Source organism: Cupressus sempervirens, chromosome 3 (assembly GCF_028749045.1).
Source record: "Cupressus sempervirens isolate cs-2001-9-10 chromosome 3, ASM2874904v1, whole genome shotgun sequence".
Classification (NCBI taxonomy): domain Eukaryota; kingdom Viridiplantae; phylum Streptophyta; class Pinopsida; order Cupressales; family Cupressaceae; genus Cupressus; species Cupressus sempervirens.
The window spans coordinates 721815082-721887170 of record NC_143120.1 but is presented as its reverse complement, the minus strand read 5'-3'; the positions used below and the strand labels follow the sequence as shown (position 1 = coordinate 721887170).

Here is a 72089-nt window from a genome sequence, read left to right as displayed (position 1 = left end):
ATTGTAAGAAAACCCAATTTTCCTTTGCTTCTCGCTTACAAATCGGTAAGGTCAATAGTCAAACAAAGCCCTGCAACCAAGATGAGCCATGTGGACCAATAGATTTATTACCTTTTGACTACCTTTATAAAGTCTTCATAATTTGACTACCCCATCGGCCAACTAATTATGCCACCTTCTTAACTTGATTGCAAAGGCTTATGAAACTACCAACTTAACCATCGTTACAAATTACTTCTCTCCACTTGGGCTTGCAAGAAAATGTATCCTCATGTTGCTTCACTACATCGTCTAAAATCTTCACAACTCTACAAAGTAGGGAAGTGCCAACTGTAGATCTTCCCTCATCTATTGATAAAAAATAGAACTAGTCCACTAGCTACACAATCAACATCTCGACCAATGAAATGTACCCAACCTACCAATGCATGCCAACGTGCTTTAACAAATGACTAGTTATTCTAACAATTATACCTTTGTGGCTCTAATAGGAAAAGGTCCAAAGAATTCACGTGGTGGCAAGACGCTTTCCCGTATTCACAAAAAAAGTTGCATCTTGATAAAATAGGAAAGCACCCATTGTCGAGCCAACTAAGAGCCTTTCGTATGCTAACCTGATTGACAAATTTAATTTTCTTGTGGCCCACAAGGAAATAGGACCCACATGCCACATGGAAGTGAGGTGCTTTCCCACTTTATTTAAATTTTGTTCATTTTGAGAAAGTGGGAAAGCGCCCATTGTGGATCTATGCAAGATCTGACGGTCTAGAAATTTGTGGGAGCCCAAAAGTAAACTTAGGAGAAGATGGAAATATATAAAGTTTTAATTCCATTTATTTCATATTTCGATTAGCATTAAAATATTTTTAAAATGGGAAGTGACTGTTTAACTTTTGAATTTTAAAAATGGCAATTTGGTGAGAAGGCAAATTTGGCCAACAATTTTGGCAACTCAAGGTGGTGCAAGCCAGCTACGTATAGATCAATAGCATGTGCATCCATTGGGCAATAGAGTCATAGAAATCATGAGAACCCATCCAACAAAAAACCCCACAATTTTAGAAAACATTCCTAGAAACCTCAAAAACTACCTCTCTGGGACTACAACTAGGAACCAAAATCCTTTGCAACCTTTGCAAAAAAATGTGCACATGCACTTCTTGGAAAATAGGAAACCATAGGAAGGAAACTAACCTAACTATATACATGAAATACTCATCTTTTATCAGAAGAAGGACTTAAGATATATCTCATTAATTGGAATACGCAAAATTTCACCATTAGGCCTTCTTAATTGAAAAGCATTGACCTGTTTGCAACTGAGAATCCTGTAGGGACCACTCCATAGTTCATCAAATTTTGAGTGCCTCCCTTGTTTTTCCCTATTTGCATCTAATTTTAATACCAAATCACCTTCTTTGAAGATTCTAACCTTGGCCTTCCTACCAAAGCTCCCTTTCATTTGTTGCTACTATATTTCTAAGGTTTGCATGGCCTATTTTCTTTTCTCTTCCAGCTCTATCAGCTCTACCATTCTTACTATCATGGCATCATTTTCCATTAGCTCCAACTAACGAGCTAGTTCTAGAGATGGGAATTCTAATGAAATTGGAAGTCTTGCTTCCCTTCCATATGTCAACACAAAGGGTGAATTCCCTATTGGCCTCTTAGGCATTATTCTATCAGCCCATGGTGTTGTCTTGAATTTTTTATGCCAACACCTTTGATTACCCTCTACAATCCTTTTCATAATCTTGATTAGTTTTTTGTTGGATGACTCAGTAAATCCATTGCCTTGAGGATAGTAGTTTGAAGATCTGCTCAAGTAGATATTATGATCAACCACCCATGCACAAATCTGAGCTCCAACAAAAGATTTTGCATTACCTAGAAATAATGGTTGAAGGGACACCAAACCTAGTAATAATTCCATCAATAAATTCAACAACTAAAGATTATGTGGCATCTTTCAATACTATTGCCTCTATCCATTTGGTAAAGTAATCTATAGTAGCTAGAATCCATTTGTGACTAGAGCTAGAAGGAGGATTGATGGGGCCTATGAAATCCAATCCCCATTGAGCAAACGACTGATCCACCTGAATGGGATAAAGAGGACGAGTTGCAAGTCTTTGCTTACAAAAGAAGAAGGCACATTCTTCACACCTCCTCACATACTTATTACAATCATGGAGCAAGGATGACTAGTAGTAACCAACTCTCATGATCTTCATTGCAGTTGTCCTTACTAAAAAGTGGCCACCATCATGGCCATCATGAAGCTCTTTGAGCATTCTTTCAACTTGGTCTGCATCAATGCATCTCAATAGGGATCCATTGAAATCCCTCTTGAAAAGGATACCATCAACTATGGCATAAGGAATTGACTACAACTTATACTATCTCCTTTTAGTTCTATCCAATCCTTGAGGATACTTATTTCCTGACAAGAAGGTCATGATATCATCCATCCAATTCCTTGGATTATCATTTCTTTCTTCTTGTTGTTTTGTCAATACCAAGACAACTTCCTCATCAGACTCTTGAGACAAGATCATTTGTTTCTACAATCTCTTCCCTCTTACCAACTTGGTAATCTAGATGTTAACATCATACTCCATTACCTTAGTGATCCATCCAAATTTCTTCTCACTAATATCTTTGGTCAAAAGAAAATCCTTCACACTTGCATGGGGTACTAAAAATGGATCTTGTTATGAGACAAAAGGTGTCTAAATTTCTTCAAAGCTCTTATGGTTGTGAGGGTTTTCTTCTCTACATAACTATATATATCTTCATGTTCCTTAAGCCCTTCATTAAAGAAGACAATAGGTTTTTCTCCATTCTTATCATTTTCTTGAGTCAAGAAAACATAAATGCTTGACTCACCACCTAAGGTATAAAGAGTTAAATCCTTCTCAAGATTTATATTGATGAGAGTATGGGCTAAGGCTATTGTTGCTTTGATCTCTTTAATCCCTTACTTGGTCCACAAGAAGACCATATTCTTCTTAAGTATTGTCATAAGAGATTTCACCATGGTAGCTAAATTAGGGACAAGTCTCCTCACAAAGTTTATTCTACCAGAAAAACTTTGCAAACCTTTCTTATGACAAGGAAGGGAGAGAGAAAGTATTGCCTTTATTCTCTCTGGATTAATGGTCAAACCATCCTTTCATACGATGTGTCCTAATAATTTTCCTTGATTGTTGGAAAAGACACATTTGCTTGGATTAAGGGATACCCCAAATTCTCTACACCTTATGAACACTTGTCTGAGATAACCAAAATGATCTTTTATATTTTTTGAATATATTGTTATATCATCAAGGTACACCAATATAAACCTTTCAATTATGTTTTGACGGCCATCTCCATTGGGTTTTGAAATGTGGCACCTACATTTGTTAGCCCAAAAGGAATCTTACTATAAGCATAGGTACCCCATTTGGTGGGGAATGCAATTTTGTATCTATTAGACTCCTTGACTAGCACTTTATTGTAACTAGAGAATCCATCAAGAAATGAGAAACTCTCTGAACCACTAAGCTTGGATAGTATTTTCTCCATGGAAGGAAGGGGATGATGATTTTTTAAGGGAAGCTTGGTTAAGATCCCTAAAATCCACACATAATCTGATTTCTCCATTCTTCTTCCTAATAGGGACAAGGTTTGATGCCCATGATGAATGTTTGATAGGGAAAATTATATTAGTCTTAATTAACTTGGATAGCTCTTTTCTCATTAATGGTTCAATCTTAGGATTCACTAGCCTCTATTTTTGTCTTACTAGTTTGAAACTATCAATTAGGTCTATGGTATGCTACAAGAAACTTGGGTCAAAACCCTTTAAATCATCATATGTACAAGAAAATATATCATTAAGTTCTTGACATAGATGAATGAAATTTTCTTGCTCAATTTCAGAACATACCTTTCCCATGTTTAAGGACTTTTCATCAGTAATGACAATTGGTGTATAATCATCTTTGTCAGCAATTAAGTTCATGCCTCTATCTCTTGCTTGGTCATCAGGGTTGAAGACACTCTCTAAGGTAATGAGAGCCTTAGGAAACTTGTTGGAACTGAGATTGATGATTTGATCTCCATATTGGTCATGCAACTTAGATTGGTTTCTATCTAAGAATTCTACTTTATTCTATTAGAAACTTATAGCATTAGACCCAAAAACTTTCCAATTGGTGTTGTTTTGAGGAATAGCAAGCCTAACTACCACTATGTTTGTTGCTTCTTCTCTTCCTCAAGATTCCTTGGCATGCCATAAGAGGCCTAACTACCACTATGTCTATTTTCTTTTCTAGGATTGCTCTAAATGTTAAATTCATTGAAACTTTCAAGAAAATCCCATACTCTATGTTTATAAGACTTTAGAAGCCATTCCTAATGATATTTTGGTTTCTTACCTGATTGACCACCAACTTCTTGTCTCCATATATTCTTAATGCTTGGATTTCTCTTTTTTGAGCAAGTAGAAGACCTTGGATCAAGGATTCATACTTGGCCACATTATCGGTACAACTTAATTGAAGCCTAAAGGAGAAGTAGTACCTTACTTGTGTAGGAGAAATCAACATCACACCCACCCCTGAACCATTTTAATTCCTTGATCCATCAAAATACATACTCCATATCCCACTCATATCTTCTTTGGTTTTCATAAGGTTAGGGACAAGAGCATCCTTTTCTAACACATAGTATGTACTAAGACCTATCTCAAGGGTTTCTGATATGGAATCAAATTGATATGCATTAGCCCATTCACCTAAAAGAAAATCAAGTATCTCTGTTAGAGAAGTGGGAGGCTCATTTACTATGTCATTCTCATCCATTTCTAGGATAGTGCAATTCATATTGATGAGATTAAGGGTGTAGGGCTCAATATGATGGAGGATTAGAGGTTCTACTCTGATTAAAGCCTTGGTCACATATCTTGTTCTAAAAGACATATATGACCAATCAAAATATATGTAACCACCTATTTGGGTAGTGAAGTTTATTGGTAGACAAATAGAAAAGTAGTTTGACCTCAACAACTAATATATCTTGAGTTACAGTACAACTTGGGCATGAATGTAGGGCCATTTCAACATTCTTAAGGATCCTAGAGTCTTAACAATACTACCATCCAACTGTAATACATCCCTAACAATGGGCTTATATTTCATTTCTAAAGCATCAACAACACACCTAGGCATCACTGAACTACTAGCCCCTTAATCAATCATGCAATTGTGGGCTAGTTTATCCCCTATAGTTAGAGAAACATAAAATGGAGGAGGTCTAACATTTTTACTTGTTTCTACCTCCCTTGATGGTTGTACTAGGCTTGTGGCATTTTTCATGTTAGGTGGTTGATCCTTCGGTTCAATACTTTCCAATTCTTGTTGCAACAAACTCTTTTCCATAGGTATAGTAGCAACAAAATCCCACATGGAATTATTCACATTTTTCTTCTTCATCTCCTATACCACACCAAATGAGGCATTAGGTGCTTTGGTAGAAGAATAAGGAACTACATGTGTAGGGGGTTGAGTTGGAATAACCTGGGGGAAATTCATATCTTCTTTAGAATTACTCTATTTTTGTTGTTGGAGGGCATTTGCTTGATCATTTTCTTCTTGTATACGAGGCACTACTTTTGATGTTGAAGCTTGATTAGGAGGAGGAGGGATAGCATCTTCAATCTCTCTTCTTTTTCTCCTAGTGTTGTGAGCAATGGAATCCTTGTCTACATTACAATGTTCCTCCTGATGATTCATGAAAGAGAAATCACCTAGTCTTTGCATATGTGAGGCATCTTTGGGTTGGTTCTCATTATATGATTATCCTATTACAGGCTCTTGGGTGGTCAAAGCTACATGGGATTCAACCTTTTGACACATGTAATAAGCATAGGAGTAGTTGTAGGAGGGACAAAAGTCTTGATCTTGAGCCATATTGTTTTGAGGGATGATGGCCCTACATTGATTTTCATTCGAGGTAGAAGCATAGGTATTCTACCTACTTTGATCGAAATAAGTATTCCCATGATTGTTATTTGGAGGCCTACCATTGTCTAGAGTTTGATATTGCAATTGGTGAGCCTTATTACCTTGTTGCCTTTCCAAAGTCACCTCTTCGTTGCTCACTTTCTGCAAGGGAAGCTATCTTCCAAATTCTTCTCTCAGCCTCGCAATATTTTCTCTATGTTCAACATCATAGGCAACATCATCTCCTTGATTTCATCCATTCCATTTGAAGCTGTGGAAGCTTGAGGGACTAGAGCAAGGGATTGTCATGTGGAAGTTGTGTGAATAGGGACCATTGTTGATTGGTGATTTGGGATATTAGGGTAAAAAGGCATAGGAGGCCTTGTAGCTAACTTTCCTCCTCATTTCATTATGTTTTCTTCCCTTATTTTTATTTCATAAGAATTAGATAAGGTATCCCCTTCCATGGTTTGGATTGTAGTGGCAATATCACTATTAAAAGCTCTGAGGTAATGCAAGAAGGCATTACTAGGGGTAGGCCTCATTGAAGTAGGTATTTTGTCCATGTCTTTTGAAATCTATAGTTGAAATCAATCATACATTCATGGGGGGTTCTTTTTATAGTAGTTAGTTGTTCTAAAAGTGACAAATAGTCACTTTTGTCCTCAAAGTGTTTACATAGTCCTGCTCCTAATCCAGCACAATCCATTATAGAACCATGTGATAGGACCCTATACCATTGTAGAGCTTTCCCTTTCAAAGATGAAGCTAGGATTATAATGATTACATCATCTTTTGTAATACCATGGATATTGCAGATATTTCAACCTCTTGAATGTGTTCTAAGGGAGAGGTAGAAGTTTCACCAGTAAATTTAGGTACACTTTTAAGTGTAGCTATTGGTATGTCATGTTTTGGGCCAATAAAAGAGGACTTCCACCATTAAAGGTGGAAAAAGAATGAGCTTTGGCCATATAAGCAAGTGATCTATTGATATGAGTTGATGGCAACCTAGGTTGAGATCTCACAACAGGAGGAGTGGGAATTGACCTTGTAGGGTTATGTATTTCTTTGTAGTCCTAACTAGTGCTAAAGATACTCTAGTCTTTCTTCATCTAGGATTGGAAAAAGAAAGCTCTTGGTATTGAAACTTACCTCTAGAAGATGCCCTTGTTTAAGGATTGGGCATGAATCACTGCAACGAGCTCTGAAACTAGATGTATTTGAAGTTTGGAGTCACCAAGTACTTGAAGAATGAGCCTCTTAAAGGCTTTAATACTAAAGCTAGTACTATCTCTTTAGTGTAATCATGAAAATTTCTTCTTCTCAACAGCAACAGACTTGAAAGCTTCTTGTTATAGAGTCCCACCAAGCATGCCAAAAATTGTTGTCACAAAAGTATGCACCCTTGTCCAAAGTTTTTACCTAAGAACAACATTGTGAAACATGGAAACAACCTCCAAGCTATGGGAGTTGAACTATGAGGTTGAGTCTCTAGAGAAGGTTGGATTCCTTTACTATCATGGTGCACCTAACTACACTTGGAGAGGAAAAGGGAGAATGAATACATGAACGCAAATCTACCTACTCTAATCTAAGGGGTGATGCACCAAAATAGAGAGTTTAACCTTATCTCTGCCCATAAATACATAGTTAACTAGTTATAACCTAAAAGAATACAAATTCACACTTTTCTTAATTCAATAAACCACATATGGATCAGACAACAAAAGAATGATATAGGAAGAGACTTCACTTAATATCAATCAAATGTTAATAGTTGATACAATCATGCAAACTGAAAAATATAGAAAAAAGATATTAACCTGAGGCAAATGAATATTTCACAATATGTTAATCGCTAAAAGAGACTCGAAAGAGGGTTACAATGACTCAAAGGCATGAGAAATTATAGTAGTATGTATAGATTCAATACTAGAGAATCAAAGAAAGATCAACCCTTACAAAGATCACAAAATCTACCTTTATATCTCAAGCATAATTAAGATATTTCTAACTAAAGTTACTCCACAAACTCTACCATTAAGATGATCCAAACAATACATTTGATTTGGTACACTTGCAAAAGCATGAAATTCATTGAAACCCTAACTGGAGTAGAACCTGAAATGATGGAAATGACATTAATCAATGATAAAACTCCTCAAAATGGATGAACATACCATGGAAAGAGTTTCCTTTGCACTGTTAAAACCTAGCATTAACTTGGAGTGGTTCAGATCGATCAAAAAGATCAAATTGTGCAAGAAAACTCAATTTTCCTTCATTTTTGACTTACAAATCAACAAGTTCAGCAGTCAAACAAAGCCCTGCAACCAAGACAAGCCATACGAACCAATAACATTATTTTCTTTTTTCACCTTGCAAGGTCTTCATAAGTTGACTATCCCATCGACCAACTAACCGCACCACCTTCTTAACTTAATTGTGAAGGCTTATAAAACTACCAACTTAATTGCCATTGCAAACTACTACTCTCCAGTCAGGCCCACAAGGACACATGTCCTCGTGTTGCTTTCCCACATCGCCTAAAATCCTCACAACTTCACAAAGCAAGGAAGTGCCAACTGCAAATATTCTTTCATTCATCAACAAAAATAGAACCAGCCCACTGACTGCACATTCAACATTTTAACTAATTACATGTATCCAAATTGTCAACAAGCGCTAATGTGCCCTAACAACTGCTCAATTATTCTAACAAGTTTACTTTTGTGGCTCTAATAGGAAAAGGTCCACATAATCTACATGGCAGCAAGGCACTTGCCTGCATTTTCAAAAAATCTTGCATCTTGATAAAATAGGAAAGCGCCCACCATCAATCATCTTCGATATGATGGTGGATGGAAATAAGTGATCCACTAACAACCTGTGTTAGTAACTCAGCCAACCAACAACCTTTCCTATGCCAACTTGACTAACATCTTTACTATGCCTATGACCCACAAGGAAAAATGGCAACAAGGTGCTTGCCCACTTTATTTAAAGGCCATTCACTTTGAGAAAGCAGGAAAGTACTTGTCGTGGATCAATGCAAGATTTGATTGTCTAAAAAGTTGAGGGAGCCTAAAAGTAAGCTTAGGAGAATATGGAAATATATAAGGTTTTAATTCCATTTATTTTATATTCCCATTAACATTAAAATATTTTAAAATTGGGAAGTGACTGTTTAACATTTGAATTTAAAAAATGGCAATTTGTTGAGAAGGCAAATTTAGCCAACATCAGCTTAATCATAGAATGTAGTAGGGAAAAGAAAAGAACACTACACATCTATCCATATGCATTGAAAGAAAAATTGTAACATATCTACCCACATGTACATTTCTTTTAACTAATGCATATCTACACATATGCAAAAATGAAAGCAAGCATAGTCACACACATATCCTACATTTTAGTAGTAAACATACTTAAATGCATTGAATAAATGACTTGGCCAAGCTCTAGATTCATCAACGATACTGAAAAGAGAGACAAAAACACAATGAAACCTACTTTTTAGAACTTGATGGGTTGAGATAAACAAAAACATAATGCTTCCATCTCACCCTCCCTTATGCCACACTACACCCTTCTATGAGGTAGTGAACATCATACACATGAAAACAAGACAAGAATATCCAAATTCACAAATCTAACTCAATAATAAATGGGTTTCAGAATGATCAACCAACTTGGTAAAAAGTAACCATATTTCATGAGTGTAACTCTAAATCTACATTTCATATTCAGCATAATTAACACTTCATTCATGAACATGACCGAGACAATGTCACATTCAATAGTAAATAGAACTTTGAATTTGAGAACTTAACTAAAACAAAATCACATTCAACATTAAATAACAATTAGAATTCTTGAACCCAGATGAAACAAGACACACTCAATAATCATTCAAGTAAAGTTTAACATTTGTTCCCATCCATAATATGTTTTGAAGAAGTGTCAATATACATTGTGAGAAGTTTAAGAAGCAACATATCAATACCATGTCTAATTTCATAAAAATTCTAAGAGGTAACTTTTATCATGTACAAGTAAATATTTATGTAATGTCCAATAATTAATTAAGAATAGCTTGTGCACTTGTTGGTTATGGTTATATAAAGTAAGAGGTTACATTCTTAAGCCATTCTACAAAAACCACACTCATTTAAGGACCAGACATTGTCCTGCCGGTATAAAGATATGGATTAAGTACTTAGGGTTCAAAACTTCCAGATTTGATCATAGTGGCCTTTCATAGACATTACCATAAGTTTTTACTATTAAAATATTCAATTTCAATAAATTTCAGAGGTATAGCCCATAGATTTTGTAACAGATCTCAATGCATATACTCTTGAATGCCTTATAACATGAAAATATTTCTAATAGATATTCCCAGACTATGCAATAAGGTGAATCATAGAATGAACTAAAGATCCACTTGTGGTAAGGATGTATTGTGACTAAATTTCAACCACATTCTTACTACGCATTCAAGTTACAACAAAATTTTCTTTCACTCCTAACTCCAATGTATATCATACAAGAATGATCTAGTGACAGTTAATATTTTTATTTGGAGTCAACATGTCTATAGTTCCGTCACACGAATCTCAGTTCCTGATACTAGTAAGTAGAGGAGAGAATAACTATGTTCAACCTATTGTTCTATGTTATTCAACATTCCAAAATGTAACTGCTATGTTTCAAGAATGAGAGGTGGTGAGTTAGGTAACTGCTCCACTCTATTGTCATCGATAGTAAGGAAAACCATTAATACATTCTCAATAGCATGGGCACTACAAGAAAAACCTCACTTATAAAAATAGCCCATTCAAAAGGAAGGATAATTAAACATAAAGTTGGTCTCCTAACTAAAATTTGATTTGCCAATCACCTATAGTATCATTGTTGTTATAAGGAAAATAAGTAAAAACTCATATCGTTATTTTGAAGTGGGTGAATGTAATGTAGCTAAAGATGGGATTTATGTATGTATAGATTATTCTATCACCGATATGTGAGAACACCATCCCACTAATCAATTAGTCGCAGAAAACAACAACATACCCATAATTAGCAACAGAGAAATTATCAAGAGTATGATCATACTAGCAAGTCATAACTTGTATATAAAATAAATGCTCATGCCATAAGTAGAAATTTTTTAATTTGAAAATTAAAATTGAAGGTAAACGATATATCGTGATAGTACAGAAAGAAGGGGGAAACTGGGAGGACCATAAGATTCTTAAATAGGCTACAAATTTGCCCACATCTGGTAACAGTCTACAAGACAAGGCAACTTGATGATATAATTAAAGGTTCTAAACTTATTGCAATTACTATCTCATCAGCAAGTACTGGAATAATGTAGGGCTTTAGTTGGACACCAAACTGGTAATGGTTTAGAGTGAGCCTTTCATTACTTCTTGGTAAGGGTCTAGGTAGTGCAATCTTATTCAAGGCTCATATATGAATTCAATCAAATATAATGTTTGATATTACACCATACTGATTATTCATTCATTAAATTAAATCTACCTGTGCTTAACTGATTATTTTCACATCTATGTGCATGGCTATGAATAGAAAATCAGGATTCAGTGAGAAAGAAACTCAATATGAGACATGGAACCTGGAATTGAGTCAAATTGTGCCAACTGCAAATCTAGACTACTTTCTATGTGTCTTCCTTCCCTCTCTATTGCCTTTTACTATTCCTTCTTTGTCTCCTCTTTTCCTAACCGTTGCCTCCTTGAAGAACCCCATTCTTTACAAGCACTAACAAGCCTGTCCATCTCATGCTTTCTGGTCGAATGGTTTCATGAGAAAATGTTGGTCAGGTCAACGTGAGGGACATGAAGACCAAGAGGGGCACTTAGTGTTGTATATCCAGTGCTCTCTTGTAGAGGTTGAATGTATCTTTTTGGTACAACCGCACGCTTCCATTTTGTGAGCTGTTGCATCATCCACTTTGAAGAATGTGCCGAGTTGGGGTTTTGAATTGGCTACGATTAAAACTTCTAATACAGGTTTTTCCCTAATTCCTATATTCAGTATGCCTAATACAAATTCTCTAACCCCCATTCACAAATGTTATCTTCATATTTTCTTTTCTTTTTCCAAGATACTTCAGTTATCATAACTCACCTGATTTCCTATTTTCCTGATTAAGATGAACCCATTAGTTATCTCATTAATTAGAAAATGTGACTATTGATTTAATGGATAAATCCACATGACCTAGAATTTGCCACTTTGTTTGGGATATGGGAAAATGAGTTGTGATATCCCCTCCCACTTATAAAATGCATTGTCTCGATGCATTGATATATAAGAATTGCAATCATATCCAAGGATAGTTAAGAAAATCAATTCCATTACTCATAATAAGATATATGCTAAATTGAAATCCAATGGAATTCATTCTAGCACAATATACGTCAATTGTACCTACTCTATCAAATAATGTAATTTATCGATCATCATATATCAAAATTCATAAAATAAGTGATTTACTCTTTGCCATTTTATTTTTCCATCACAAGAGCTTTAAGTAGAAACAAAACTCAAATTTTACTTGAGATAAGGGAGAAACAAAAGTCAGTAAGCCAATAAAAGATATAATGATGTGGTGCGTGTGGGCTACCAAATGATTTGACCATTCCCTTTCGAGGGGGCTATCCTTCTCTACCTCAACCACACTCTCTCCTTCTCCCTACAACCAATTAGACACTAAAAACCACATCAGTAAGTTAGTACTCATATAAACATGATTAGATGCATCAGTCCATCATATATAATTAATCAAATCAATTTATAAAGAAATATCGAATCAAACACTTCCTTATCTCAAGGATTCTCAAATTTAAGTAACATATTACCTTAAATTATATGATATCACATTCATACATGTGCTCACTTATCATACCTTGGTACTCACATGTAGTGGATCCCACTAGTAGGTACTTCATATCCACTTCCTACCATACTTATACATATACACTCACAATACTTTTAGTTCATTCCGAGTGTCAATAGATCAAGAAGATAAGTATTCAATTATAATCATTAATAGTCAACATTTTCCTTCATTTTCCTTTAAACTCATCTTTAATCACACCTTAATCAAGAGTAACAAAATAATCAACCATATCTACCATCTAACATGTGTTGTTCACTGAGTAAGCAACCAAAACATTAGGCTAGTATTTATGAAACATAATTGAGTAAAGAAATCATGTTACATCCAATTCATCACCATTAAATATCATGACATCCACATACAACATCATCAATGTACTCATTAACATTTAATCATCATTATGTGTATGAATTCTAGTAAAAGTCAACATCTTACATCAAAATGCATCATTTAGTTTAAAATTAACAACATATAATTACCAGTTTGATAAGAAGATGAAAGATAAAAAGCCACACAGTCAAATGTATCAAGAAACATTGACCCAAAGCTTCTATATCTAAGTAGATAATATAACCATATCCCAATCACACCTATTGACCTAAGGTCTAAGTCGAATACATAATGCCCAGGCCTATGTTAAATAACATCTCAACTAGGAGTCCAAAAGAAACAACTCAAATTGACTAATTCGTCGGTCCACATTTAATGACTAAGTGGACTAAGTCAAACATGTCAATGAATTCCTATAAATTAGGAGTCACAATATCCACTTTCCTTTAGATTAAGCTCTGATTAAAAAAAGAATTTCTATATTCATGTCATATTAGTCAAGTCAAAAGTTGGCTATTTATAATCAAATCAACTAGTAGTTAAATATCTCCTAATTAATTATGTAATACTAGTTTTTGACCTATATGTCAAAATGATATATACAACAATGATTTTATTTCATATGTTGATTATCGACCAAACTATCGAGCACAACATGTCATAACATGACCATGTCATAAAAGAATATAGTCATGAAGTTGACCTACAAGTCAAACTTTATTTCATCATAAGTTTACATCAAACATAAGCTCAGATGTCGTACCTCAATGAGCATTATATAAAATGTCAACCTACATGTTAGACAGTACAATAGGTACAAATACCATACCATTTGCTAGGTGATATGTACAATTAAGTAAATCAACTAGGGATTTTCACTTATCATTGTTGGATAATGTTGTCCTTGATGTCACACAAATGTCATATCAGTCATTAGTCTCAAGTTCACCGAGCTCAGATAGTCTGCAATGCAATCTACAGTTCCAAATGAGCTCACTCGATCATTAAAGGAATCATGGAGAAGACAGTGTTCACCGAGCTCACTCGGTCATCAAAGAAATCATGAAGAAGTCAGTATTAACTGAGCTTCACTCAGTCTCCAAAGCGTAGTTTCCACCGAGCTCACTCAGTCATCAATGAAATCATGAAGAATTCAGTATTAACCGAGCTTCACTCAGTCTCCAAAGGATAGTTTACACCGAGCTCACTCGATTATCTCAGGAAACTCAGTACTTACCGAGTTCTCCCGGCGATTGAAGGATTGTCATGAAGTTCGTTGTATTAACCAAGCTCAGTCGGTTAACACAGGAATTATTTTCTAAACAAAGTTTACCGTGCAGGGTCGGCCAGTATAGGGATTTGCAAATTAATTACTTCCAGCCAACTGTTGTAATTGTTTGTTTAGTTAGTGATTTGAGCCGACTTAGATAATCTGAAAGGTATATATGATCATTCCAGTTGTGAATTAAAAGTGTGAGATTGTGAAAAAGAAGTTATGAATGCGAATTATAGTATGAAATGATAAGGCGAATGTTGAGAAAAGTCTAATGAAGGATCAGATGTCTTGAAGGAGCTGTAAAGTTGCATTTGATTAGTGAGGATCCAGCCAAGCATAACAGAGATCTGTAATCAGCAAAGATAAGTTGTACTTTATATCAGGTCACTTCATTGTTGCTTTCTAACCATTGTAACAGTGAATTCAAAATCTCTTAACGGAGTTGGTTTAACAACCATTCAATAAATCCTCTAACAAGGTGACAGTTCAGTTGAATTGTTCTAAAGACCTCTAGCAAGGCCACTCCTAACAAGGTGATTAAATCCTTTAACAGGTTCACACCTAACAGTGTGTTTTTGTAACCTTTAACAGAGTTGGCTCCTAACAAGGCTCACTTCAGAAGAGTGAAAAATAGTATCTAGTTACATTGGTGGTTTTTCCCATATTGGGTTTCCACGTTAAAACCGGTGTCTCTTGTGTTCTTAATTGCTGAATTACTTTGTGCATGATAACATATCAGTTCTTAATATTTATCATTTACCGCTTTATCAAGTTTCAGCATTTTATATTAATCAAATCAAGGGTATATTCAGACATCTTAGGGATTGTGGAAAGTTGTGTAGTAACTTATTCACCCCCCTCCCCCTCTCAGTTACTCTATTCTCATTTCCAACAATCATGTGCAAAGATTAGTAGACCCACTTTTCTCTTTCTTGTGACTTAGACTCTCAAGCCAAACTCGTCACCACAATTTGCAAGATTTTTTTTTTAAAGTCAACTATTGTTACATCATAAGTTAATATGCATTAACAATTTCATTTATATAAGTGTGCTTAACCAACATATAAGCATAAGCTGTGATGTATAGCCTTCTCACCATTCAATCATCACATTAGATATGGTTGAGGTGCTTTCCTATCCAACCATGAAGCCTTATACTTCCTTGGGATCCTACCTAACATGTAAAATTCCCAACCTAGCAATGGCCACATAGTACAAAAGGTACTTTCTTTGGGATCCTACCTAATGCATAGAATTCCCATAGTCACAAGGCCCAATAATACATAAATTAGGAGGTATCTGGTGGATAATGCTAGTATGATTGCACCCACACCAAAAGGTAAGATTTCCAAACCAAGCATATAAAAATGATAAAAATTCAATGCAAGAGGAATTATGACATGTTCTTCACAATGTACTCTCTTACAAATCCTATCAATGTTTCAGATAGAAGATGATAGATGACATCACTTCAAAACACAAGACTAGCATCATAAAACATACACCCTAGCCACCTCAAGAATCAAAGAAATCCTAAAATCAAGAATTACAATTCCAATTCAAAGTCCCAAAAGAAGGAACAAAACCAAAAATAAAAATAAATGTGAATAAGAGTCACAAAAGATAGAGCACCAAGAAAAACAAGTGGCTAGGCAATCACAAGGAAGATATAAAATTTTCAAGCCATCCTTTCATCACTTTAAAGTTCATTAAAAACTAAAAGATCTTTTAAAACAAATTCACATAAAATACATTGACTTTCCCTAATCACCAAGAGGGAGTAGATTTGTCATGACACCTTGCATCCAATGAGCGCTAAGAACATAACCAAACTTCACCATGCATCATATATAATGCATCTGGACAATCACATATTTTCCTTCTATAATCTTACACATTCTAAAAGTAAAATGCAACATACATTACATTTGTAGAAAAAATTGATGTTCTTCCCATATATCATGCTAAATTGTTCCAAGAATATCATAAATCTAATATCATAAATTGCACCACCTATGAAACATGTGTCCATTCATAATATAGGAAATATTTACTTGTTATCATAGGCCAAGTTTAAAATCTTGTAGACATTCATACCATCAATCCTCTACCTCAATGGGTAATAGAAATTTTCATCCTCCTTGCCTCACTTATGCAAAAACTAAGTACTTCATTTTTAACTCTAGTAGAAACAATATGCCTTTTGTGCATAGGCATATAATTTATACAATCACATTCATAGGAGGTACTCAACTTACCAATCATTTTAGGAAAGTTCCATTTTGACCATAATTAAAAGAGTACAAGGTCAACCCAAGATCACAAAATACTTAAAGAGCATAATATCCTTTCTTGTTGTTGTCTGACTTTTAGTCACCCATTTTTTTGGCATTTTTGGAGTCATATGGTCATGTCAAGTCAGCCTGGTCAGTCTGGTGTCTAGGTCTAAGTCTTCCCTAGGATAGGGAGTCTTTGTCAGGTTCCCCTCTCCTTGCCTTCATGATTAGTCGGGTGGGTTGCTATCAGAGTTTCATTATTTTAGGTAGGTTGTAGATCCTAACCCGGTAGAGACTTGTGTTTCAATGGATGTTTCTTTTCAGGCAATGGTATTCAGATGTTACAAGGAATCAGAAAAGAGTTCTTATTTGGTAATGCAATGATAAAAGGTGATATAGATCGCCAATCATCAATAATCAATCAGTGTCTTCATCCATGGTGACTGTTCGAGTTCTCAGATTTGAAAAGTCTTTTTCTTTGTATTGTGTCTCTTTGTATTCAAAGAAGAGGGAAGGTCATTGGCTCCTACAAGCTTGGTATTGTAAAGATCTATAAATTCTGTAAAGAATTCAGTATAGAGGGTCAGAAAACTAGATAATATAGTAGAAGTAATTCCATTTACAGAGGTTGGGTTCTCTTGTTTGTTGTTCCATTTAGTTCATATTTTCATTTTGGATAGAAAGAATAGTTGTGCATGAAATTGTAATTGCATATTGAATTCCATTTCACGTCTATGGTTGCAGTAAAGTAATTCTATTTACCCATCATGTATAACTCTTCTCCTATTCATTCTGTAAGTTAGATTCATTCAGATAGAAAGTACAATTGTATATGAAATTGTGATTTCTGCTTGGATTCCATTTCATGATTAGAGTTTTTAGCATAAGAAATTCCATTTTTTGTTCATGTATAATTCTGCTCCTATTCTCATTAGTAGATTATGCATTCTTAGAATAGATAGGTTTAGTTAGAAGATAGTCTTTCTGATGATCTATAATCAGCATTCTATTGAGCGTTGTAGATTATTTTCACTTTATCCTTGCCTAAATTATTTGTGTCTACAAGAAATTTGGTTAAAACCATAAAAGATAATTTGATGATCAGTAAGAAAAACATATTCATTGAAAATTAAACACAATCAGGGAGTTGTACCTGTCAATTCAAGGGTAATGATAGAAGAATACACTGACCCAATTATTGGTGACATCCTTTTGTTCTTCACCTTGGGTACTAAAAGATTCAGAGATTGCAAATCTAACTAGAGGACAAACTGTTAACCAAAACTTGTCAAAAGTAATCACATCTCAAAAAGACAATAGACAACCCACGAGTCTATACCTATACCCATAGACTAAGCTTAGTTGATTTATAATTGTGAAACCTAGGGTCACAACTTAGCAAGGTGAACTAAATGTCCTAGTGTTGAACCAAGAGCTATAGTGTTCATAGTGATAGATCAAACACCTACACCCATACACATTTGCACACATTATCATAGTAGCCCAAGGCCCTAGGGTTTAAACTCTGCTCTAATACCATATGTAAGAACCATGTCCTAACAAAAAAAATTCACTATCACATGAGAATGAAAAATGCAGAAAAGAAACCAATCACAACCAACGTTGAAAAGTCAAATCTCATTCACTGTCCATTAACTAAATAATGATATGATTAGTTAATCAACAAATTTGGCATAACACTAGGTGGTTGATTATATATTAGCAAGAACATTACATCACATGAGCTATGGTGTTGAAGTACAATGTGTATACATCACATGTCCATCATATACATGAATATTAATACACCCAACTTTTAGGTTTACATTATCTGATAATCAAGATTACATCAATTGAGTGTTATTGAACATCATCATTTAAGATGAAGATACAAGACCATATGATAGGTTCTGAAACTTGACAAGTGTCCTGAGAATGTATTTAGACTCTAAAGCCATCATACGTCATCCATCTTCTATCTAAGATGGGAGTGTGGCCTAGGAGGTTTTACCTCACCAACCATGGAGTGTTTACTCCCATGGGATTCTTCTTGACATGAAGAATGCCATGACCTTGCTAGGAGAAGCCTAACTTCATGGAACAAGATAAATCATATGGATCTGGTGCAACCATGAAACATACTACATGCATCCATGTACCTAGCAGTCTAATTACAGAATATGGTAGGGAAAAAATAAGAACACTATATATATACCCATATTCAGTGAAAGAAAAAATGTAACATATCTAGCCACATGTACATTTTTTTTTAACTAATGCATATCTACACATATGCAAAAATGAAAGTAAGCATAGTCACACAAATATGCTACATGTTAGTAAACAACATACTTAAATGCATTGAATAAATGGCTTGGCCAAGATAAAGATTCATCAATGATACTAAAAAAGAGAGATAAAAGCATAATGAATCCTACATTTTAGAACTTGATAAATTTAGAGAAACAAAAACATAATGCATCCATCTCACCCTCCCTTATGCCATATTATACCCTTCCATGAGGTAGTGGACATCGTACACACAAAAACAAGACAAGAATATCCAAATTCACAAATCTAACTCAATAATAATCGAGTTTTAGCATGAACAACCAACTTGGTAAAAAGTAAACCATATTTCATGAGTGTAACTCTAAATCTACAGTTCATATTCAATATAATTAACACTTCATTCATGAACATGACTGAAACAAGGTTACAATCAACAATAATAACACTTCAAATTTGTGAACTTAACTAAAAAAAGGTCACATTCAACATTAAATAAAAATTCAAATTCTTGAATTGAGCTAGAACAAGTCACATTCAACAATCATTCAAGTAAATTTTAACATATGTTCCCATCCATTATATGTTTTGAAGAGGTGTCAATAATATTGTGAGAAGTTTAAGAAGCAATAGATCAATACCATATCTAATTTCATGAAAGCTCTAAGAGGTAACTTTTATCATGTACAAGTAAATATTTACATAATGTCCAACAATTAATTAAGAATAACTTATGCAGTTGTTGGTTACATAAAGTAAGAGGTTACATTCTTAAGCCATTCTATAGGCACCACACCCATTTAAGGACCAAACAATGTCTTGCCAATATAGAAATATGAATTAAGAACTAAGGGTTCATCACTTCCAGAATTGATCATAGTGCCCTATTGTAGAGATTACCATCTCTCTCTCTCTCTCTCTCTCTCTCTCTCTCTCTCTCTCTCTCTCTATATATATATATATATATATATATATATATATATATATATATATATATATATATATATATATATATATATATATATATATATATATATATATATATATATATATATATATATATATAGTTGGAAGTCTTAATTGAAAATAGAGATACTAAGAGGGGGTGGGGTGGGGGTGGGGGTGAATCAGGATTTGTAACACTTAAACCATTTCAATAATTCATAGTGCATTCACCACCTTACCATCTCATATCTAATGTCCTATGCATGTAGAACTTATAAAATCAAACTATAATAACATATAGATCTAGTCTATCAATCACATGTATGAAAAATAATTACATGACACAAAGATTTGGTTACCTGGAAATCCTCCAAGGTGAAGGTAAAACTAAGGTGGGGATGGCACCCATAAATCTTCACTACTGTAGTAGTAAATTTAACTTGTTAGGGTTACAATATTTTACCATAGCCAATGATCTACCCTATGAGGGGTATGCCCTATTAAAAAGCATTTGAGAGTGTTAGGTCTCACCCTATTAGAGGATTTTACACTTAAAACAAAGTAAGGACTCAATTAAGAGATTTACAAAGATCTATTAAGACCACTATGCTAAGAGAATATCCTTGACTCAATCTATTAAAATTGATTCAGTATTTGTTCCTCATTTTTCTCTAATAATTTATTCTTGGATCTCCTCTCTTCTATATGATCTGATTTATCTTTATTGTCCTTCACTACTTGACTAAGTCACTTCTCTAAACTCTTTTCCTCTTTTGCAATCTTACACTATCACACTTAATCTGCTTTGTGATCACACAAATAACTTGTTCACTCCTTCACATCTCCATACACTTCTCTGTGTCCTATATATCAAACTAGATTAAGATCTACTCTATTTAAATATTTGATAAAGAGTTTTCTAGATGTTCCTTGATTTTATCTCTTCATCTAATTAGTTCATCATAGAAAATAGGGATTTGTGATCCATGTCATAACATGCATAAAACTCTCTGTAACAACCTCTAAAAGTATTAAATATCTTGTCCATATCATCTTGAAATGATTTACCTCAAAGTTTGTATCATTCCTGACTTAAATATTCGTTCTGTGTTACTCGAAACTTACTATCTATGGTACTCAACATTCACTATGTATACTGATAACACACGATATTTACTATGCTCAATCTTTACTATGCCCAGCTTGAACTTCTTAGTAATCATTAAACTCAGCTTACATTAAGAATAATTGACAACCAAATACTTGCTTGAGTCCTATAGAGCTTGGTATATACATATTTATATACAAGTATCTCTCATGACTCAGCCTATATAGAGTATCTTGGTTGTAGTGATGACTGTCTGACTCTACCTAGTATATGACTAAGTGTGTGACACTAATAGACAACAATAGTTAGAGCTACCAAAAATATCTATATAATTTTACCATATTTATATTATATAAAGAAACAAAATAAATTAGGAAAAAATGATATCTAACAAGTATCATGTAGTGACAAGTATTTTTGGAATAATTATATTACTTCTAAAATACTCATGTATAAGAACTTCAATTTTGCAGTGAATCAACATGAAGAAAATTAATTTCATAATTTAGTGACTTAAAAAATGTGCATGTATACTTTGCAAAGAAAATAACAAAATTATGAATGAAAACATACTTTTTCATAGTTGATTGACATAAATTATTTTAATAATGAGTTTTGAAAAACTAATTGCAATAGTATTTAGCCTATCGACAATTACTACCAATAAGAATAATACCAACACTTTTAAAGGAAATAGTATTTTGAATACTAAAAATAAACTTTTTAAAGAAAAATAACCAACCAATTTGTTATGAAATAACTTTATTTCTTTAAAAAATAACTAAAGTCTTAATTTAATAATAAGTAAAAGTTAAGCCATAGTTGTCCCTATTGTAGTCAAGATTCTCTACCTATGGTGAGGTCAAATATGCTCTCCCCTAGTAAAAAAAATCCACTAGTGAACCATAATAACACAAATGACAATGTTGGGCTTGTCCCTTTGGTGAAATGGTGGGGCTTCTAGCCTTTGGGGCCTACAACCATGGTTCAAGTCCCCATAGGGCAATTCTCTATTGTGGATCTTAATTGAGAATGCTTTTCCATTAACCCTTGGTGAAATAGTGGGGCTTCTTTCCTATCGTGCTTACAACCAAGGGTTAATAAATTTTAAAAGGAAAAATTCCTAGGCTTGTATAATGTATAACATATATGTTCCTAGGAGAGGGGCCATTTTGAAAAAATTCCCCACTTGGTTTACTATGCCTAGCTTTGGCTTTGGATTTGGCTTCTATGCCTAGCTTCAGCTTTGGCTCCTAAGTCCAACACTATCTCCCATGTCTGGATTCATATTTTTCTATCCATCTTTTGATGGTCATTTTGGCTTCTACTCCTGTGTCTAGCTTTATGGCGACATCTTCAACTTCTTCTTTCCAGGCTAGGGCTTCACTTGATCTTGGTGGGCATGCTCGTTTACCTAGTGCTAAGGGTGGTTTGGCCATTTCCTATGCTGATGTGGCTACCTATGAGGTAGGGATTGAGGGTTAGACTTTATGTTCAGGGTTTTGAGTGCATTTGGGGCATCGAGAAACTGTGCTGGTTGCAGTATGTAATTTGTTTAGGTTTAATTTGAAATCTTCTCTAGTTGATAAAATTTCTAGGAATATGGTTAATTTCTTGGCCACTACTGCTATCTTTCATTTCAAGGATTTTTGGCCTTCTCTATTAGATCTACATGTATGGATATCCTATTCTTGGGAGTCCCTCATTTCTTGGACTACCCAAATTTACCCTTTTGCAAGGGGTTTTTTCATTGTGAAATTTGAATCTTTTGAAGATAAAAAAATCCATTTTTGACTATGGTTTCAATTGGGTTGAGAAGTATCGTTTGATGTTTAAACCTTGGCATAAGGATTTCAACCCGTTGACAGAATCTTTTAGTAGGTTCCCTTTATGGGTTAGGCTTCTGAATTTACTCCTTCATCTTTGGAATGATTCGGTCCTAGAGGAGGTGGGTAAGGCCCTTGGTGTATTCATGATGACTAATACAACTTCTTTGAAATTGGTTTAGATGGTGTATGCTCACATTTTATTTGAGTTTGACATTACTAAGGGACTCCCAAAAATGATTTCATTGGATTCTCCTCTTGGTTCATGGAATATACTCCTTGACTATGAGGGTATCCCTTCCATTGTAGGAAATGTCACTTCACTGACCACTTGGCCCCTAGTTTCTCTTTCGGTAAATCTAGATAGAAAATGTCCCCTTCTTGGTGGAAGGGGGTCTTAGATGACCACTACATGTACCTGCTTTCTGTAGGGAGTGGTGACTCTTCACAAGATATTTTGGTGGTGGATTCTACTTCTATCTCTGATAGACTATCTTCTCCTGGCATCTTAATGAAAGATCCTCCTTTGGCTCCTTCTATGGTTGCAGCTGGTCCATCTCTAGATTCTACCATCCTAGTTTGTGGTGCAAATTCTGTAGCTATTATTGTTAGTCTATCCCCTCCTTTGGCTCCTTTTGTAGTGGCAACTAGTTCATCTCTAGATTCTTTTGTCTTGGTTTCTAGTGTGGATTCTGTAGCTACTACTATTATTCTATCCCCTCCTTTGGCTCCTTTTGTGTGGTAGCTAGTTTGTCTCTGGATTTTGCTATCTTGGTTTTTGGTGTGGATTTTGTAGCTATTATTGTTAGTCTATCCCTGTTGTTGGCTCCTTTTGTGGTGGTTGTTGGTCCATCTTCTAGTGTTTCCAAGGCAGTTCCTCCTGTGGTTCCTTTTCTAGCTGCCACTATTCAGTCTCAAGCTTCTACTGTCACTTCCTCTTCTATGACCTTTTCCCTGGCTTTGGGGGTTTTAGATGGTTTTGATTTTTAGTGGCAGAAGGCTGCTAGTTTGGTGAAGGATGGATGGACCACAGTAAAAGTAAAAAAGATAAAGCCATCCATTCCCTCTTTTGATATGGCACTATGGTCTAATAAGAAGGGTTCAAAAGGGAAAGTCTAGTATGGCTGGCCTTTCTCCTAGCTTTTGGCCAATTTTCCCCTAGCTCTTTTGGCCTACTATTCTTTTTAGTGTTTTTCACCATGGGGTTTCATAAGCCTAGTTAAAACTTATTTTTGTATTTGTTGTGTTCTATTTTTTATGTGTTTCCACCTTGGTCACCTTTTGTTTGGTGGCATGTTTCACCTTGAGTTGTTGATTTGTATAGGGTTTTAGGTACCCTACAAAATGTGTTTCAGGTTACAGATGCTCGTTTAAAACTTTTTTGTGTGGTTGATGAGTACTATGTTATCTTTGATGTCACTCTGGTCATTGTGTCTTTTTGGGTGACCTGTTTCACCTTAGGTCTATTGTTCTATTTGGTTTGGGCTTCATTGAAAATTTCTTGATTTGTAAAGAGTTTTAGATTCCCTTCAAAACCTATTTTTCTCATCAAAAACACAAATGACAATATTTCATCTCCCACCTAATAAAGATACTATGATGACAGGTAGTTGGGGGATGGTTAGAGAGATAAAAGATCCTCCAAGATCTATTACTACACAAAATATGAGGTTGCATTACTTTTGTAATCATTCTTCATCTCCCACTAGATCTAGTGCCAAGAACAAGGGGAAAACTTTGTAAAGTCCTTCTGAAAGACACAAATCTCACTCCACTTAAAAAATACTTAATTCTTTTATTCAAACTAGGAGACAAAGATCAAGGTCTCCCAATCCTAATATCAAGGAAAATGAGAATGTTGAGAAGTCAATTGTGCATGAAAATCATTTTGATGTCTTGCCACATGAGGATAACTCTTCTACCTCAGTCTAACTATGAATTATAAAACTCTATCTTGGAATATAATAGGGTTGTCCCTCTCTCATAGAGAATTTGGGATTAAAAAGACCATTGCAAAGTGAAAGCTTGATGTTGTATTTTTACAAGAAGTTAAGATAAATGATCCTTATCTTGTTATCTCATTATTCAACATCTTGAGAGAGGGATATTTCCTCCATATGATGGTGGGTCTTAGCATTGGCTTCTTGGATAAAAAGGTTTGTCATTGATAAAGGGGAGCATCTCTCTATGGGGTAGGAAATGTAAATTAAGGATACAAAACCTACGTTCATCACATAACCTACTTTCATATACTAGTATATGATATAGGAGGAGATAAGATAAGGAAAAGAATCCTTTCAATTACAATTCTAGAGAACTAGGTTTAGGGAGATTAGTGCTAACTGAATGAACAAGGAGCTCACTAATGCAAACTAGATCTAGGAAGAATAGAGGAAAGAAATCCAATTCCATTAAAAACCTTTGTGTATGTGTGTGTAATAGAAACTAGATATATGTAGATCTATTTAAAAGACAAAGGATGAAAATGAACACTCCTTTAAAATCTATTTTGTGCTTGATGTTCAAATCAAAATGAGTGGAGATCGTCAAATATAGGTTTGAAACTACACAACAAACAAAACCCAAAAATCTTTCGCCTAACTATTACTGGTGAATTGGATCTTCAGGGGTGAAGTATAATCTTCAAGGGCACATTAAATTCCTCAATAGACATGGTCTGGTGACAAAAATTCATATGAACTTTAGCACAAGCTTGATAGTTTTTTTGATGTTCATGAGCATGTTGATACACTTAGTTTTATTAGAAATTTGTTGAGAAGATGAATGATGATCAACAACCATAGGATCCTTACCTTTTGATGACACAAGAGAAGGAACAATAGAAGAATGATATGTAGAAGGAGGAACCACATTAAGAGGAGCCATACTAGGAAAAGGGTCCATATTAGCAGAAGGAACCACACTAGGAGGATCTACCATTAGAAATCGAATAATTAGAAGAAATAGTCATAGAAGTTGTAGGGAAAATTTCATGTCCCCTTCTCAAATAATTAAAAATAATAATCTTTTCTAAGGCAGGCAGGCCCAAAAAGGTGAAGTTTCAGAAAAAGGGGATAATCTTTGGAAGCTAATGGACTAATAAATGAAAATTATTATTAAAATATGTTTTATTAACCCCTCTTGGATGTGAGTTAGGGTTATTCCCTCTTTAAAGGGGTTTGGAGGTATTTTGGGCTGATTCCAGAACTTGATTTTTGCTCATTTCTTTGTTGTTCTTCAGAGGCTACCAAACCTGTGGAGAAGGAGACCTAATAAAGGAAGTTTTCAGGTTTCTAGTAAGGCTAAGGATGGTAGTTTGAAGCCTTTCCATGTGCATTCTCATGTAGAGTTTGCCTTTGTGCTGAACAGTGCAGATTTGTGGGTTTTCGGGTGTGTTTTTTTGTAAGAGTTTGTTGTTTCCGGTTGAGTATTTCATATTAGTTTGGGTTGCTGCTGTATTTCAGACTTTTAGATATTAAAATAGAGCTTAATATATTTATTTGGTCATGATTATACTTTTTTGATAGATTATTAGTGTTTTTGAGGTATTTTTGGGCTATTCTGTGTTGTTTTTGGGAGCCCGATGAGCATTGTTTTTATCCTCCGTTTGGGAGCTGTTGTGTAAATGTTATATAGATCTAGAAATTTCATTTTGTATGCTTTTATGTTGCTGAAATTTCTATAAAAAATTTCCACTTTTAGATTTATTAATAATATGTGAAGCTGTGAAGTTTTTGGCACTATTTTCGGCATACACGATTTGGGGTTTATTGAGAAATTGGTGGATCTTTGAAATATTGGTTCTTTGATCTTAAAGATCTGATTAGAGGTTTGAAATATCATATAAAATCAGTAAAGGGACATCTTAGAAAATACCACAAGGAATAATTAAATCAGAAATATTTCAGCATTTATATTCTTGATATGACAAAACATATTTAGTCTAGACAAGTAGGAGTAGTAGGAAGAGAAGGCCAAAATAAATAAAGACTAGTGCAATGTAAAGGTCTAGAAGGATGATAAAGACTATGATTTTAAATATTAATCTCACCTTCATAAGAAATTTTAATGCATGGTAGTCAACAAAGGTAAACCAAGCTTCACTTGGAACTCATTAGAAGTAGGAATAACAACAAAGGTACTATTCTTGACACTTTACCAACAATTTACCATAGAACTCAAATGGAAAAGAGATGGAACCTTGCAAAGGATACAAGAAAACATTACAAGTCTGAATACAAGTATAGTTGAGTCATAGTAGTCATGATGTTTCCTCTTCTTATAAAGATGTTCCTTTGTGATGATATTTACCATAGAAGTAGGATCAATAAGACACCCATAAGAAGGATATTTAGTGATCCAAATAGCAATATAAATAAGACCATATGGAGTCCTCAACCTATCAACATTAGTGAATGAGATAGTAAGGGATATAGTACGCTTATGATTTGGTTTAGGTTTTGGTTGAGCATTAGATGTAGAGATAATGTCTTCTTTAGGTGGAGGTGGATGTTGAACTGCATGTTCCACAAAATCAACAATATTATCATTCTCTTGTTATAAGGTATTATAAGAAACATTCACTTCAAGAGGAGCAAAAGAAGAAGGATGTTGAACAATAGTATAAGTAGTATGCTGAGGCAAACAATTAGTGTAGATTTAAAGGTTTTGATTCAGAGGTGTAGCATATTTCTTCCCATTATCTTGATCCTCAATAGATAAGGCATTAGCATCAATCAAATCCCAAATCTTATGTTTCAAAGATCAATAAGCCTTAATGTCATGTCCAAGATGGCAATGAAATTGGCAAAAATATTAAGATTAAAATGCAGACTTGATGTAGTAAAATGAAAAAGTAGTTTAATAGGATGGAGGGGTAATAATATTAGCACTAACCAACCTAGTCATATTATAATGTAAAGACTCAGAATGAGTAGTAAACTTAAAATTCATCCAAAAAATAGAGGAAGAAGTAGTGACACTCTAAGATGCAACAACTACTTGATCATCTATTCTATTTGTGGCTTTTTTGATCTTGACATAATTTTTAGGTTTGTGGAATTTGTTAGGATTATGTGCGATATCACTCTTATCAATAGGTACAAGAGTCATTAGAGTGATTCTCTCAGATTGAATTACTTGTAATTGATAACGATGAAGCACTGCACAAAGTTATGAAAATGAGTTAAACAAAGTAAGAAAACTCTTATCTCTAATGTCTTTTTGTAAATTTTCCATAAACATATGTTGAATATCAATATTATGTGCATGATAACAAATTCAAGCATGCAAATACTTATATCTGCCAACAAAAGTAGTGTTATGCATAATTTTATAATCACTATTTTCATAAGGAGGCATATCCTCTAGTGTTTAACTTAGAAATGTTTTTTGAATTAATGTTTTTATGTTCATAAATGAAAGTTAACCATAAATATGGAGCAAGATACCAAAGACAATTGGATGAGATAAATGATCATTTTTTGTAGCTTCAATAAGTGGAGATGAAATGATCAAGATTTACAACAAGTTCTAAGTTTTTGAGTTTAAAAAATATGTATGAACTTAAGTCTAGATGTTGTTAGGATTATGGGTCTGGCTAATACTTGGATATGCTAATTATGTGTTGTATTGGTGACCTTTTTTTGTCATTGATGACAATATATATGTTTGAGTTGATGACATATAGACATTATGTACATCACAATAGATTATTTGGTCAGTGAAGTTCGCACCTAATAGGTTAAGCTTTGTGAGCTTAGGATTATGTTTAGGATAACATAGATTTTTACATTGTTGTGGTCTCATAATCCACACCCTATTTCTCCTAGAAATGGGGACCCCTTACTAGTTTTGTTCTTGCTAGGCTCCTATTCTAGAGTCTGGGTTACTTATTGACTCCCCCAAGAATCTAGGTCAAACCCTAGTATCCAATTGGGGAGGTCTACAATGTCAAAAAAGAAGGAAAAAGAGAAATTCTAAGGAACAAAGTTCTTTAAGTGTGCACTAGTACACTTGCACACATGCACACCTATGAATGTGTGCTTAGTGCACAAGTGTGCACTGAACCTCCTTCTAGAGATGTGCACCTACACAAATCCAAAGGGTTTACACCTATAAAGATGTGCACCCATGAAGGTGTGCACTGAGCCTGAGGTCTATATAAGACCCCAAACCCCCTCCCTTCTCCTCACTACACTCCTACATCCTCTTTAGTGCCTATCTCTGCACTTGTCCTTGTTGTGCTAATCTAAATCCTACCACTTCCTTGCACTTACAACTAGCATAAGGTTAGCACTCAGTAAAGGTGCAAACATGTGCACCTCCATGAGGTGCGCACATTTAAGAAAGACCTAAAAAAATTAAACCTAACACTTAAACCAAAATGAAGGTGCACACATGTGCACCTCCACAAGACACCTTCCAACAAAAAAGACAAAACATTAAGAACAAATGTCAAACTTTCTAGGCCAAATAAAGGTGTGTGTGTGCGCAACTCCACTACTTATGAAGAAACAATCTTAAGACTTCATTGCCCCTAATTTCACTACGCATGTACATACCTCACATAGGTGTGCACATGTACAAGTGTGCAATTGTGCCTTAAGGCTATTCAAAGGCCCAAATAGGAGATTTTGTGCCCATGTAAGGGTGTGCTAGGTGTTTTGAAACCAATGCAAGGATATTTTGGGGGGATTAACTATTTTTTATAATGTTTTGATTGATCCTGGCCTATTTTGGAGTCAGTTAAAGTCTTGTTTAGGTCAATTTTTAACCTTTCGACTAATGATTGATTTTCTTGTGCTAATAAGATGACATAATCATCCTCTTCAATGGCAAAAAAGATGGCTTTGAAACTAGTAGCATTAAAGTACCAAGGGGCAACAAGGAAATCAAGGTTTCAAGATAGACATTCAGAGATAAAAGACACCAAGGGGCACAAAACACTAGTTGGTTGTAGAGTCGGTAAAGTTGATATAACAAGGGGGTACATGAAGGATGACATCAAATATGAAATTATTCTTTTGAGAAGAGGTATGTGACTTCCTACAATAGGATACCTTCAAACCTGGATGGTCTATTTTATTGAAACCATCATAACAGAAAAGATGTCAATCGATTGGGCTAGCATCCTAAGTGACAACTTGGATGAACAATTAGTAGCCATCAAAGTTGATCCACATTTCCACATATCATACATGGTGTATTTTTTAGTGGTTAGAACTATAGATTACCTAGGCCTTTACAAAAAAGGAAGCATGTAGGATACAAATGCTTGGCCCTATGTGGTATATCCACAATTGATAAAGAAGAAGATCCCATTGCAAAGTGTGGAATACCTGGTGGTGAATGACAATTTCATCTTCATAATCATTAGGTTCATTGAAGGTGATTACGCCAAAAGAATGTTAGTAGAGGTAGTCACCAAGATTAGATAAATTGGCACCTATTACAACTCAAAACCTTCACCTATCTTAGGGTAGTTGGTACTCTACTATTCCCAAATAATATCCCAAGATACCCATTTGATAAGCTCATCCTACTCAAAATTTCATGACAACTCACTTTTTCATATAACAAAGTGAGAAGACAACATAAGAAAACATGGGTCTGGCCCATCACAATTGGTGCTTTCGAGATGAAGCAAAAGAAAGATATTTCTACCTTTGACTTAGAGTGGGGTCAATATCCCTTGGGGTCAAGATGCATTGGAGAATCACTAGATGAATTTTGTAGATAACTAGGATGTCTGTATAAGGGTCTATTATACGATGACTCTATACTTAGTAGAAAAGGTGTTGAAGATAAATATCCCTCTTAAGGCTATGGAAAAGGACATCGAATATGTCATGGATGAATTATACAACATGGATAAAATTTATGACCAACCTATAATGAATGCTAAAATAGGGAGGGATGAGAATGCTGATATAAATCATCAAGCTAGGAACATAATCAATTTGACAAAGGGATGGATCAAAAATCTATTCATTCTAGATATAGTTCCATGGGCCATACCCCTATAAGCAACAACATGACCAATTAAAGGTAAAGGTGTGAAAGTCATAGTACCAACCTTCCTTGCTCAATCCCTATTAAGGTCAGAAATAGTACGCCAACATGAGAAGGAGATTGAGTACTTTGAAGATGGAAAGGGAACAAAAAGGAAGATAATACCATCTAAGGAAAGGGAGCAAACAATTCAAGCTCAAGAGCAGCAATAATAGGTACAACCTCAACAAGCAGAGCCTCAAGCTAAGCCTACACAAGAGCTAGCCCAAGAACCACAAGAATCTCCACAACTAGAATAAATGGAGGAAGAATAGGTAGAAGAGAAAAAGGTGCCACCAATAGCAACTTGAAATAAATAAGCCTCTCCCTTTCGTACATAGAATGAAAGAATTGAATCAACTATGGTGGCAAAATGGAGAAGGAGACTAAAGAAGAAAAACACTCCATTTCCACAAGTTCCTAAGATCATCCTAGAAGTAGAGGATGAAGAACAAGGGGAGGCAAATTAATTTGTCCCCTTAACCGAAAGGACCCACTTGGATAGGGCCACATAGGAAGAGAGGAGAAGAAGCTCCATAGTGACACCTCCATCTTCTCCAAGGGAGCCTATCTAGGTATCAACATTAGAAGAAGAGCAACAAAAATGTATAGATGATATGGAAGGTCAAGAAATTGATGTCTTTGACCTCTCTAACTTTGACTTCATGCCAGTGGGCACTAAGATGGTGGGAGAGAAAATAAGAAAAACTCCAATGAGTGAAACCTCAAGAGAGGATAGGAATCAATTATCGCCTCTACCTCAAAGACATCTGGGTATTCCACCACCAACATATCATGATTTGGGATTTTAGGATAAAGGTTCAATGATTCCACTTCCCCAGCTTACACAAGAAGAAGAAAAAGTGACCAAGGAAGGAGAGCCCCAACAACTCCATGTTGATGAAGTATCTAAAGAAGGGAAAATAGTTGAAGAGCTGCTACAAACTCCTCTAGGTACAAAGGCTAGGACCTTATCCTAAACAAATACAGAGACTCAAACTAAAGATTTTTATCAATAGGGGAAGACCTCAGAGAGGAATAATAAGGGAAAGGAACCTGAAGTAGGACTTTAGCCAAGAACATGTCTCCCATGTGGACCACACCAACATGGCTGAAGAGAGAGGTTATGCTTCACCAAAAGAGGCAATTGGACCTAACAACTAATGAGGGAATGAAGGAATTAGTAAAGGCAATCAAGGAGCCTAAGCCACCTATGGGTGATGCATGAACAATGGCCTACATAATGAAGAACCAAGATCATGACTTTCTTGCACATATAGCCATTCCTCTTCTGAAAATTGACACTAAACAAATGAATCCTATAGACTATGAAATCAAGGAGGTCATGTTGGGAAGAGTGATGATAGACATAGCCAAAGTGATGATCACTACAGTTATGAAAGAGGTGTTCAAGAATATGGACCGAGATGAGTTCGAGTTGATAGCATTGTGGAAGCAAGAAGAGCTATTAAGAGGCTATCTACATGAAGTTGTGGGTCCAATTGACCCATAAAATCTAGAGATCACTCTTCCAGTGACATTAGAGAAAAGATGAACAAGGACAATACAAATAGATCCATTTGGAAGCATTTTAGAAATGATATGAAAATTTTGAGGGGAAAGGTGCACAAATAGTACATGGTAATTTGAACATATTGCACCACATCCAGTTTGATGCTGACAAGTTGGTTGCCATAGTGAAACAATATTTTTGGGCTAATGGATGAAGTTCATACCTAGGAAAATGATGTACAAGCCTTGAAATCAATCAAAGGTTAAAGGTATCAAATGTTGATGGAAGTATATATTGCTAAGGAGATAGACAAGCTTGACAAATGGATTGATAAGATATTAGCTGACAATAAAGTAATGTAAGGATTACACGTAGAGATCTAGAGCTTTAAGGATTGGACTTAATAGAAATTTTTGGAAGTAGAAACCTACTACAATGTCGTTTGCCTTGAGATTTTTGAACATGAGGCTAAGATCAAGCTTTTTGTGACATAATTAGTGGTCCAAAAATTTTGAGGAACATTCAAGGATGCTTCGTTAGATGAAGACATAAGAAAATCATTCAAGACTTAAGAGGTATTCTTGGAGTTGCATACAAAGATTGAAGATTTTGTGACAACTCAGATTGAAGTTAGTAATTATTGATAATCAGTAAAGGATAAATATAGAACTTTGGATTTTGTAGAGGCTACCCAAGTGGAAGAAATAATAGAGAATTTTAATAGAAAACATCCAAACATTATTTTGGTATAAAGGGGAAGAAAACCCAGATGCTGGAAATTAGTTGATTAATCAATTAACTATCAATTTATCAATTAATTATTTAATCAATCAATTTTTTTATTGATTAATTAATTAACTTATTAATTAATCAACTAATCAATTGATTAATTAATTAACTAATCATTAAATCAATTGATTAATTGATTAATTAATTATCTAATTAATCAATTATCTAATCAATTAATCAATTGATTAATTGATTAATTAATTATTTAACTATTTATTCAACTTAATAAATATTTAAATATTTAAATATTTATCTATTTTAATAATTTACGTTATGCCCCCTTTTCATTCATCTATTTATTTAGTAATCAATCCACTATTTTTTCATTCATTGTTGTTATTAAAATTTATAATTTTTATTTCTATTTTAATTGGGGTCTTTGGGTTGCTAACTATGGCCTTCTCTTTGTGCCTTCTTATCTCCATTCTTGGTCTTTTATGTTTTGAACTTTTTGTTTTAGGGGTCTCCTTTGTTGGTTTTTGTCCTCATTTCGTGTGTAGTCTTCCTCCTCTCCTCCCCCCCTTCCCCCCTCCTTTTATTGGGAGTCTAGTCTGCTATCTATCTCCTTTCTCCTTCTCTTCTCTTGCATGCATCCTGATGATGGATCATGAAGTGTGATCCGAAACGTTGATGTAAAAAATTGTTCACACAATCAAATCCAAAAATCAAATCACAACAATGTGTTCTTATTTTAAGAATTCTCACTCCTAACACAAAGGGAGGAGCTGATTTATTATAAATACATGGATTTAATATGAACTCCATGACATGATTTTCATGCAATAATATATTATATTTGTGCTCTCATTCTGAGTGTATTTATTCTTGCCAGAGTGTGTTATTTGTGTGAATGTATGTTCATGAATAATAATGGAGCCAATGGTTTTATTGCGTTGTTATGATTGTGTGACCTTTTATTTATGGTGTTTTCCTTGTGTTAATGAATTCTACTAACAATAAAAATTAGAGAAAAGGTCACCTATTTTTCTTACATAACGTCTTATCTTGCATGAGAGCACTTTCTATGGCCTTGCAATTTGATGAAACGTGAAACATCTTTCAGTTATTATTGAGTTCTAGAAGATGATTGCATCAATGAAGTTGAGGAAGCACTACTCCTAATTTTATTAGTTTCCCACCTAATATTTTTTGACAATTTAATCTGTAGACATGTTGTTATCGTGGTTTACGTCTATTAAGAATTTCTCTTTCAAGTTATTTTCTTTAATCTCTCATTACCTTATCTTTGTTATTTTCTTTTCTAACACTTGGTTACAACAAGAATTCATATAGTTGCATTAATAAATTGCATTCATCATAAAATATAAAATACTAAAAATATATCTAATTTGTGGTTATGTTTTCAAATAAAAATAGATCAAATAGATTATCTGAAATTGTTTAGAACCACTAAAGGCCTCTTCATGAACATACACGTTTATCTTCAATTGAGTGGATTTTAGTAGGTTACAAGATCACCTAGATCCTTGGAGTTGATCCAAAATTAGCTTTTCAAGAGAGGAGTTCAAAAGGATTCATTTCATTCAACATCATGCAAAACAACAACTCAATAGAAGTGGTGCTAAAAGGAGGGCCTACAAGCCATTCAGATAAGTAAAACAACTTGTTGTTTTGAAATTTTGTAGTTTTTGTAAGTTCAAAAAAAAATTCATCTGACACTATCAAAAGGTGTGTAGGGTGTTTTTTTGAAAGAGTCCACTTTTGTAGAGGTTCTCTTTTCTAAGATTGACACAAATTGGAAGATCCTAATCCCCCATCCCCATTTTAGTGAGCTTTGAGATCTTCACCCAAGGTACACAAGTTCCTAGAACTCAACCATTTTTGCAAGCCTTGTAGTGATAAAGGATTACCAATAATTCTACCACTTCCATTTCAAATTTAATCATCTTCTTCAGTTCCACCTCTAAATCAACCTCCACCTATCATTTTGCAAAATCCTCCATTGATGGCCTTCTTTGCTAACATAGTAAATTCACCAATTAACTTGCAAGGTGTACTTAATGACCTTCCCAACAATCTTGAGAAATTTTGCCCAAGGTTCATCTATAGAGAAACATGAACAATTGAAAACCATATCAAGGTATTCAAAGAAATATGCAATTGCAAATTGGTTCAAGAAGAGAATGTGGTCCTTTGTTTATTCTCATACTCATTAAAAGAAGTTTCCTTTAACTAGTACATGAATTTTCCACTAGGAAGTATCCAAAATTGGGTTGCCTTTGAAACTTGTTCCTTGAGCAATTTAAAACATTCATCAACTCAGTTGTAATACATCATTAGTTTATATCAATGAAGAGGGATCCAACAAAAACCATTTCACATTTCAACCATCAATTTCACATGGCTTACGGCAAGTTGGAGACACCCTACACCATACTAGTTGAAGCTACAATCAAAATTTATTTAAATGCTATGAACCATCTTATGACTATTTCCTAAGAAGACTGCCTACTGCAGACATTGACACGTTGGACAAAGTTTTCTTGGAAGTAGTTACCTTTACTAAACAATCTAATCCTAATAAAGGAGGATTGATGGTCCCAACTTAATCTATTACAATAGTATCAACATATCCTACTAGAGCACAAGTGATGCCTAGTCAATTCACTCCAATGAATCCAATTCCACTACAACAAGGACTAGTCCTACCAATTCCAACCATAACTTATCTAGGATATGATCCTCCAAAAGTTGCTTTCTTTGAGTAGAAGGTAACCACATTCACTAAACCAAAAAATAATGTTGCATCTGAGATTGGCCAAATGAAGAAGATCGTGTCTCAAATTACCAAAAGTTAACCCATTTGAGGTTATCACAAGGGAAGAACAATAACTTTCAAAGAATGAATGTAGGCCCTTACAACAACAAATATGGTTGAAATTACAATAATAATTTCAGCAGAAATAACAATGTAGGAAATAATAATGTAGGGAATAGTTTCAATCCTCCAAAACAAAACAATGGTTTCCAAAGACAGAATCGACAATGGAACACTTGCCCAAACAATGGAAGCATCCCTACAGATAACAATAATAATGCTTAGTTTTTAGGCATAAATCAATATGATAGTAATAAAAATGTATCCAATGATGATGGCTCATATTTCAATGGAAATCAAGAAGTGAACCAAAATTCACAAGGCAATAATAATGAGCCTCCTATGTAGTTCAACACTATGATGTTAGAATATTATGATTCTCCATAGAATTTAGGGATGGAAGAATAAGTCAATGAGTAATTTACTTTTCCATTCAATCAAGAATTAGATCCTCAACCAGAAGAGATGCTTTCTTTTCAAAATGACAATCAAAATACTTACAATTTGTAGAACCAAAGGGAACCCATGACTGATGGGATTCCTCCTACTTTACAACTAATGCTTCTAGATCCAAGGGATAATAAAAATTTAGTACCTACTAGAGCACCCTATGTTGGACAAAAAAATCAAAACTAAGGAAATGTGCCTACAATCCACAAGAATCCTGCTTGGTCAACTAAAAAGTATAGTGCAGTGGAAAATTTAAGAAGAACGAAGGCCAATATATCGTTGTTTGACATGCTACGAAATTGTCATAGTTAAAGGGAAACACTGATAAACACTCTCCATTATACAAAGGTAATGCCTAGTGTAGGCCTCAAAACATAATATTACAACAAGTCAACACTTCTAAGGCTATGCCAACCATGTATAAAGACAAGGTTGAAGTGCTTACTTTCTTACTCCACATCAGAATATTTGGAAGAAATATTTGCAATTGTCTCATTGATTTAGAAGCTTCATTTAACATCATGCCACTTTTGATAGCTCAAAGGTTGGGAGTTACTCCTCAACCTATGAGTCTAATAGTGATTCAACTTGACAAGATGAAAGTAAAAGTTATTGGGGTATTTAAAGATGTTCAAATACAGTTGACTAGAAACCCTAGAATCCAATACATCATAGATATACATGTGGTGGAGATTCTAGAAACATATAGATTGTTGCTCAGTACAGAATGGAAAAAATGCTTAAGAGGATGGTTCTTAACTAACTTTACTCAACTATGGATACCTTGTAAAGAACTGAATAATTAGATCAAGATTAACACTAAGCCAAAACTGAAGTTGATGATCACATAGTACAACACACCAATTAAGGTAGCATTTTTTCAAGCTAATTTAGGTTCATACAAAGTGATGGCTCTTGACATAACTTCAACCAAGAGACTGAAAAGAATATATGATCCCTACCCCAAAAGAAGAGGTCATGACTCGATTCATAGACAACATGGTTATGAACTTACAATGCTTAGCTAAAGAAGTAGACCCAAATTTTTTGCTTCTTCTAGGATTTTGTAGTCTGCACAAAGTAAGTCATTTAGAATTTGAGTGCTCACATTTCTAAGAAGCAATCACTCAAATACTAACTCAAATAATGCAATTAACAAATGGCCAAACTCTGAGGGAGATACAAGAGGAAAAATCAAGTTCCATGTACATATTTGAAGTCATTAACAAATTTGAAGAGGAAACATAAGATTCTAATGCGTCATATAGTGACACCTCTTCATATTGTGGGGGTTTATCTTGTCCTCCACTAGAGATGATCAAAGTACTAAGGAGAAGACATTTTATAAAAGGCCAAGGCTGGACCTTGGTATTTATTCGTCCTAAACTATAAATTGATAAAATCACATAATTAATTATGGATATTCAAAATCAACAAGAAAAATAGGCAAACCCAATATCAAAGGTAGACAATAGTAGCTTGCCAAGTCCACCACATGAAATATTACAATGGATCCCAAAGGAATAATCCTTTGAAGTTCAAGTGAAAGAAAAATTTTGAATGAATAAACACAAGTCCAAAAAGCCCAAAGAACAATCAATTTGGACACTCGAGTTTGAAGACTCTAAATGCAAATTAGGATTTGGTGCAAGCATTGATTTAATTAATCCTAAAAATAGGTCTTCTTATGTAGCATATCACTTACAATTTAGATGTACTAATAATTTTGTAGAGTATAAAACCTTGATTCATAAACTTATCTTTGCATTGGAGAAAGATTTCAAAGCTCTCATAATTGAAGGAGACTCTCAGTTGATCAGTAGATTGGTGAAATTAGTTTATTCTTGCAATGATACAAGATTACTTACATACCAAAAAAGGGTTTGGGACTTATTGGAAGATTTTTATGCCTTGAACATAAGGTCCATTTCAAAGAAGAAGAAAATGGTATCCAATGCCCTTACCATTTTAGCAAGTGCATTGCAACCTATTGAAAGAATAGAACTAAAGAGGTTTTCAGTTGAATTGGTTGGTGCCCCATCTATTCTAGAAAATAATATGAACTTCCAAGTCTTCTGAGATGACCAACATATTGGTTATTTCATTATGTCTGATGACATATTCAAAGGACAAGAAATTGATGATACTCCTGATAATAATCCTGAAGACAATGAGATAGAGGATGAAGATGGGATTATAAATTTGAAGACCAATACTATTCCTAAGGGGATGGTAGAGTTGGAATCTATCTTTGATCTGGATGAATCAATATGTAGTAAAAGAACCATTGAAGAAAAGGGGATCGAAGAATATGATTCATATAATCTGGGTACAGAAGAAGATCCTAAGATGGTGAGAATTGGAAAGGAATGTGACTCTTAAGAATGAGAAAGTATGCTTCAATTACTTACATAATACAAAGATTTCATAGCATGGAGTTATGAAGAACTCAAGACATACAATTCTAAAATAATCACTCATGACATTCTGTTGAATCCTAATGCCAAACCTTTTAGTGAAAGACAAAGACCACTGAATCCCATAATTGAGCCTTTGATAATGAAACAAGTCCAAAATTTACTTGATGGTAAAATTATCTTCCCAATCTAACATGCTTCATGGGTTGCTAACTTGGTTCTAGTAAGGAAAAAAGAGTCGAGAAATTTTTCTTTGTGTGGATTTTTGCAATTTGAACCTAGCTTCCCAGAAGGATAACTACCCTTTTCCCTCACTTGATAAAGTATTGCAAATTGTGAACAAGTCTAAAATGATGTCTTTTCTAGATGGATATTCCAGATACAACCAAGTAATGGTAGATGAACAAGATAGATTGAAGACTTCATTTACAAAAAAATGGGGAACCTTTGCATACTAAAGGATGCCTTTTGGATAATCAATGTAGGAGCCACATTCCAAAGAGTGATGGATGAAGCATTCAAAGGGATGATAAACAAATGCATAGTTATCTATATGGATGGCTTAACAATCTTTTTGAAATATCAGTGTACTCATATTGTAGATTTGATACAAGTATTCAACCGATGTCAAAGGCATGGCATGTTACTTAATCCCAAGAAGTGTTCATTTAGGGTCACAAAAGGAAAGCTTATCAGTCATATTATTTATAAAGTTGAGATATCCATTGATCCTAAAATGATGGAAGTGATTCTTAATTTGTCACCTCCTCATAGTTATTAAGAGTTGAAATCTTTCTTCAAGAAGATCAAATTTGTGTGCAAATTCATTAGTAGATTTGCAAAGATAGTACGTGTTGTCTTAATGACTTGATGAAAAAGGAAGCAAAAAATGAATGGGTTCCTAAAATAAATAAATATTTTGAGGACATTAAAGTAGCTATATCCATAGCTCCCATATTGGTAAGTCCAAATTATGACTTGCCTTTCAAAAATTTCTCATCTGCTTCAAAACATTCATGTGTTGAGATTCTCACTCAAAAGAAAGACAAAGAGGATGAAAATCATATTGCATTCATGAGTTTTCCACTAAAGAATTTTGAATTATACTATTCAAATCTTGACAAATAATCCTTCTCTCTAATAAAGCCAGTCAAGAAATTTTGTCATTCAATACTCGGGAGCAAGGTATGTGCAATTGTGCCAGATCCTATCATTAAAATATTACTAATGCACAATGAGTTACATGAAAGATGAGGAAAATGGATGGCTATATCACAAGAGTTTGATTTAGGGATTCAACCAATGAAGCTAGTGAGAGGACAAAGACTAACTAAGATAATAGTTGATAATGAGATCGATGCAGACAATGAAATTAGATTTAATGAAGAAATCAACACTAACAATCAGCAAAAGGTCATAGTATCTCAAATGGATATTGTTCAAGCAATAATTATAGATGTATGGTATCAAGATATTGTCCATTATATTTTGCAGAATCAATACCCTTACTAGGTGAATATTTTCCAACATAAAGGACTCAAGATTAAATGTAAATTATGTATGCTTCAAGATAGAAAAATTTATAAAAGAAACTACGAGGGAATTAATTTGAAGTGTTTGGGATGTGAAGAAGTGAAGGAGGTATTAGAATAATATCATGATATGTATGGCACGAGACATGGATCAGTTGAGCTTACAACCCACATCATTTTGAGATTAGGTTACTTTTGGCCTATCATCTTTAAGGATACATTTGAACATGTACATTCTTTCCACCTTTTCAAGACAAGTTCTAACAAAGAGAAACATACAACTATGCTACTATAACCAATGTTTGAGTTACACCATTTTTCCATGTGGGGGCTAGAATTTATTGTACCAATAAACCCACCATCATCTACAGGACATATGTTTTTCCTCATAGCTACAAACTATTGCACATGCTAGACAAAAGCTGAGTCTTTTCAAAATTGCAATACAAAAGTGGTTACTAATTTCTTAGAAGAACACATTGTCACAAGTTTTGGTATGTCGTTCTTCCTTGTATGTGATAATGGGTCATCTTTTGCATCAATATTCCTTACTCAATGGGCATTAGAAAATCAGGTCATAATCAAGTTCTCATCTAATTAAAATCCCCAAGGAAATGGTGTGGCCAAGTCCACCAATAAGAACTTGATCATAGTGATAAAGAAATTGTTACAAGAAAACCCAAATGATTAGCACACTCACTTGAAATATGAATTATGGATGGGAAGAGTCAGGATTTAAAATACTTTTGGGAGACCTCCATACTTACTCATCTACGGACAAAAACTAGTATTCCCACTCAATTTGAGGAATCTAGTTTTGAAATTCATGAGAGGGTATGCTAAGGATGTTGATAGAGTTCAGAATATATTAATGAATCGCTTGGAATTGTATGAGAAAAGGACATTCACTTTAGAGCATATTGTGAAACATTAGGCTATCATCAAATGATGGTTTGAAAAGTAGGCCACAATAAATTTTTTTAGAATATCCAACCTTGTTCTCCTGTGGGATAAGGTGAAATAAAAGTCAGGTAGTCACACTAAGTTTCAACACTTGTGGATTTTCCCTTATCAAGTTGCATAGATTTTGATAGAAAATACTTTTAGGCTAAGCTCTTTAAATGGGGAATTAGTTCCATTTCCAATCAGTGAGCAATTTTTAAAACATTATTTTGAGGCCTAAAAGAGAAAAATATTTCAAAAATATATATAAAAGATTTTTTTTTTAAATTTACTTTCTACAAGTGTGTTTACTTTCAGTTGTGTTTATTTCAAGTTGTTTGTTTGCTTTAAAGTTGTGTCTATCACTTCCTGTCAATCCAAGGGTTAGGTGTAATCAAGAATCTTTCTTGACACATCTAATAGATCACTCATTTTTCTTTTGACTTTAGGGAAGAGGTATTTCTTTTTCAAAGTGTTTAGATGATTTTGTTTCTTATATTAACTAAAAATAGAAATGGCTTGCAGTTGTAAAGGAATTTTTGTTGGAACAATTTAGAATAAATGAGAGGGGCTAGGGGTTGAATCAATTATCCAAGGTCCAAATGTAAAGATAAAACTTTTTAGTACTCAATAGATACATGTGTATGCATTGATTAGATCATCCAATATCTCAAACCTTAGTATATTATTATCTTGGGTCAAATAAACTTTGCAGAAATGTAAACATGAAATACCAAAAATTCAATCACACAATTTGACACAAGGATTTAAGTTGGAAACCCAATTTGGGAAAAACCACTAGTAACATGTTACCAATTTTTACTCTTCTAAAGTGAGCCTTATGAGGAACCAACCCTATTAAAGGTTACAATGCACACTGTTAAATGTGACCTTGATTAAATGATTTTAATCACCCTATTAGGAGTGAGCCTTGCTAGATCACTTTAGAATATTTCATGAGAATTTCATCTAGTTAAAGGATTTACTCATGACTATTATGTCAACCTTAATCTAGAGGAGTTATCTAGATTGATACAATTACTCGAAAGTAACAAAAGAACTTAATCTGATAACAAAACAACTCACTTATAGATTACAGATATCTCATTCAGCTCTTCATTTTTCTTGACATTCATTCCCCTTCATCTCTAATTTCTTGTTCACCCTTCAAGCCTTCATGCTTAGTATGCTAATTGCAGGCTCATTCCTTTGGCCACAAAATGAAGCTACACCTCGCTCACACATTTCACACTTTTCTTTTGGCCTTGTGTCTCCTTATATAGAAAACTTTGATATTTTCCACTTCATCACAATTGGTCATCCTAGGGTTAGGTTAGATCATTGAATCTACCCTCTTTTCCATTTTGTTTCCTTCTAGAAATTTCTCTTACAACCCTCTTCAAATTTGGCTTCAAATGGTTTATCTAGAATTTTGTGCCACCATCTCATCATACTTATCTTCAACATGCTTCACATAATTAAAGAAATCAACTTCGTAGGTTTAGATCCATCAAATCTTTGATCAAACTCTTTATGCTATCACTCGGCAATAACATGATTTCTGCTTGGAAATAACTATAATGCTCAGTCAATACTAGGTTGCTTTGCATGAACTAAGTGTTATTTTTGCATGACACACACTAAACTTCCTTAGCTTGGCACATACCAAATTTTACTTTGATTGGTCACAACCAAATTTCTACTCAGTTTGAACTAAATTCCTCAGCTTCCACTATTTTCTTGGTTAGGCTTAGTAGAAAAATTTATTTTCTTAGTATTCTTCTTGTCTTTTCTCAAGTATCTTTTCATTGTAGACTTAAGTAGATAAACAATACACTATATCATCAATGTCTTACTTGGTCTTGGTGCTCCTTTTATACACCATATAACTCAACCTTTCTCTAGGTGCTCTTGTTAATCAAATGATATCATTCTAGCCAAATTGGAAATTGTCTCACCACCAAGTAGAAGGTTTGACATCAATGGAAAAAATAATGATTGTTCTATGATAGGTTTCATCAATCTCCTTCATTTCTATACTTCAACAATCTTCTTTTCAACAATCTCCCTCTTTGGCATTGATGGCAAGCCAATACCAACAACAATACCAAAAAGAAACTTAATACCTTGTATAGAAATCTCTCCCTCTATTAGTATCTTTCCTTCTTCTATATAGGTTACAATATCTCTTCTTCTTTAGATATTTAGTGTAAACTCTTTCTTTTTAACTCTTTCTCCTTGTTTCTGATCTTCTCTCTTTTATGGTACTAATCTCCCTCTTTCTTGGTAATGCTATATTTTTTCCTATATATTCTCCCTCTTTGACAAAAAATGCCAAAGACTTGTTATCTTCTCATGTAGATATCAATAATTCAAGTTCTCCCTCTATAACCTTGTACGTGACTATAAATCTTATGTTTCAACTCCTTCCTTACTTTAGGCAGTTGCTAAAGTAAGATCCATTGCATCAAGTTGTAAAGTATGCCATTCAACTCAATTGAAGCAAGGCACTACTCGTGCTTCTTAAGTAGCTTTGGATAGGGGTATCACCTCTAGTTTACCTCTAAGATAGTCCTGTGCATCCTTAAGTAGAGCCTTTGTGAATATATCTTCTATCTATTCCTTTGTTTTCATATATTCCATTCTCACTTCCTTGTCCTAAACCAATTCTCTCAAATAATGATATTTGACTACAATGTGCTTTGTCTTTGTATGCATCACAAGGTTCTTAGATATGTTTATAGCACTTGCATTGTCACAGTAGATTACCATAGGTTCAATGATTGCTTCCTTTATTCCTTTGAGTAATTGTATGATCCATACCACATTTGTATAATTCATTGTAGTAGTCACATATTCAACTTCAATAGTAGATTGTGAAATACAGTTCAATTTCTTACTAGTCTAGGAAACCAATCTTTTTCCTAAGAAAAATGCTCCACCACTTGTACTTTTCTTGTCATCAATATTTCCAGTGCAATTAACATATGTATAGGCTCTCAATTCAAACTTGTCATTCTTCTTGTCATATAGACCATATTCTTTTGTAACTTATAAGTATCTCATAATCCTCTTAACAACTATTAAGTGATTCTCCTTGGGATTTGTAGAAAATCTTACAACAATCCCAACAACTAGAGCAATATATGGTCTGCTATGAACTGCATATTGCAATTTTCAATCATAGACCTATACAATGTTTGATTTACTTGAGCAGAATCATTAGTTTTGGATACTTTATGTTCTATCACCATGGGAGTACTAACTCATCTTCAATATTCCATTCCAAAATTCTTCAAGATTCCTTTTACATACTTGGACTTAGTAATGTAAATAGCATATATAGATATGTCGAAGTCTTTCATCATTTCATTTGCAAATGTCATACACAATGTGTTTTGTCCTCCAAATATGATATCATCAACAAATATTCAGCTAGTAAAATTCCTTTACCTCCTTCTATCTTCTAGTACAAATTGTTGTTTTCATCAGTTTCTCAAAACCAATCTTCACAAGATAATTATGCAATCTTTCATTCCATGCTCTAGGAGCTTGTTTTAAACCATATAAAGCTTTGTACAATCTACAATATGTTTTTATTGTTTGGATCAAAAAATCCTTCAAATTGTTCAATGTAAACCTCATCTTCTAGTATACCATTTAGAAATGTTGACTAAACATCCATTTGATAAACTTTGAATCCTTTATAAGAAAAATAAGAAAGCAGAGTTCTTACTTCTTCCAATCATGCAACTAGGGAAAATGTCTCTCCATAGTCAATTCCATCTTCTTGTGCATAACCTTTGGAGACTAATCTTTCCTTATCCTTGTTACTTCACTATTCTCATCCAATTTGTTTTGGTATACCCACTTTGTTCCAATAACATTCTTGTCCCCTAGCCTTAGTACTAGTGTCTAGGTTTTTTTCTTCTCAATCTTATCAATTTCTTTTTTCATGGCTTGATTCCTATCTACATTCTCTATTACATCCTTCATTGATTTAGGTTCATGTATTCTTAACAAACATGTTTCATTCCTTGATCTATTCCTTTTCATTGGTCCATCCTCTTTTTCTCCAATGATTTTTTCAACATGATGATGTCTTCTGACATATTTTGATAATATTTTCTCTATTCTTCTTTCTTCAACAAGAGGTCATTCATGAAGTTCAATCTCAGGTTCACTATGTACTTATCTATCAAGTAACTCAACATTTCTTTCCTGTAAACTAATTTTGGCATCGAAATGTACCTTAGCTTTTGATTGCAACTCAACTCTTGAATGCAACTCGACATCCATTGTATGTGACTTGACAGTCATTGATTCTTGTTGATTAGTAGCTTGGTTCACAATATCATTAACATTAGTAGACATGCCTTGATAGTAGTACATTGTTGGTTAACAATTTTTTCTCTTATTAAGGTTTATAACCTGAGTCTTTTCAATGCCCAATGTTTTCAAGAACAAATGGATGTCACCAACAAATGGGTCAGTATATGTGTTATATCATAGCCCTTTGAATTACAAGGTACAACTACATTTAGTTTGAAATGATATATAATGAATTGATGTCTTTATTTAATCATTAGTTTAAAAGATAAGCTCTTGAACTAAGAACAAAAGAGGCTACTAACCAAATTTCTAGTAGACACAAACAATTCAAGAAAAATGGATTTAGGTAACTCACAACACCCAATGGTATTTCAATGGTCACGATAAGTTTGAATTTTGGCCATCAATATTGAATTAATGGTCATGATTAAAACCTATAAATCCTCCTTATTTTTCCCTTTATGACTTCTTTCATGGGTCCATCTATGCACATGTGGCCAATGCTGACATTCTCACTTTGGTTATTTCTTGTACAACTTTATAAAGAGAGAAAGCAAGAGGTGTTGATCTTTTAATTTTTGATGACTGTGAATATGCATCATTTGATATTTCTTGAAAAGTAAAGAGGGACTCACCTTCATTGCGACAACATGTGGCATCTTTTAGGGATATTTTCTTAAATGAGTTTTCACTTGTAGGAAAACTTCTCAAAATGAAGAACACCATTGATCTTTTTCTTTATCAACAGCTGAGATTTATCCTTCATATTGATGCTTGTGGGTTCACCTTATGCTTTCTCATCATATAGCACCCTTTTTGCACCCTCACAACCTTATTTGAGAGTTAACATTAAAAGCTTGCGATGCTATGATGATTCCATGGAAGATTGATTTGCTACCTTTGACTACCATTTTATGCTCTTCACCCTATCACAACATAAAATTGAAAGTCAACTTTAATATCTATGATGTTGGATGACCATTTTGAGTTTAACTATTACCTCGTTCACAAGCTTGCAACTTAAAACTCTAATTCATCATTTAACCCTGCAAAATTGTGAATACTGTTGGTCTTAGATTAGTGTTGACAACTGAGTGTCAACACACTTAACCAATTTTCATATAGAAGCTGAGTACACTATATATGTCGAGCCACAATATGTGCCAAGCAAAGAATTATAATAGGTGTCGAGTGACTTCAGGTGTCGAGTGAACCATATGAGCTGAGTGATCTATAGGTGTCAAGTCACAGTTGATGCCGAGCAAGCTGGAATACTATAGGTGCCAATCAAACTAGAATCATATATGTGTCGAGCACCAGTAATCCAGTATGTGCCGAGTAACACACAATCAACATATGAGTTTGTGCCTTCACAAACTCAGATGCACACCATTTTTGGATGAATCACAAAGGATTTTAAAGATAAGTTCAAATATTTTATTTTACCTATCAATCAACATGTAGCCAATAAGAAAAATGGAGATTACATGCAACCAATAGGATAAATCTACGGATTTGAGCAGGAAAAGAAAGTTCATGGATTCATACCTAACCCTAAGTCTTCAAAGCCTTTATAAAAAGGCATAGACCCCTCGATTTGAATTTGTTGAGCAGATGAAAAGTTGAAAAGAGTGAATTATAGAATATGGCAAGTAGTAGGGGTGTTAAATACTTAGTGATTGGATCAGCATTGCAATATTTAGTTGATCAGAACAGAGCAAGGGCATCAAACAGATATCAAATCAAGCAAGGATCAGATTAGAGAGAGTAGATCAAGTGCCTAAAATTAGCAAACAAGAATTTTAAGCTATCAAGTTTATTAATCTAATACTCTCTAGCAAATGTATTAGAAGGAAAATCCTATGTTGATAGGTTAGCTTAACAGCTAGGTTGTAGATCCTTTGAAAAGGTGATAAAATCCTTTAACAAGGTGACACTTCAAGTAAAGTATTTGTAAATCCTTTAAAAAGTCACTATTAACATAGTGTAAAGCCTTTAATAGGGCAGACCATCAGAAGTGGTCAAGCATTATTTCTACAAAGATATTTTTTGGGTATCATCCCCACTCTAGTTTTACCTTCTCATTTTTTAGACTTTCTGGGTTACCAAATTTGGTGTTATGTGTGTTGATCCATGTGTTTATTTTATTCTTATTGGATATGTTTACATGCATGAAATTTATTTTCAATTAAAATTTTTTAAGGTTAAACTATGATATTTCTAATTCACCCCCCTCCCACTCTCAAAATTATTCTTCCCATTTGATTATTCCAACAATTGGTATCAAAGGTTCTCACAAGGAGAAGCCTAAAAGCTTAGAGAAAAGCTCTAAAGATGGAAGTCTTCAAACGTGGGAAGATAATAGAGAATTAGGTGATTGATGTGCACCTCACTCTACAAGGAGATTGATACCACAAAAGAGTTTTCCAATGGAGATTCCAAAGAATTTGATGTAGTAATAGTAGAACTAATGGAAAGGAATAGAGCTCAAGTAGAAGAGATAAGATCTCTCAAAATTGAGTAAGAATCACAAGCCATGATGTTGTGTAAGATAACAAAATAGAAGAAAAGAGCCATTGAGGACAGGGCTATTCTTGAGGATGATAAAAGAAACCTTGCCAATAGACTAGAATAGAAGTCAATAGAGCCTGCAAAAGTCTCCAACATGCAGTTAGATACCCTTAGCCAAATGATGAATACTCATCATGAGCTAAATGTCAAGGACATTGAGATCTCCACTCTGAAAATGAAAAATGAACAATTGAAGAATGAATTGAAAAGAGAGAAGGAGATAGAAAAGAGCTTCAACAAATCAAGTGAAGCCATCAAGCATTTTGAACAACTACTGAAATCACCAAGATCCAAAAATGAAACTTCTAGATTAGGTTCCCCTAGCACTGAAGAAGGAGACTCATCAAAGAGTGTAGAGGAGAGAAGTGAAAAAGGTAAGAACACTAAACCCACTTGTCATTTTTGTGGTAAAAAGGGACATACTTCTAATGTATGCAGGAGTAAGAAGACCAATCGGTAGGAAAAACCCAAGAACAAGAGTCACTATCACAAATGCAACAAGTAGGGACACCAAACACAAAATTGTAGGACTAGGACTATCAAAACACCAAGATTTGATGGTCATTGCTACAATTGCAAGAAGCATGGTCATAGAGCTTTTGAGTGTAGATCAAAGCTTATGTGGACTCCTAATCAGCTTCCAAAGACTAAAAGCCATGGACATCACTACAATTGGGACTACAATACCAGGTAGAGTTGTCATTACTATTAGGAGTATGGGCACATTCCTGAGAACTGCATAAGAACACATTTTAGAGGGAACTACAGTAGATGGTTAAGTCAAAACACATATTTTAGTTGCTTGAAGACTGGCCATATCAGTAAGTCTTGTCCAACAAGGTCCAAGGTACCAAGTTCTAAAGTCAACAAAGGAAAAGAAAAGGTTGATGTTAAACACATCAGAGTAGAGATGAATAGAACATGGAAGAGAAGGGATGGAGCTAGCACATCCAATGGAGGAATCACTTTTCCCAAGACGTCAAGTGCTCACACTTCATCCAACTAAAAATGGAAAGGTGGATGGGACTAATATACAAAATTATATCATACATCAGTCCCAAGAAAAACAAGCACTACAAAGAAGAAAATAGTATAAGTAAAGATGCTAAGTCAAAACTTGAAGTTTTTGCAAGAACTATCGAGTTAATGTCAATATATGTTGAGCTACTAGTAGGAGCCGAGTGATTGGTCATAGGTGAGTTTTCAATGGAAGCCAAGTGATGAAAAATCAATGGAAGTCGAGTTATGGTGAAATATTTAAGAGCAAAGTGTAGAGTTGTATATGCACTAAGCATTTAATGCTATGTTCTGAAGCATATAAGGTCAATTTTTTTATCATTTCATGCCATTCAAATGCAGAGAAAGAATGAGAAGAGTGAAAAAGTCATTGAAGAACAACATTGAAGTTTTTGCACAGATTTCAACAAAGATCAAGCACCATTTTCATCAATCTAAGGTATTCTTCAAGTGTCAAGTTGAATAGTCATAAAGTTCAATATCTTTTGAAACCCTAGATTTACAAAATGGGTTCTAGTTCTAAAAACCCTAAGGAAAAGGAAGGTCACAAGGTTCAATTGGTTAGCAATGAGGTTAAACAACCTAACTTTGGGCTGATTCTAGAGGTAGCTTACAAGAACGACCCTGCCAGCACACTCTCCATTATTCTGCCCAAAATTTTGATGGTGCAGGATGTTAGGAAGTGCTATAATTATAAGGTAGGAGCAATAGGAGACCTAGAGATTTTTCAAGCATATGATAAAATGTGTGATAATAGATGTTAAAAGAAGAATTTCAAATAGTTGAAACAAAGTGCTTAACCCATGCCCTAGTTTTCCCCACAGTTTTCAAAACTAAGTGGATACGAATTGTCCTAAGTAGAATCCATGATGGTTGTTTATGGTTGGAATGAGGACCTATCAAGATAACAAAGAGAATTCTAAAGAAGCCATTCAAAAGAGCACTAGTGCAAAATGGAACAAAAGGGGCATGACAATTGATACAATCATAGATCCCCTTCTAGATTTTGTAGTGACAATGATATCTCACAAGTTATATCAATCAACCAAATTGAATAGTGTTCCTTGTATTATTGTGGATGTGGCTTATAAACTTTTCAAGAAGGATCATACGTATGATCTAGCAAAATTGTTGTTATGGAAGATCATGGACAATCTGGGAGCAATTAGAAGATCAAAAGGTGCTCAATGTAAGTTTGGATCAGTTCTGGTCTATATATTTTTCTATGTTTTGGAAGAATTTCCTTCTATTGGAAAAGTGAACTAGAAATCAAACTAGTCAGCCATTACTCAAATCAATGAGTACATTGAGCAAATGGGAGACAACTTTGAAGCCCAAATGACAAGTTACTTTGAGGGTTTCAAGAAATCCATGAAACAAAGACTTGGAATACCAATTTCCCTAATGGAACAACAAATCAATGATATCTACTTCTTAGTTGATATTGATCACACCTATATCCAAGTAGTACTTCCAAGGGTTAGATGGCTAAGACCATTGGGATATGAGCTAGACATTGATGAAGCATTAGTAGCAATCATAGCATTGCTAGTAGAGGAAATTGATAAGACTACCAAACCTTTTGGAACATATGATGTTGTAAAATCCAAAGTTGAGATGGAGTTGAAGACAACCTCTATAATCAAGAGGAAAGACAACTTGGTGAGGAAACTGAAGAAAAGATTTGGTGAAGGTATTGAAGGGGCAGCTGAAGAAGAAGAAGATGATAGTGAAGAAGATGAACAAGGGCAAGGCCCACTATAGATAACTCAAGGCTTAGGTGAGGATAAAGAAAAGGAAGAAGGTACCAAGGAAGAAGAAGCAAAGGAAGCACTAGTTCAAGCTAAGCTCAAGAAAAGAAAAGCTAAAACTCAACCTACAACCTAGCCTAAAGCCAAAAAGGTTGTGAAGCCAATCAAAGCTAAGCCAAAGAAACTAGTGATGAGAGCCACCACAAGGGCCTCAAATCAAAAGGCCAAGGAGCAAGTGAAAGAGAATAATAAGGCTACTGAGCACACTAGTAAAGTACAAAAGAAACCAAGAAGGAAATATGTTGCACAACCAAAATTTGATGATGAGGAGAAAATAGAATTAGAGGACATCAACCAGTTTAGAGTGGTAAGCCGTCCTCCCAAGATAGTTATTGATAAAATCTATGATAATGTTTGAAAGAATGCAAATTTTTTTGATTTGAAAAATATTGATTTCAATAAATTAAGTAGAGAAGATCAAAGTAAGTTTGAAGAATCTGTATATGCCATGATGGTAGAATTCAAGAACACTCCTCTTGAATTGGACAATAAAATGCCTAAGGAGTTGTATAAAATTATTGAAAATAAGTGGCATTATTGTTTGAAGATGGAAAAGGAAATAAGAGAATCCACTTTGGCATAAGTGATGCCAGAATTGACTAGAGGTCAAATTGCTAAGGAAAATAAGAAACGTGGGGGCAAGTTTGCACCAAAATATAGAACCTTCTACATTTAGCAAAATAAAATTGAAGTTGTAAATAAATCCCCAAGATTGTGGAAGTTAATATATAACTTGACTAATGACAAGGATGGAGAAGAAGAGGGAGAGGGTGAAGATGCAAATAAAGCTAAGGCTAGTGAAAAGGAGAAGGTAGAGAGAAAAAATGAGGAAAAGGAAAAAAAAAAGGAGAAGAAGAGAAGAAGAGAAAGGTGAAGAAGAGAAGAAAGAGGAAGAGGAAAAGGAAAAGGAAAAAGGAGAAGCAGAGGAGACTGAAAAAGGAGATGAAATGGCAACAACTAATCAACAACAATAGCAAGAAGAACAGAGTGTGCAAGACACACAATTGTCATCTCCTATCCCTCCACGTGTCATCACCACATCTGTAGAAACAATAACTATGAAAGATGTTCCTGAAAAATCTTGCTAGAACATCAATCCATTAACTATAGAGGATCTCACAAAGATCCTTGACCAATCTACACAACAAGCAAATTTATGTACAAATTCTATATTGGTCAGTGTGGATGAGTTACAAAAGGTAGTAGTTGATTCAATTAGAGATAAGGTGAATCCACAAGAACCACCTTCCACCATCTCTACAGCTACAAATGTTCAAATTCTAATTCTTCCATCACCATTTCCAACAATTGGTATTGACACATCAGCAATAGTTGACACGGTTGATACCATGCAGTAGAAGCCAAGTGCAGAAGAAGGAAAAGACACAACAATAGGGAAAATAGGATAGATTGATGCATCTATTCCTATAGTACAACTTCAAGGTACACCTCAAATAGTCATAATTGATCAGGGGAGATTAGATTAGGACAAGGACACACCAAAGGAGGAGGAGTAGGCTGCAATACAAACATTAGTAGAACTACCAACTACTGGCACTCCTACAAAAGTCCTTCAGAGGCTGAGCACTAATGTAATGTCATTGAAAATTTCTACACTAGGCTCGAGCTCTACCAAGATAACAAGGGTACTTCACTAAGGAGACCCTAAGTTAGATGAAGAGATAGTCATACCTAGCTATGACTCAAAAACAATAAGCATTGAGCAAATCACTAAAATGCAGATGCATTGAATAGGAGAAAGAGACAAGAGATACTCAAGAAGGAGTATAAACATAAGTAAGCATTACATGAAATCAAGGACATCTTTTTGGATTTCTTCAACTTGCAGCCACTTGATGAAACCAAGCCTGTAATGGAACAATTGTGAGACATTATAGAACAGGTGACAAATGAAGACCAAGAAACCAATGTAAAACCTTATGGAATGGTCTAAGAGGAAATTTCAAAGAAAAGTTAATGAGAAAATATCAAATGAAATAGCACTTTCATAGGTTGAATTGGCCAAGAAGATTGAAAATACAAAGACTGTACTTGAGAATATATTCTCATTATACAAAAAGTTGTGTGATTTCTCATTATTCACACATGATACAAGCTAAAGGATATTGAGCCTAGAATGAAATCTAAAGATTTATAGCATGCAACTACCAAAAGACCTAGCTCAGAGTGAGAAGCATTTTGGCGAAATGCTTCACAGACAAAAAGAGTTAACCACACTAACAACTGAAGAGGCCAATATCAAGGCCAAACTGATGTAGATACAATCTTCCATTACTCCACATTTGTAAGTACTCCATAAAGAAACTATTCTAAAGAAAGATCATAATCTTTCTACTTTAGATGGACTTGTTCATCTTGCTATAGAGACTTCAATTGCTGAGTGAACCATATGAGCCGAGTGATCTATAGCTGCTAAGTCATAGTTGATGGCGAGCAAACCAGAATGCTATAGGAGTTGAGCAAACTAGAATCAGATATGTGCCGAGCACCAATAATCCAGTATGTGTCAAGTAATATAGAATCAACATATGAGTTTGTGCCTTGACAAACTTAAATGAAAACCATTTTTGAATGAATCATGAAGGATTTTAAAGATAATTTTGAATCTTTTCTTTTACCTATGCAATCAGCATGTAGCCAATAAGGAAAGTGGAGATTGCATGCAACCAATAGGATAAATCTAAAGATTTGAGCAAGAAAAAAAAGTTCGTGGATTCATACCTAACCCTAAGTTTTTGAAGCCTTTGTAAGAAGGAATAGACCCCTCAATTTGAAGTTGTTGAGTAGATGAAAAACTAAAAAGAGTGAATTGTAGAATAGGTCAAGTAGCAGGGGTGTTAAAGACTTAGTGATTGGATCAGCATTGCAATATTTAGTTGATCAGAACAAAGCAAGGGCATCAAAAAAATATCAGATCAAGCAAGGACCAAATTAGAGAGAGCAGATCAAGTGCCTAAAATTAGCAATCAAGGATTGTAAGCTATCAGGTTTATTAATCTAATACTTTCTAGCAATTGTATTAGAAGGAAAATCCTATGTTGATAGGTTAGCTTAACAGCTAGGTTGTAGATCCTTTGAAAAGGTGATAAAATCCTTTAACAGGGTGACACTTCAAATAAAGTGTTTGTAAATCCTTTAAATAGGTCACTATTAACATAGTGTAAAGCTTTTAATAGAGTAGGCTTTAACAGGGCAAACCATCAGAAGTGGTCAAACATTATTTCTGTAGAGAAATTTTGTGGGCATCATCCCCACCCTAGTTTTACCTTCTTATTTTGGAGGGTTTTTGGGTTACCAAATTTGGTGCTATGTGTGTTGATGCATGTGTTTATTTTATGCTTATTTGATATGTTTACATGAATGCAATTTATTTTCAAATAAAAAATTTTGAGGCTAAAGTGTGATACTTTTGATTCGCCCCCTACCCTCCCTCTTAGAAGTATTCTTCCCATTTGATTATTCCAAAAAATACATGCTTCCATTTTCCTAACTCTAACCTTAGATTAGTCTTAACCACTTTTGATGATGTGATCTTCAACTTTTTGTTATTTTTTTTCCTTAACTCATGGTTAACTTTAATTAGTTACGATGTCATGAAAACTTTTGATCTAACTGTAGCAGTTATTCCTTGCATCATCACCACTTAAAATACTTAAGGGCATGACTTTTCTACCAACCAATAACATGTGTTCCTTTTAATGATTGACTTTTCCAAGCACCTATGCAGCTATTAAGATTACATCTAGACCATTCATGTGACTGATCAATTATGCATGTGTTCTCGCAAATATATTTTAGTATATCTAAGGATTTTAACTTAGTTTTATACCAAAACAAATATTTTCATTGTATTTTGAGCTCAATCACCTATGATATCTTCCATTTAAATGCAAGCCATTGTAGATTTTGGTCCTCAAAATCCTTTTGAATATTTGGATGATGAATCATTGGAATTTGTAGACCTTCTTCTCATCAAGGAAATGCTTATAACTAACCCACCAAACCCTAATTCACCTAGCCCTTGACCAGTGCAATTTTCACATGATTCCTACATAGGTTAGTTTGAAAGGGGGTGATGAGAAGATAGGTCATCATAGGGAATTCTATATATAGACTCAAAACATTGATAGATTAACTTGACTCCAACCTAAAGCAAAAAGAGATGACTTGAAAATTGGGCAACAACTGGCTCTGTATGAGGATTTAAGCATTATAATGGTTTAAAGGATCCTAAAAATCTTTGGGTCCTCAAAATAAGGTGACAACTTGACAAAAAAAAGAATAGACTAATCTAGGAAAGCAACAACAACTAACTAAGAAAGCAAGAAACTAAGCTAAAGAAAATTGCATGAAAGAAAAACCTACTTAACTAGCTACTATGCAAGGGTTCACTACTTCAGTTTTGTATCTGATACAACTTCAAAACCTATCCATTGTAAAAAAAAATGGTAGGGGTTCTCCAATGGGATATGCCAACTTGAAAGAGTTGTTCTGGTTTACCTACATGATTTGAAATGGCCCTTTCCACAAAGACTAAAACTTGGAGTGCATTCCTCTTGGTTCATGTCTCTTATCCCATAGTAGGACTAAATCATCTTCCATGAATTTCCTTGGTCTTTCTCTTTTATCAAATAACCTTTTAATTTTCCCTTGATGTTCAATGATTTTATCCACCATTTCTTCTCTTTCCTCCTGAACTTGGTGAGATACAAAATTCTCTTTTCCAATCCATCTCTGCATAGACTGCTTTCAATCACAATCTTCAATTTACAAGTCGCAAGCTCTAAAGGAAATGGAAAGTTATCTTCTACTCCATAAACTAACTCAAAAGGTGAGATACCAATTCCTCTTTTAGGTGTGGTCCTATCTTCCCATAAAGCATTACGTATCTTCTTGTGCCAAATTCTCTTATTATCTGAGACCAATTTCTTCAAGATATTCATCAAATTCTTGTTGCTAGATTCAACTTGCCCACTTCCTTGAGGAAAATAATCAAAGCAATGAACAACTTGGATACCATTATCATAATAAAACTCAATAATTTCTGAGGAAGAAAAATAAGATGCATTGTCCTTTATCAATTTTACAGGAACTCCAAATCAGACCAATATATGTTCTTTGAGAAACTCACATATTGCCTCTGATTAAGTCTTCTTCATAGGTTTGGATCCCACCCATTTACTAAAATAATCTATGGTAGTCAATATTTAAGATTTTCCTTAGCTTGACGTAGGATTAATTGGGCCTATGAAATCCAACCCCCATTAGTGAAAAGGAGCTTCAATCAGCAGTGGCCTAAGAGGAAAGGCAACTAGATGAGGTTTACTAGTAAACATCTTACATTTCCCACAATTGAAAACCCATTTATATGCATCCTTAATGTACCAGGTCAATAGTAGCATTTTCTCTAAATTTTGAGTGTGTTGACAGTGCTAGAAAAATTTCCTCCACATGTGTCATCATGAAAAGATCTTAACAGCTTCAATTGTTGCTCTTTATCAACACATCTTAGAAATGTACCATCTCTCCTCTTCTTAGCACTTAATCCATCATGACACTCACCATAGGTTAGAACTAAGCCTTTGATGTGATCTTCTCTTTTCTTGGAAAAGACTGTCAAATCATCAAGGTACACAATAGTGATTTTATCCTTCAAATCACCAAAATCCAAATTCATTACATGTTGAAATGTTGCACCTACATTAATTAATCCAAAAGGCATCCTACTATATGTAAAATTACCCCAAGGTGTGGTGAATGTTGTCTTAAACTAATCTGCCTCATCTACTTGAATCTTAATATACCCTAAAAAGCCATCTAACATAGACATCATCTTTGACCCTACAGTAGTCTACAAGAGGTGATCCATGTTGAGAAGTGGAAATTTATCTTTGAGAGAAGCCTGGTTTAGATTTCTAAAATCCACACAAACCCTTATCTCTCCATTTTTCTTTCTCACTAGCACAATGTTAGCTAACCAAGTAGAGTCATGAATAGGATATATGATCCTAGCCTATAGTATTTTATCAATCTCTTTAAAGATTGCCCCTTCAACTATAGGGTTGTATTTCCTTTGTTTATATCTAAATGGTATTGCTCCTAGCTTTAGGGAGATTTCACGTTTGAATTTTCAATCCATGAATTTTTTTAAGATCTTCATAGCTCCAAGAAAATACATCTTGATATGCAATGAGTAATTTCTTGATTTCTACCATCACCTTTTTTGTGCAACACTTCCCTATGTTTATCATTTTTGGACTGATTTTTGTCCCTATATTTATTCCATCATACTCACTAAAAGCCTTTCTTTTATTTACTCTTTCTCTCTTAATGTATGCATTATGTCTATCAAAAATATTTTCTAAAGAAATGAGATGAGATGGGATATTGTTACCTTTCAATTGGATCATATTTGGCTCTATAATTTTTTGTCATCTATCAATGGATTACCACTTGAATAAGTGTTTTCTTCAATATATAGGCCTACCAAAGGTTTTTCCCCTTTGATGAATTTTTGTATGTGTTTGTCATCATTAAACACCTACCAAGAATCTTCATTATTAGAAACATTGGACCTGAATAGAACTTCCACTTTATAGATTTGATCTTTGAAGTTAGGATGTGGTAGGAGTAAACATGTAGAGACTACCAAAGAATCAACTCTTAAATTCAATTCCCTTGGTACTACTACAATTAATAAATCATCTAAAATTTCAATCTCATCCCCCACCTTATTATGATAGTCTATCAATCTTTGGTTCTTTGCTACATATTGGTTCTTCACTTGCCTTACCACCAATTTTGCATCTTCTTGAGCTTTGAGTATTTTGACCTCTTTTTTGTTTTTTTGTAATTATGCCAAGGAGAAGGGCTTCATACTCTACAGTACTGTAAGTATTCTTAAAATTTAATTTGTATGCCAAACAAGTTATTTCTCCACCAGGTGATGTCAAAATCGCTCCTGCACCTAAATCAACATTGGCACAATTGCCATCAAATTCTAAAGTCCACAATTGTTCACCATTAGTCTATTTTGATTCTTCTTGAATATCAGGGTATCAAAAAATAATATATAGTTACCAAACTAAATTTCTTGAAATAGGATTTAAGACCTAGGATCATCTAATTTTAGAATAGTGAACTTTGACTTTTCTTCTAATTCTAGTTTCACCTTTTTGTTTCCTACTTGAATGATAGCATAGGACCAATCTAATTTTATCTCTCCCCCCATTTCTTTGCAAAAAAATATACTTAGGAGCATTCCATAACTTGCAGGGATGTCTACCACTAGGATGGTGAGTTTTAGCCTTTTAGAAGGTTAAGCAGCTAGAGCAACTTAAGCATCCTTTATTTTACCAAACAAGGGTACTCATTTTTCATCCATTAAGTAACAATGTTCAACAAAAAAATTTAGTCAGTGATAGACCTATAGCTTTAGCTATAGAGGCAGGTGTCACATTATCAAAAGCTCGTAAGTCTATGATGTGATTACTCAACCTAGTTCCATTAATAAATAAGGAAATGTAAAAAGGAACTAGTTATTGATTGGAAGAAGGAGCTAAGGCAAAAGATTCTTCTTCTTGAAACAACTTAGGTAGCACAAGGTCTTCATCAGCTAGAGAGGTTCCATTAGTGCTAGCTTTGCTATGATGGTCAATGTTAGCATTCATACAATCATGACTTCCATCTTTATTATGACAATGCTCAACAAGTCTCTGAAGTTGATCAGGGTTAGACTTCAAATAATATAGTAGAGATATCTAAATTCTCAGCACTTCAAAGTATTTTATTATATCAAAGGAATTAGATAACTTACTTTTGTGTTCCTTTTGTGAACTTGAAGGTACCATGTCATTATCTCTAGTTGGTTTGCTTGATGATGCATGATTTTTGGTAGGAACTAAATTGAAGGTTTGATTCTTATTCTTTTGACCCCTAGTCATGATTGGCAATTGAGGTCCATCTAGAGTTTCAAAATAGCTCCTTCCAATTTTTAAATCTAATTCATACTCCAAATAAAAGTTTTCAAAGTCACCACAAGGAGTATGATCATCTTCACTTTCTAGATATCCCTCTATTTGTTCTTTATTGCCCACCATCTACTTATATTTGATCATGTCAACACATGTATCCCCATCATGATATTCCCTTAAGTGGAAAGAACACATGTGCTATCTCTTTGGAGTAGCCTCAATTGCTAACCTTCATTGAGCAGGTGATATTTGCAAAGTCTCACCTCCATTTGGATTTCTAGAACCTTCTTGATAAGGTTGGTGAAAAGAATGGATAGGCCTATTGATTTGTTTCTTCAATGAAATAACCTCATTAGAAAAAATTTGGAGGATGAAATCTATATTATTTGAAGTGCTAGTTGCATTACCTATGGTTCTAGATTGAAGTTCTCTTTTCCACTTACTAGAGGCTATCATGTCATCTTCCATCTCCACAACTGGTGTTTGGGCAACTTGTAAATTTGCTATATTTTCTCTCCTAGTTTTATATCCTAGATTAGGAGGCATAGAGATGATTTAGAAGGTCTTCTTATTGTCATTTATTGGTGCACTTGCAATAGGTATTCTCTTGATGAGTTTGTTAAACTTTGTATTAAAATCCCTCATAGAAACATATGGTTATTTCTTAATTTGTGTTAATTGTAGCAACAACACTTGTGAATATTTTGTATTTTTATTGTTTTCTTCAACCTTTTCTTCATGTGATTCCAATATTTAATGAACCCTATAGGTAAATCTTGGAACCAATCAGCAACATTATTGACAAGAGTACCCAAAAACATCCTAACTACCACATCTTCATGTTAAGGATTCACCACACTATAGGCTTTATGAAAACAACTTAGGTGTTGTTTTATAGAGATTGTGCCATCACCATTGAATCTTTAGAATTTTTTTCTTGACACTCTTGGAAAATCATTATTAGTTGCAAGGTTGAGAGGACCAATTGCATTTCCCCAAGGGACTACCATAGCTACTAGTATAGTGATAGGATTTGTTTTGAAAGTGACTAAAATAGGGAACACTACACCATGCAAAAAAAAAGAGTTAAAAATAGGAGAAATATAAGTTATATAAATAGGAGGGGAAGAATATTTACTTCTTGTTCTAGTAGAAAAAATTACAAGCAAGTGAGCTTCTTAGAGTTTCTTAGCCATAGATTCCCTTGTAAGTGCTCTTCCCTTTCTGAGAATATATTTTAGAATAGGAAAGTTGGCCTTTTTTAGTTCCTTGTATATTGGGTCAATCCTTCCTCTTTCCTTGGCACTCCTAGTATATTTGGAATTCAAGATGAATCAACTACTTAGAAAATGGTGTTTTGAGTTTACCTTAACCCTAGTGATCAAGGAAACTTTACCAGTCTTCAACTTTGACTTAACTTCACCTTTTCTGGTAGGTTAAGGCTATAAAAATGTTATTAGATTCTTATCGAAAACACCTCATCTCCACAAGACTTGTCTTGCAACTCAAGATATAGAAGGACTTAGAGTGCAAGCTAATTATGAAGGAAAATTCTTATGAGCTCTTTTATTTTGAATTCTACCTAGTAGAGTCACCAAAAATTGTTGGTTAATAGTTTGTTCTCCTATTAGGGTTTATTATTGGACTCTTTTCAATGCACAATATTTTGGAGAAAAAATGGATGTCACCAAAAAATGGGTCATTGTATGTGTTATTGTTCTTTAATATTACACAAAATTTTATATCATTGCCAGTCAGTGTATGTTGAGCTCACTCGAGTGATGAAGACAGTTTCCTATGTCTTTCAAGCATTCTAGAGTATGTCAAATTTAGAAGATAGTGTCTATTGAGTTCACTCAGTCATCAAAGGAAAGTTTGCAAAAGTTGAGTGTTAACCGAGCTCACTCTATTAATGAAGAAATTTTTTGGATGGAACTAGTGTTAATCGAGCTTGCTCAGTTACCAATGGAACTTTTTGAATATGCAATGTTAAACAAGTTCACTTGGTTAACATAGGAAAATCATATCTAAGTTAGTGTCTACAAAGCATGGTTGACTAAGGAAGGATTTTTGTGTTTTTTCATATTGAGTTCAATTGATTTAGTTGTTGGTTCTAGCCGATTGAGAAGATGAATATTAAGTATTCTAAGTTATATTCAAGCTTACTTGACAATGTGTAAGATATAATATAAGGTCAAGTTGAGGATTGAATATGTGGAACATAACAAGAGATTTGATGATGCTTAGAGGAAGTGAATTAGAAAGATAAGTAGAATATCCTTGTTGAGCTGCAAAGATGCATTCGACTAGGAAGGATCAAGTATACAAGCCAAAGTTGAGATTTTTAATTAGCATTTCAGTTGCATCAGGAATCAAGTCATCTCATTGTTACTTTCTAACAATTGTAGTAGTGACTAAATCTCTTAACAAAGTTGGCTTAAAAACTATTTGTAAATCCTCTAACAAGGTAACATTTTTAGATTGAAGTGTCTAAAGACCTCTAACAAGGCCACTCCTAACAGGGTGATTAAATCCTCTAATAGGGTCAAACATAATAGTGTATTTTGTAATATTAATAGAGTTGGATCCTAATAGGGCTCACTTGAGAAGAGTGAAAATTAGTAACTAGTTGCACACTAGTACATTTACACTTGTTTTCCCACCAAAATTTTCAACTAGAGCTATGATCTCATCTTATTTTTGGTTTTCATCCCCACGTTGATCAAAAATGTCCCAAGTTTTCCTAAGTTGGTTTAAATTTCAACCAAATTAGGTCATAAAAAAAGAACAAAATATATTCACGCATCTGATTCAATTGTGGGTGAGAGCCCAACTAAAATTCCTTGCAAATTTGGTTTCCCACCCAAGCTTCCCTTTCTCTCGCATCTGCATTATTGGAAGGAACTTTCAATAAACACTCCATCACTTTATTATTGGAAGGCAAGCATACAAAGAGCCCAGGAAAACTTCATGGCCGAAAAATTGAGGAGCCTGATGTCTATCCTTTACCCCCAATTTAACCTTGTTCGGCTAGACCCCACATAATTTCACCTTGTTGAGAAAGCTTGATTGATTTTTTCTACTGGTCGTGGAAGAGATAGCTCCAGTAATGAGCCAAGTAGACAACATAGAGAGAGTATGTTTCATGGATTCTCGACATGCACTTCGTGCCAAGCCGAGGAGACAATGAGCAATCAAACCTACTATATCAAGTAAACTTATTGGATATTTGAAGGAAATTTCCCAAAACTACAATCAACAACAAAACTCACTACTTCAAGTCAAGGTAGAAATACCCATAGAAAAAGGAGCATCAATTCTATTTGTAGCTTATCCTTGTGAGGCATTTATGAAAGGTGCATTCTCTGTAATATTGGTTTCATTATATAAAATATGATTCTACAACAACAAATGTCTAGCAATATATAGTTCAATAAGATGCTCTAGTGGGTTGTTTCTAGTTTAGCATTCTAAGCTCAATATGCATGATGCAGGCTAAGAGTTTCTTTAATGTCTTAAAAATGCGGTGGCCATGTCAATCCAACCATGTCTAATGTGATTTCATGGACTAATGGGGTATTCACCAATGCCTATTTGATGCTAGGGTTTCTTTTAAAAACTTAAATTTAAAATGAAATTCTATGCACATGAATCCAAGTACTAATTGGTCATAAATACTTTCATTAATTCACAAACTATACATACATTTTCCCCCTTGTGAGGTACAATACTCTGTTCTAGTCATTTTGGACTTATACATGGTTCTTGCATTGACATTGGAAACATGTCATTTTGCTTATTAGAGCTTCAAATCCTATCATCAAGTTTTTAGTATACTTTTATTGATAAAAGAATTTCCAATTGGAGGTCAATGGAAGAAGAGGAAGAAGAAGTCTCAAAAATCTTGAGGAATTTTGACATTGGTGACTACAAGAGAAGCATTCATGAAGCTAGAGTTATGACCTAGGAAGAATAAGAATGATCCAAGACCTATAACAAGTAACCATTTTCTAGAGCATTTTTGCTTTACTTATTACATCTTTCTATTGGAAGCTTCAATTGTGAAAACATTTCTTGGAAGTCCCTTGACCTTTAACTAAACCAAGACAAACATTAAGATTTATTTTAGTAGCACGAGTCTACACTTCACAATGGATGGCCTTTGTAGGAGACCGTAGTGTGCATTATTTTATAGGTTGGTTATGCAATTCAGTTTGAAGAGTACACATCTAAAAAAGAATTCTTAAATACATGATTGATGGGATACTACTCCAAGAATTCTTGGGTGAACCTAATCTAGCAAGCTACATGTTTGTTTAGAATGTGAAGGAATGCTATATTTCATATACTATTTTCAGCAAGTCACATATTTGTTTGTCCAAATATTGTCAAAAGTAACATATTTTTCAACTACATGCTATATTTTACAATGTTATGATGGTTGACAAGGCTCATGAGAGAACTATTTCAACAGATGTATTATTTGGATCAGTCAAGGTATTATCTTTTTGGTGTGTGTAAGCCTTTATTTTATTTTTATGTTTGATCATGGCCAGTGCTAAACAATAGTCTTACATTCTAACACCATCTCTCTCTCTCTCTCTCTCTCTCTCTCTCTCTCTCTCTCTCTCTCTCTCTCTCTCTCACACACACACACACACACACCAACATAATGCATTGGTTTCTATTATTTCCTATTATTCAACATCATAATCATTGTGAGACACATATTTGTAAATGTAAGTAAAATTGCATATCATGTGTTGTTGTGATCATTTGTATGTTGATTATATATAAATTTTCAATTTATTAATACAAATGATAAAATATAGAAGTACAAAACTTTGTAGGATTCAATAAATGGAAAAAAATTGGACTTGTCATGTACTCAATAAAATGCTCACCGATCTGATATTCTTTCATGAACAACTGACTTGAAATAAATTTTACTCTGTTTTGCAAGATATTGCTCATTGTCTTCCAAATATAAAACTGCTTATATCAAGTGCAACATTAGATGCAAAAAATTTTAGTGAATATTTTGATATGGCTCCAATTTTAAAAATATCGGGGAGATTTCCAGTTGAACTTCATTACACAAAATCACCTGAAGTGGACTATTTGGAAGCTGCTATTGTGACTATGTTACAAATACATGTAACAGAACAATCAGGGGATGTTCTTGTATTTTTAGAGGGCAAGAAGAGATTGAAGCAGTAAAAGAAATCTTAAAACACGAGACTATGGATCTGGGCACAAAAATATTTAAAATGATCATATGTTCCATATATTTTAATCTCCCATCAAATATGAAAGAAAAATTATTTGAACCAACAATAGAAGGAGCCCGCAAAGTTATACTGGCAACAAATATAGCTAAAACTTCTTTGACTATAGATGGAATAAAGTATGTTATTGATCTTGGATTTTGTAAACATAAATCTTATAATCCCCATTCAAGAATGGAATCATTGATTATGACTCCAATTTCAAAGGCATCTTCCTTACAAAGATCAAGTAGAGTAGGAAGAATAGGACTAGGTAAATGCTTTCGATTGTACACTACTTGGTCACATCAAAATGAAATGGAAGAAAATAGAGTACTAGAAATATAGCAAAACAATTTATCTAAAGTTGTGCTCATGCTCAAAATTTTAGGTATTCATGACCTCATAAATTTTGATTTCATGGATCCTCCTCCAATAGAAACATTAATAAGAGCACTTGAGAAATTTTATGCTCTTGGTGCCCTAAATGATAAGGGTAAGTTAACAAAATTAGGATGGTAGATGGAAAAAAAGAGATCATCACAAGTGCTTCCATGCTATTAGTGGGAAGCTCAATATTTTATTGTCCAAAGGATAAGAAAGTGCATGCAGATAATGCTAGGATGAATTTCCACACAGGAAATGTAGGAGATCATATAGCATTACTGAAGGTATTTAAAGTTAATAAATTTCTTATTCCTCGCATATTTATGCATGTGATATTCTAAAAAATGAGTTGAATTACTTCTTGATTATTTGATTTCAATTGTTGTGGGATGAAAGTTTAGAAATCTGATTGATGTTAAATGGAAAAAAAAACCTAATGCTGACTAGGATAGATCATAAATTCTATAGATATATAATTAGTAAATTCTACCTCTAGTTCTATGAATATCTAGTTTTTTTCACTACTACATATTCATTTTTTCATATTTTGACATGATTTAGCCTTTTTAGATATGATTATATCTTTAACTAGTGCTCCGTTTTGAATCTAACATACCAAGTATGACACTTTATTTTCAAATATTTTGGTGTGGCACTTGTTGTAACAAGGATTGCATCTTGATGGGAAACTTTAAATCTGGGAAATCTGATGAAACATTGAAATTTTTTTGAGTCTATGGGTTGCGTATAATGAAAGTGACTTTCTAGATTATGGATTGGCTCTTCGTGAGATCACCTAAAATTAACTTTGATAGAGAAAAGGGGAAGGACTACTTTGGAATGAAATATTAAATGATTTAAAGATGATACAAAAAACTACTATATTTTAGAATCCCTAATAGTTGATTTGAATTACATTATCTTCAAATGAAGCTGTTTTTGTTCACAACTCAATCATAACATTCCATGCATGTGTTTTTTCAAATGAAAGTACATTTTTTCAAAACTTGTAATATTAATTTCATAATTTTACTTAACTAAAAACCAATAACATAGCTTAAGATTTGTATAATTGTAAAATTTCTTGCAGTGAACTGAAGCCTTGACTGAGATAAAACTATAGAGCTTGTTGGGTTGTTTAAAATGTTTGCATTTAAGTGGAGCATGGGAACTATTGTTTTGAAATAGACTTTCTTGTAAAATCTTCTTCTCATTCAAATTTTTAACTACTTTCTAAGGGTTTGATGTTTGGAAGGGTTAGTTCTCTATAATCTCTGCCAAAGTTTCCTATGACTTATCACTTGCTCCAAGTATGTTGCCCTATGGAAACATTGTCTGATGGTTAGAAATGTCATCGATCTCTGTATTGATAATTGAATATATGTTAGCATCATTTTGAAAGTTTTCTTTTTTTAATATTTTTAATCAATTAGAATTTCATCATTTTGATAGTTAAGTTTATCAAATTTCTTTGAAATACTCTCACTTTGGTATATCTAGAAGCAATGATGTCAAGGTGCACTTTGTGAGTCACTCAAAATGAAACTATAGAGATCCAAAACATTGGCATGTTTTAGTAATAGAAAATGCTACTTCAAATCTATGGATGAGCTGTTTGTTTTAAAATGATTCTAGGCTCCCCTATGGGTCAACTAGTGCTTTTGTTTAGTCTCTTCAAGGCATATTTGCAAAATAAGGGAACATGCATTGTCTATAATTTTATCACTGTATATGCTCTCTTTAGCCACTGCCAAATCTTAAAATATATATTCATTACAATTTATTCCCTTATAAGTTATTTCCTATCCAATTTGTTGTGGATGATTCCATTAGGATGCATTCATGATATTCTATAGAAGGTAAAATAGTTGGTTTAACAAGGAGTAGAAAAATTCAATAGACTCAATTCCTAAGCAGTGGTTGGCCTTTAATTTGCACATACAATGTGCAATTAGTGTAGTGAACCATGCTTGCTAATGAAATGTTGAAGCTAGTTGAGAGATGAATAACCTACAAGAAACCATTTATAATATTGTGCACATTGAAGAGACTAAGTAGAAATTCATACTTATAATAATCACATTTAGATATCATTTTTCATTTTTCAACTAAGCCAAAATAATCTGAGCCTATTAAAGAGATGGAGACACATAAAAAAATTGCTGACAATATTGTCTGAGTGGATAATCTTGATTCTGTGAGACTTGAACTTGAGAATAAAATATTTTATAAGGTAGTTCTAAAATGAATAATACCTTATCTATAAAATCATGACATTTTTCTGTATTAGTTTTTTTTGCAATTGTTTTGCAAAATGGTGATTTTACTATTTTTCCTTTGTCAGGGTTTACTATTCTCAGAGTTCTATTTGCCAATCTATTTTGTTGTAAATATATGTTCAAGTGCATATAAATTTTTCCTAATGTTCTAGGCTTAGGGTGATTTTTAGTTGTGTAGAGGAGAAAGAGAACATGCTCATCTAAAGCTAATCTTTCTAGTTCTTACTTCATTAGAGGGTGCTATGGAATATAATAAACAAGCTCTGGCTTATTTTGTAGAAAAGGGGTTATAAGTAATCTTCCTTCTCAGACACAACATTTTAAGAAGATATTTTTCATCCTTGCCAATGTTTTTAACAAGGAAGAAAAGACCCTCAATGGTACACACCAATCTCATGTACATTATAAAGTTGAGGTTAATGACCGAAAAATAATTTCTTTTCAGTTATTGAGCTTTAAGATGCATTCAGAGCAATGTATGGTTGGTGTTGCTTTATATTCAAGAATATGTGGATGCAATTATTGCATTGTAGTGATTTATGTAATGCTTTGGTATGTAGAGTGTAGATTTATTTTATTTAGGAAAGAAGAAAATATCCTTTACAAACAAGACTTATAGCCTTCTAGTCACTAGATGGCTTTTTTAATATCTAATTTTGAATTAGTATGCTTCTTTTACAACTTGAAATAGTGTAGACTTTTTTGAATCAATGTTTTAGATTAAACTACATAATTCATCATCAAGATGAGGCAATATTTCAAAGTGGTTAATTAGGTTCAACAAAAACTTAGATAATGTGCTTTATGCATTAGAGACTTCTAGGCATTTGAAAGTTTCTACATATAAAACCTTCAGTGTTAGATAAATTCAACAAGTAAAAAATAACAAGTCTTGGAATTTGTTATAAGACATTGATAGGAAAATCTAAAGAGCGCCATTTTGTGTTTTTGGTCTCTAGTGGCCCAGCCCCTACTATTCTATGGGTGCTAGCCTAGCTGAATAGTAGGGGCCCATAGAATTGTAGGGGTAGAAGACGTCTACTGATCCACCAATAGCATAAGAGAAAGCACCACTAGCAATATAAGTAGAGGCCCCTACTGCAAATGTGTAAGGGTTGTGGAAGTATCTAGCTTGTCTACCATATGGATTCTCTTATGCATTCTTGTCACATCTAAACTTTTCATTTGTATAGAAAATTCCATAACTTGATGGAAAGCATGAATTATGGTTGATTATTTGATTATGTACAAATGAATACTCAAAATTAATGGCTATTTTCAGCTGTATTCTTGATATCAAGGTATTTTTTGTTAATTATCTTAATGTCAAATATAATTATCCAAACAATGCTTTTGATTGTATGTTTGTTATCATTTACTAGATTTGATTTTGATGTACTTTTATATAGAAATCATATTTTGCAATTAGAAAGATTTGAGTCATCTTCTTCACATTCATCTCTACAAGTTGAACCGACCCAATCAAAGGTATTTAAGCACTCTCTTACTTGGAAGGAGGACAGTATAAAATATAAATTAAGACAACAAAAGATTTAGCTTAAGATTAATTTTCTATTCAATTGATAATTCAAATTTGTCTGGCTATTATTTTATAGGTGAGTTCTTCATTTGGTCTTTCCTATTGAAACTATGATTATCATGAATTCCAAGCATGGAGATGGTCATTTTACTATTTTCCAGTTTGCTTCACAAACTACAAATTTTAGTGGCACAAATTTATAGACCATGTCTAATCTTTTCCTTGAAGACTAGATTCCTAAACATGGATCTAAAGACAATTTTGTCTACATAGTCAATCTATAATGTAGCATCCTCACATAATTTTATAAATTTAAGTCAATAAAATTTGAAGTTTATGAAGCAAACTAGAAACAGTAAGATCTCTATCTCATTGTACTAAAAAATCTGCATAAATATTCTTTAGTATTCTATCATTCTTCCCTTCCCAAGATGGATGAGATAGATTGATATATATGTGACTCCATGTCTAAAATTTTAGTTGATGACTAGACTCCCAAGCATGGAACTAAATTTTTTTTTTTTCTACAGTGTGAATCTATAATGCAGCATTTCACACTAATCAGGCTAGTAGGAGAAGGAAATTGTTCCCATCAGTTCTGAGTTGTTGCTCTTTTGAGAATCTCACCATTTCCTTACATTATTTTTAACTATGCTAGTGTTGCTACAAATGTCAAGTATAATCCATACATAATTGGCTCATTTACTGGAACTATTCCTGAAGTGTTTGTTACAATCTATAGGTCAGAGGTCTTCATCATATGACATTAAATTTGACGTTTAAGCATGCCATTCCTAATCATTAGACTCAATCATGTAAAATATTGCCTCAAGTTTTTTTAAATAATGGTTCTGCATTGTTATTAATAAGAATTAATAGTTTCCAATAAGTGGTGTTTTCAGTGTATCAAATTATGTGATGATTTACAAGGATTCAATTGTCTAGTTTGAGTCAAATCTTCATTGATCCACATTTCATGAGTAATCCAAAAGAACCCATCTTTCATGAGTCATGACCATGAATAATTCTATTATAATAAAATTGATAGCTCTTATGTATAAGTATCCATATGCATAATATCACACAAAGCTTCATCAAAATAATGTCCAATCTTAAACTTCATAATGCATTGTTCACTTACCAATATCTTATCTCATATTTGATCGATGAAACATAATAAAGTTTAGGATTCTCTAATCTCTGCAACTCCAAATTTGTAACAATTCTCCTCCTACCAAATTTGTAGAACTTCCACTATCAATGATCACTTTGCAACATTTTCTAGCCATCTTACATTGAATCATGAAAAGACATATTTTGTTGGGTATACCTTGGAAATATGATAGATACACTATACATGATGGAAGATTAAATCAATATACTCTTTGGGTGAATGGGAAGAAGCAAATATTTCTTCCTTTGATTGAAATTCCCAATGAGGTTAAGTGAACTATTGTGAGAATTTGCATGGTTAATGGAAAGCAATTTGAAAAGGAAATAAAGAAGAATCAATTTTTTTCTATAATCCTTAGGAGACTAAGTTGTGCTAGTAGAATCTAAGTATCAAAAACTAGTGCTAGTTGAGTTCCAATTAGTACCATCTGAGTGATAGAAGCTAGTGGTAACTGAGTAACCAAAGCCAGTGGTAACCGAGTGATATCAAAAACTAGTAGTATTGATCGAGTGCTAGTGGAAATCACAAAAATTTTGAATGGGTATAAAGATATTGTTGTAGAGGATATACCTGATTGTTTAGCACTAGTAAGAAGTGTAAATCATTGCATAGATCTAATAACTAGAGCTAGTTTCCAAATAAAGAATCATATATATTGACACCTACTAAAAATGAAGAACTTAATAGACAAGTGCATGAGGTTTTGCAAAAAGGTTTGATTTGAGAAATTTTGAGTCCTTGTGATGTACCTATTGTATTAGCACCTAAGAAGAATGGAGAATGGAGAATGTCTATTGATTCCATAGCTATTAACAAGATCAGAGTGAAATATAGGTTTCCTATACTGAGGATGGATGGCATAATAGATTGTTTGAGTGGAGCAAAATATTTTACCAAGATTGATTTGAAGAGTGGTTGTCATCAAATTAGAAACATAGAAGGTGATGAATGGAAGACTACTTTCAAGACAAAATATGGTTTGTATGAATGGTTGGTAATGCCTTTTTATTTGACTAATGCACCTAGTACTTTCATGAGGTTGATGAATGAATTTTTGAAGAGATTCTTGTTTAAGTTTGTGATTGTTTATTTGGATGATATTCTGATATTTAGTAAGAGTAAGGAATACCATATTGAGCATGTTAGACAAGTATTGTAGAGATTGAAAGAGGAAAAGTTAATAATTAATCTTAAAAAGTGTTCCTTTATGCAAGAGGAGATTATGTATTTGGGATTTTTTATTTTAGTTGATGGTTTGAAGATGGACCCTAAGAAGCTTAAAAAAAATTTGGAATGACCTACACCTAAGAATGTGGGTGAGGTAAGAAATTTCATGGTTTAGCTAGTTTTTACAAGAAGTTTATAAGGAAATTTAGTTGTTTTTGTAATGCTATGATTGAGACATGTAAGAAATGATAATGTTGAGCAAGGAACGAGAAACAATCCAAGTAAGTTAAGTGTGAAACAATGTTACCATAAGATAAGCAACTCCAAGAGCATACACCAAGATGGTTCAACAATGGAGACAAGGATTTATAAGGGGAAAGCAAAGAAAACCCCTTGTGAGTATTATGAATGAAGGAAAATGCCTAAAGAAGAGAGAGAGAGTGTGTTGGAGCAAAAGTAGCTCAATACAATAACATCAAGTGCTAAGAGTGTTGAAGAAAGAAGGAGGAGCATCTCTTATATAGAGATGAGAGAGGAGTTGCATTTGTAACTCCCATTTCTATGAATGCCACATTCATAATAGGTGTGTGCAAAGTGTCACAATCCTCTTAAGGAGGATAAACTAAATAAAGAAATAAACAAGAGTTGTCCTTACATGTGGAATAAAGGACAAACAATGACATGTCCTCCACATGTGTACAAGTGGACAAACTACATTTAGGGACCCTTGGAATATCCCACTTAATATATATATCCAAGGAAAGATTAACCTTTCTAACAAGACAATTAGAGGAGATAAAAAGGAATTCAAGTGCACATAGGGAGCTTATAACATTTTTGAGACATTGAAACAAAAGGTTGTTGAGCTACCTATATTAGCTTTACTTGATTTCAATGCAAGTGGTAGCACAATAGGAGTTGTACTAAGTCAACAAGGTAAATATATTTCTTTCTTTAGTGAGAATTTGAATGATGCTAAAAAGAAGTATTATGTGTATGATCAAGAGTTTTATGTTATTGTTCAAGCATTGAAGAA

The 72089-nt window shown here is 33.9% G+C and overlaps 1 pseudogene; it reads left to right on the top strand.

Annotated features, from left to right (window-relative positions):
* Window positions 1–22498: 22498 nt before the first annotated feature.
* On the top strand, window positions 22499–65234 carry LOC149568801 (pre-mRNA-splicing factor ATP-dependent RNA helicase DEAH1-like; annotated as a pseudogene).
* Window positions 65235–72089: the final 6855 nt, after the last annotated feature.